This window comes from Mustela lutreola, chromosome 6 (genome assembly GCF_030435805.1).
Source record: "Mustela lutreola isolate mMusLut2 chromosome 6, mMusLut2.pri, whole genome shotgun sequence".
NCBI classification, from domain to species: domain Eukaryota; kingdom Metazoa; phylum Chordata; class Mammalia; order Carnivora; family Mustelidae; genus Mustela; species Mustela lutreola.
This window is the reverse complement of record NC_081295.1, coordinates 121,949,196-122,021,284: the sequence shown is the minus strand read 5'-3', so window position 1 is coordinate 122,021,284 and position 72,089 is coordinate 121,949,196. Positions and strand designations below refer to the sequence as shown.

At 42.2% G+C, this 72,089-nt stretch overlaps 2 pseudogenes; one reads left to right on the top strand and one right to left on the bottom strand.

Annotated features, from left to right (window-relative positions):
- Positions 1-12,328: 12,328 nt before the first annotated feature.
- Positions 12,329-13,644, top strand: LOC131834682 (H/ACA ribonucleoprotein complex non-core subunit NAF1-like; annotated as a pseudogene).
- Positions 13,645-13,664: 20 nt separating this feature from the next.
- On the bottom strand, positions 13,665-18,518 carry LOC131834681 (CREB-regulated transcription coactivator 2-like; annotated as a pseudogene).
- Between the last annotated feature and the right edge of the window lie 53,571 nt (positions 18,519-72,089).

Sequence of the window (72,089 nt, the reverse complement as noted above, 5' to 3'; positions counted from 1 at the left end):
ATCTTTGGGGTAAATACCCAGTAGTGCGATTGCTGGGTCAGAGGGAAACTCTTATTTTCTACTTTTTGAGGATCCTCCATACTGTTTGCCAGAGCGGCTGCAACAGGTTGCATTCCCACAAACAGTGTAGGAGGGTTCCCCTTTTTCTACATCCTCACCAACATCTGTTGATTCCTAAATTGTTAATTTTAGCCATTTTTGACTGGTATGAAGTGGTTTCTCATTGTGGTTTCGAATTGTATTTCCTTGATGCCAGTGGATGTTGAGCATTTCTTCGTATGTTTGTTGGCCATTTCGATGTCTTCTTTGTACTTCCTTCACCTCCTTGGTTAGGTTTTTTGCAAGGTATATTATGGTTTTTGGTGCTATTGTAAATGGAATTAATTCCTTAAATTCTCTTTCTACAGTTACATTGTTAGTGCATAGGAAAGCAACTGATTTCTCTGCATTGATTTTGTATCCTGTCATATTACTGATTTGCTATATGAGTGCTAGTAATTTGGGAGCAGAGTCCTTTGGGTTTTCCATATAAAGTATCATGTCATCTGTGAAGAGAGAAAGTTTGACTTCTTCTTTGCCCATTTCAATATTTTTATTTCTTTTTGTTGTCTGATTGCTGAGGCTAGGACTTCTGGTACTATGTTGAACAACAGTGGGGATAGTGGGTATCCTTCTTGGGTTCCTGATCTTTTTTTTTTTTTTTAATTTTTTATTTTTTTATAAACATATATTTTTATCCCCAGGGGTACAGGTCTGTGAATCACCAGGTTTACACACTTCACAGCACTCACCCAAGCACATACCCTCCCCAATGTCCATAATCCCACCCCCTTTTCCCAAACCCCCTCCCCCCGGCAACCCTCAGTTTGTTTTGTGAGATTAAGAGTCACTTATGGTTTGTCTCCCTCCCAATCCCGTCTTGTTTCATTTATTCTTCTTCTACCCACTTAAGCCTCCATGTTGCATCACCACTTCCTCATATCAGGGAGATCATATGATAGTTGTCTTTCTCTGCTTGACTTATTTCGCTGAGCATGATACGCTCTAGTTCCATCCATGTTGTTGCAAATGGCAAGATTTCATTTCTTTTGATGGCTGCATAGTATTCCATTGTGTATATATACCACATCTTCTTGATCCATTCCTCTGTTGATGGACATCTAGGTTCTTTCCATAGTTTGGCTATTGTGGACATTGCTGCTATAAACATTCGGGTGCATGTGTCCCTTTGGATCACTACATTTGTATCTTTAGGGTAAATACCCAATAGTGCAATTGCTGGGTCATAGGGCAGTTCTATTTTCAACATTTTGAGGAACCTCCATGCTGTTTTCCAGAGTGGCTGCACCAGCTTGCATTCCCACCAACAGTGTAGGAGGGTTCCCCTTTCCCCGCATCCTCGCCAGCATCTGTCATTTCCTGACTTGTTGATTTTAGCCATTCTGACTGGTGTGAGGTGATATCTCATTGTGGTTTTGATTTGTATTTCCCTGATGCCGAGTGATATGGAGCACTTTTTCATGTGTCTGTTCGCCATCTGGATGTCTTCTTTGCAGAAATGTCTGTTCATGTCTTCTGCCCATTTCTTGATTGGATTATTTGTTCTTTGGGTGTTGAGTTTGCTAAGTTCTTTATAGATTCTGGACACTAGTCCTTTATCTGATATGTTGTTTGCAAATATCTTCTCCCATTCTGTCAGTTGTCTTTTGATTTTGTTAACTGTTTCCTTTGCTGTGCAAAAGCTTTTGATCTTGATCTTAAGGGAAAGGATCTCAGCTTTTCCCCATTGAGAATTATATTCTTTGTGGGCTTTTTGTAAATGGTTTTTATAAAATTGAGGAATGTTCCCACTATCCCCATAGTCTGAAGAATTTCAATCAGGAGAGGATGCTGTATTTTGTCAAATGCTTTTTCTGCACCAATTGAGAGAACCATATGGTTCTTCCCTCAACTCTAATTAACATGTTCTATCACACTGATTTGCCAAGGTTGAACCACTCTTGGATCCCAGGGATAAATCCCACCTGGTCCTGATGGATAATCTCTTAATGTACTATTTGTAATGCACTCCTTTTAGGCACTGTTGGATCCTGTTAGGTAGGATCTTATTGGAAATCTTGACATCCATATCCATCAGGGATGTGGGTCTGAAATTATCCTTTTTGATGGGGTCTTTGCCTGGTTTGGGGATCAAGGCAATGCTGGGCTCACAGAATGAGCCCTGAAACTTTCCTTCATTTTCTATGTTTTGAAACAGCTTCAGAATAGGTGTTATTTCTTCTTTGAATGTTTGGTAGAGTTCCCCAGAGAATCCACCATGTCCTTGACTCTTGTTTTTTTGGGAGGTTTTTGATCTCTGCCTCAACTAGTTATTGGTTATGTGTCTATTCAGGCTGTCAATTTCTGCCTGTTTTTGTCATAGTAGTCCATAGGTTTCCAGGAAGGCATCCATTTCTTCCACTTTGCTTACTTTATTGGCATATATTTGTTGATAATAATCTCTAATAAGTGTTTCTATTTCCTTGGTGTTCGTTGTGATCATCCCCTGTCATTCATAATATTATTCATTTGGGCTTTTTCTCTGTTCTTTTGGATAAGTCTGGCCAGTGGTTTATTGATCTTATTAATTCTTTCAAAGAACCAGTTTCTAGTTTTGTTGATCTGCTCTTGGCATTTCTGGTTTCTAATTCTTTGATCCCTCCTCTAATCTTAATTAGTTCTCTTCTCCTGTGTGGCTTAGGCTTCATTTTTTGTTTTTTCTTCAGTTCCTTAAGGTGTGAAGATAGGTGGTGAATTTGGGATATTTCTATTTTTCTGAGGCTTGGCTGGCTATGTATTTCCCCCTTAAGACTGCCTTTGCCATATCCCATAGGTTTTATAATGATGTGTTTTCATTCTCGTTGGTTTCCATGAATTGTTTAAGTTCTTCTTTGATTTATTGGTTGACCCAAAATTCTTGAGTAGGATGATCCTTAGCTTCCAAGTGTTTGATTTTTTTCCAAACTTTTTCTTGTGTCTCAGTTCCGGTTTCAAAGAAAGCATTGTGGTCTGAGAATATGCAGGAAATCATCTCAGTCTTTTGGTGTGGGTTGAGACCTGATTTGTGACCCAGTATGTGGACTATTCTGGAGAAAGTTCTATGTGTGCCTGAGAAGAATGGGTATTCTGTTGTTTCAGGGGAATGTTCTGTGTATATCTGTGAGGTTCATCTTGTGCAGCATGTCATTCAAGGCTCTTGTTTCTTCTTTGATTTTCTGCTTAGATGATCTGTCCTTTGCTGAGAGTAGAGTGTTGAGGTCTCCTACTATTAAGGTGTTATTATCTATCTATCTATCTACCTCTCTATCTATATTTTTTGGTAACATTTGGCTTAGGTAGTTGGCTGCTCCCATGTTGGGGGCATAAATATTTACAATTGTTAGATCCTCTTGTTGGATGGACACTTTAAGAATGATATACTGTCCTTCTGTATCTCTAACTACAGTCCTTATCTTAAAATCTTATTTCTCTGATATGAGAATTGCTACCTCAGCTTTCTTTTGAGGTCTGATGGCATGAACAATGGTTATCAATCCCTTTGCTTTTGATCTAGAAGTATCTTTAAGTTCAACATGAGTCTCTTATAGAAAGCATATGGATAGGTCCTTTTTATCCAATCTGCAACCCTGTGCCATTTTATGGGAGCATTTAGGGCCTTCATGTTGAAAGTGATTATTGAAAGATGGGGTTTTATTGTCATCATGCTGCCTGTCCTTGTTTCTGTAGATTGTCTCTGTATATTTCTGTTCTATATCACTCTTGGGGACTTTCTCCTTTTATCGAATTGCCCTTAATATTTCTTGTAGGGCTGGCTTAGTGGTCACATATTCTTTCAGTTTCTGCCTATCCTGGAAGTTCTTTGTCTCTCCATCTGTTCTGAATCACAGCCTTGCTAGATAAAGTATTCTTGGCTGCATGTTTGTGCCACGAAGACCATGAGTGATCCCAGTATGGATGGGTGAGGGTGGCAGCTGCAGAAGCTTCCCTGGCAAAGGCCAGCCCCCTTGATCCACAGGCACAGGTCCTCACAAGAGCCTGTCCTGGTCCAGCAATTTCTCCTTAAGCTCCTGAATTCTGTTTGAATGCTGTTATATTGGGCACTTCCTCTCCCACCACCACCCCTCTGTAAACTATCAGTGGTCCCCAGGGGCAGGATGTTTTTGCACTGGGATATTATTTTACTTCCCAGTGGGTAGCTTCTGTTGGGCCCCTCCCCATTCTGTTCATCCTCTGATATTGGTCTGCACAATCACAACTCCATCCTTTGTACCTCACGACTGAAGGTCTTCTGTCCCCATAGAGATCCAGACATATAATCTTACATCTCAGGCTGATTGCATGGGTGTTCGACAGCTTGGTAGATATCCAGCTAAATTCAGGGCATCAGTTGAAATGGAGTCCCCTACTCCTTTGCCATTTTGCCCCCTTTATCAGTTGATAGCATTTTGACAGGGATTGCATTAAATGTGTAGATCGCTCTAAGTAGCATAGACATATTAACAATATTTGGTCTTCCGATCCATGAGCATGGAATGTCTTTTCATTTTTTTGTGCCTTCCGCAATTTTTAAAGTCTTTTTCTACTTTCATTTTTCACATTTACATTTAATCAATGTATTCTGCCTTTTTGGTTTCCTTTCGATGGATTCATTTAATTTTTGTGTGTATATAAGTTTTGCTTTCTTTCCAGTTTTGGGATTGACTGTCTTCTAACAAATAGATTAAAATACATCCAGGACAAGTTGATTATCCCATTTTGTCCATTTGGGATATTATATTGTCTCTTCTTCCTCTCTCTCTCTTTTTTTCCTTTCATTCTTTTTCTTTTCTTTTTGGTTTTGACCTATTTTGATTTGTATTGTCTGTAGTTCACATGGATCATGGTTGATGTTTTTGATTTATCTCACTTGTTCATCCATTCTTCTCTGAGCAAAATGACTAAAAGGGGAAATTCACAACAAAAGAAAGAACTAGAGTTAATGCTGTCATGGATCTAATCAATATGGATATAAGTAAAGTGTTGGAGATGGAATTCAGGATAATAATGATAAAGTTACTAGCTGGGCCTGAAAAAAAGTATAAAAGTCACTGGGCTGTCTCTCCGTGTCAAAATGAAATCCAATCTGGTCTAAATTTAAAATGTTTTAACTAACCTGCAGTCTAAACTGGATGTTTGAACAGCTAGGGTAAATGAGGAAGAATAGAAAATAAGTGACATAGAAGACAAGTTGATGGAAAGGAAAGAAGTTGAGGAAAAGAGAGAACAACAAGTAATGGACCAGTAGGGGAGACTTTGAGAAATCAGCAATGTCATCAAATAAAACAAAATTAGAATTGTGGGGGTCCCTGAGAGAGAAGAAAGAGAAATTGAGGGCCAAAAGGTATATTTAAGGAAATTATAGCTGAGAACTTCCCGAATCTGGGGAAGGAAAGAGGAATTCAAGTCCAAGAGGTAGAGAAGACAATTCCAAAATCAGTAAAAATGGATCCACACCCCAACAGGTAATAGTGAAGCTTGCAAATTTCAGATTTGAAGGCAAAATCCTGAAAGCAGTTCAAGACAACAGGTTCTTTTTTTTTAATGTTTTCAATTTATTTATTTTCAGAAAAACAGTATTCATTATTTTTTCACCACACCCAGTGCTCCATGCAATCCATGCCCTCTATAACACCCACCACCTGGTACCCCAACCTCCCAAACTCTGCCAATTCAGACCCCTCAGATTGTTTTTCAGAATCCATAGTCTCTCATGATTCACCTCTTCTTCCAATTTACCCCAACTCCCTTCTCCTCTCTAACACCCTTTGTCCTCCATGCTATTTGTTATGCTCCACAAATAAGTGAAACCATATGATAATTGACTCTCTCTGCTTGACTTATTTCACTCAGCATAATCTCTTCCAGTCCCGTCCATGTTGCTACAAAAGTTGGGTATTCATCCTTTCTGATGGAGGCATAATACTCCATAGTGTATATGGACCACATCTTCCTTATCCATTAGTCCCTTGAAGGGCATCTTGGTTCTTTCCATAGTTTGGCGACTGTGGCCATTGCTGCTATAAACATTGGGGTACAGATGGCCCTTCTTTTCACAACATCTGTATCCTTGGGTTAAATACCCAGGAGTACAATTCCAGGGTCATAGGGAAGGTCTATTTTTAATTTCTTGAGGAATCTCCAGACTGTTCTCCAAAGAGGCTGCACCAACTTCCATTCCCACCAACAGTGGAAGAGGGTTCCCCTTTCTCCACATCCTCTCCAACACATGTTGTTTCCTGTCTTGTTAATTTTGGCCATTCTTACTGGTGTAAGGTGATATCTCAATGTGGTTTTAATTTGAATCTCCCTGAGGGCTAATGATGATGAACATTTTTTCATGTGTCTGATAGCCATTTGTATGTCTTGATTGGAGAAGTGTCTGTTCAGATCTTCTGCCCATTTTTTGATGTTTGCCTGTTTCGTGTGTGTTGAGTTTGAGGAGTTCATTATAGATCCTGGATATCAACCTTTTGTCTGTACTGTCATTTGCAAATATCTTCTCCCATTTCGTGGGTTGCCTCTTTGTTTTGTTGACTGTTTCCTTTGCTGTGCAGAAGCTTTTGATTTTGATGAAGTCCCAAAAGTTTATTTTCACTTTTGTTTTCTTTGCCGTTGGAGACATATCTTGGAAAAAGTTGCTGTGGCTGATATAGAAGAGATTACTGCCTATGTTCTCCTCTAGGATTCTGATGGATTCCTGTCTCACGTTGAGGTCTTTTATCCATTTTGAGTTTATCTTTGTGTACGGTGTAAGAGAATGGTCGAGTTTCATTCTTCTACATATAGCTGCCCAGTTTTCCCAGCACCATTTATTGAAGAGACTGTCTTTTTTCCACTGTATATTTTTTCCTGTTTTGTCGAAGATTAATTGACCATAGAGTTGAGGGTCCATATCTGGGCTCTCTACTCTGTTCCACTGGTCTATGTAGACAGCACGTTCTTAACCTACAACGGTAGAAACACTAGGCTGGCAACAAACCTACCTTAATGTAACAGAACATATGTTCTTCTGAAGCGCACATTGAACATTCTCCAAACAGATCACATCTCACATTACCAATCAAGTCTCAAGCAATACCAAAAGACTGGGATGATTCCTTGCATGTTTTCAGACAACAATGATCTTGAATTCAATCACAGGAGGAAATTTGGAAGGAAATCAAACACTTGGAGTTTTAAGAGCATCCTACTAAAAAATGAAGGGTCCAACAGGAAATTAAAGAACCTTAAAAATTCATGAAAACTAATGAGAATGAAGACACACTGTTCAAACATTTGGGAAGTAGCAAAAACAGCCTTAAGAGGAAGCTGTATTTCATTACAAACCTCTCTCAAAAATTAGAAAAATCTCAAATACACAAGCTCTCCTTACACCTAAAAGAACTGGAGAAAGAAGAGCAAATATGGCTTAAACCAAGCAGGAGAAGAGAAATAATAAATATTAGAGCAGAAATCAATGAAATAGAAACCAGAGAAATAGTAGAACAGATCAATGAAAGTAGAAGCTGGTTCGCTGAAGTAATTAATAAGATTGATAAACTCCCAGCCAGACTTTAAAAAAAGAAAAGAAAAAGGACCCTTGGGCACCTGGTGGCTTAGTCAGTTAAGCACCTGCCTTCAGCTCAGGTCACGATCCCAGGGTCTTAGGATCGAGTTCCCTATCAGCCTCCCAGCTTTGCAGGGAGTCTGCTTCTTCCTCTGTCCCTTCCCGACTTGTTCTCTTTCTCGCTCATTTACACACACTCTCTCTCAGAAATGAATAAATAAAGCCAAATAAATTTGTTTAAAAGAAAAGAGAAGTGACGCAAATTAAGAAAACCATAGGTGAAAGAGGAGAGATCAAAACCAACACCAAGGAAATAGAAACAAATTTAAGAACATATTATAGCAGCTATATGCCAACCAGCAAGGAAATTGAAACAGTAATCAAAAATCTCTTGACAAAGAAGAATCCAGGGCCAGATAACTCCAGGAGAATTATACCAAACATCTAAAGAAGAACTAATACCTACTCTTCTGAAGCTGCTTTAAAAAAAATAGAAATGGAAAGAAATTTCCCAATCATTCTATGAGGCCAGTTTTACCTTGATCCCAGAACCAGATAAAGATCCCACCAAAAAGGAGAGTTACTGACAAATATCCCTAATAAACATAGATGCCAGAATTCTCACCAAGATACTACTCAGTAGGATGCAAGAGTACACTAAAATGATTTATTCATCATGACCAAGTGGAATTGATTCCTGTGATGCAAGCGTGGTTCAATGTTCACAAATCAATCAATGAGATAGATCACATAAATAAAAGAAAAGGCAAGAACATTATGATCCTTTATGTTGATGCAGAAAAAGCATTTGATAAAATTCAGCATTCTTTCTTCATTAAAACTCTTCAAAGTGTAGGGATAGAAGAACCATACATCAGTATCATTAAATTCATCTATGAAAAGCAGCAAATATCATTCTCAAAGGGAAGAAACAGAGCTTTTCCCTTAAGGTCATGAACTTGACAAGGATGCCCAGTCTCACTACTATTGTTTAACATAGTACTAGAAGTCCTAGCTTCAGCAATCAGACAACAAAAACAAATAAAAAGCATTCAAATTGGCAAGAAGTCAAACTTTCTCTTTTCCCAGATGGCTTGGTACTTTATGTGGAAAACCCAAAAAACTGCACCCTAAAATTGCTAGAACTCATACAGCAATTCACCAACATAGCAGGTTACAAAAGCAATGCACAGAAATCAGTTGCATTTCTATATATTAATAATGTGACTGAAGAAAGAGAACCACACACCATACACAAAAATAAACTCAAAATGGATGAAAGACCCAAATGTGAGGCAGGAATCCATGAAAATCTCTGAGAACAAAGGCAATAACCACTCCAACCTTGGCCAGAGCAAAGTCTTGCAAGACATGTCTCTAAAGGCAAGAGAAACAAAAGCAAAAATGAACTATTGGGACACAAACTGAGGGTTGTGGAAGGGGAGGTTGGTGGGGGTATGGGGTAACTGGGTGATGGGCATTAAGGAGTACACACGAAGTGATGTGCACTGGGTGTATATGCAACTGATGAATCATTGAACACTGCATCAGAAGCTAATGATGTACTAAATGTTGGCATGAACAGACATTTCTGCAAAGAAGACATCCAGATGGCCAACAGACACATGAAAAAGTGCTTCATATCACTCGGCATCAGGGAAATACAAATCAAAACCACAATGAGATATCACCTCACACCAGTCAGAATGGCTAAAATTAACAAGTCAGGAAATGACAGATGCTGGCGAGGATGCGGAGAAAGGTGAACCCTCCTACACTGTTGGTGGGAATGCAAGCTGGTGCATCCACTCTGGAAAACAGCATGGAGGTTCCTCAAAATGTTGAAAATAGAACTGCCCTATGGCTAATTGAATTCAAATTTTAACAAAATACTTTCCCTGTGTTCAATGATTTTTTTTTTTTTTACCATTGTCTCATCACTCTCATTATTTTTGTTTTTTATTATATGGAGAGGATATTTTTATTTTTCATGTTTCCACTTTTTATAGGTATTTATATATTTATATATATTTCCCATTATTTTATTCCCTTAGACTGCTTTGTTGAATCACTGTTTAGTATCATGTTGTTTAGACTCTACGTGTTTGTGTGTTTTCCCGTTTTTTTCTTGTGGTTGATTTCTAGTTACATACCATAGGGGTCAAGAACAGTTGCATGGTATGCTTTCAATCTTTTTAAATTTACTGAGGCTTGTTTTATGCCCTAACATGTGATATACTCTAGATGTTCCACATACACTGGAAGAAAATGTGTATTCTGTTGTTTTGGGATAGAATTGTTTGTATACACCTGTGTTGTCCACATGGTCTCATTTATCACCCAAAGACATGATTTCCATACTGATTTTCTGCCCTGATGATCTACCCATTGATGTACTTTGGGGTTAAAGCCCCCTACTCTTGCTGTGCCATAACATCTTGTCTCCTTATGCCCATTAATATTTCCTGTATGTATTTAGGTGCTTCAGTGTTGGGTGCATAGATATTTAGAATTGTTATATCTCCCTGTTGGATTTAACCCTTTGCATTATGTAATGTCTTTATCACGCGCTACAGTCTTTGTTTTAAATTCCATTTTTTATGATATAAGCATTTCTTCTCTGGGTTGTTTTCATTTTGTTTTGATTTTGTTTGTTTGGTTTTTTTTTTTTTTTTTGCTTCCAAACGCATGCATCTATGCTTTCCATACCTTAGCTTTTACTCTGCATGTATCTCCACATCTGAGATGATCTCTTCTGGGTACCATATAGATAAGTCTTGCTTATTTAACCCTTCTCTACCTTGTCATTTAATTGGAAAATTTAGGCCCTTTATATTTAACATAATTATTGACATGTATGTCCTTATTGAAATTTTGTTATTTATTGTCTGGTTGTTTGTAGTTTACTGTTTCTGTCTCCTTATCTTCCTCTTTTCCTTTGTGATTGACAAGTTTCTGTAGTGTTGTTTGGCTTTCTCTTTTTAAATTTTGTGCATCCTCTACAGGTTTTAGGTTTGCCATTACCCTGAAGTTCTTATATAATATCCTGCATTATAGCAGTGTATATGAATTGGACAGTCACTTGAGTCTAAACACATTCTTTACACATTCCTGGGTGGCTCAGTTGCTTAAGCATCTGTCTTCAGTTCAGGTCTGATCCCAGGGTCCTGGGATCGAGCCCTACATCCAGCTCCCTGCTCAGCAGCCTGCTTCTCTCTCTCCCTCTGCCTGCTGTTCCCCCTTCTTGTGCTCTCTCTCTGTCTCTCCCTGTCAAATAAATAAATAAAAACTTCTAAAATCAATACATTCTTTTAAAAAATATCTTCTCTTCCTTTTTCCTTAACTCTTCCATATATTATGTATATGCTATCATATTGACATATTATTTTGTATTTTACATCTTTTTATTCATAATTACTTATGCAATTTCTGGCCACTCATTTTCCATTTATTTATTTATTTATTTATTTATTTATAATTTATCTACTTATTTGACAGACAGAGATCACAAGTAGGAAGAGAGGCAGTTAGAGAGAGAAAGAAGAGAAATCAGGCTCCTTGCAGAGCAGAGAGCCTGATGTGAGGTTCAATCTCAGTGTCCAGGGACCATGACCTGAGCCAAAGGCAGAGGCTTTAACCCACTGATCCACCCTGGCATCCCTCATTTTCCATTTTTAAAAGGTCAGTTTCACATTTATTGTAAGACTGTTTTGGTGATGATAAACTTCTTAAGCTTTCATTTCTCTAGGAAGATGTTGATCTCTCTTTGAAATCTGAACAGTAGTCTTGTCAAGTACATTCTTCTTGCTTGTACTTCTTTTTCCCTTCAGCACTTTGCACATATCGTGCCACTCATTCTGGCTTGCAGAGAGCTTCATTTATTTTGACACTGTTAAGATGAAGGGTTCACTGGGTTATCTTCTACTGCGGTGTAAAGTTTTTTGCTTGTTTGCTACCTGGAAAGATGTGGAATATGACAGCACTAACACACACACACACACACACACACACACACACACAGAGTCATAGTATTCTTTTGGCTTTTCAAAATTTTCCTTCCTCCTTTAACCAGCATTACTCTAGCTGATGGCCTGAGTTTTGCTCTGGCAGCCTGCTATGAGACGTCAAAGGGTACAGCAGGAATGTTCACCATCTGTCTCTCTAGTGAGCACAGCCCTTCTCAAGAGATTGTCATCCCATAACGGAAGTATCAAAACAAAGGTGCCCTGAGAATACCAATTCCAACTCCAACTCCAACTCCCAAGGGTTGGAACATGCTGATGTCCACCCTGAGGTCAGCTGCACAATGCATATGACAGTGGGCAACTGTCCCAGCACCATCTGAGTAGGCAATCCACTCTACTTCTAATACCTGAGATCCAAGGAAAGATCAAAACCCCTGAGCTATATAAAGGCAAAGGACTCACACACAATGAAAAAGACATTCTTATAGACACTTGGAGAAATTTTATTATACTCATTAATTAACAATGAGTAAATAAAAAATTAAAAGAAAAGCAAGCACAGAGTAGGCTCCCCTGGAAGTGCCCCTGTGTAAGCGACGGGGGAGTGTCTCCAGGCAGGTCCTCCTGCAGTTACCCTAGAAATGTGGGAAATCTGGCGCAGATGCGGTTACAACCTGCACAGTTCTATCTTTTTCCTAGCAAGCTGTGAGCCTGTCTGAGGGCCCTCTGGTGCGACACCATGAAAGTAGTTGAGGCCACGGCAGCTCAGCTAGAAACTCTGAACTTTAATGGCACTGGTTTGGGGGATGGCCAAGGTCAGGCGGTGCAGTCTCAGGGCTGTATATATGTTCCAGGATCACGGCCGTCACTGCAGTCGCATGAGGTGTCCCCGGACAGCAGACAGGACACGGATGTTCAGCCTGCCAAGGAGCAGTCACTTGAATTTCCTCCACAGTCAAGGCCGGGAACTGCTCACCGTCCCTGAGCGCTGTAGAGCTGGCAGGGACACGCAGTCTCTAGACACGTAGCCTCGGATTTGGACTTGGACGGTGAAACAGATTCGGGTAGTTCAAGCGCCTCCTCATTCTCATCTTCCTCTTGTATATCACTTCCTCCACTGCTGTCAGGCGGAGAAGATGGCTGACAAACTGAAAAGGAAAACAAGAATTTTATTCTTAAAACAAAAGATGAATTACTTTTTAATGGACTACTTTCTGTTGAAGAACTCACTATTATTCTGCATGAAGATACTGATTTAAAGCCCCTTGGGATGGTTTCAAGTATTATTGAGCAATTGGTAATAATTCCATTTATGATTAACCTATCTCCGGTTAATGGGAATGTAATGTTTTTTTTTAATATAATTTTTTATTTTTTATAAACATATATTTTTATCCCGAGGGGTACAGGTCTGTGAATCACCAGGTTTACACACTTCACAGCACTCACCAAAACACATACCCTCCCCAATATCCATAATACCACCCCTTTCTCCCAAACACCTCCCCCCAGCAACCCTCAGTTTGTTTTGTGAGATTAAGAGTCACTTATGGTTTGTCTCCCTCCCAATCCCATCTTCTTTCATTTATTCTTCTCGTACCCACTTAAGCCCCCATGTTGCATCACCACTTCCTCATATCAGGGAGATCATATGATAGTGTAATGTTTTTTTGAGACTGTAATTTTTAAAAGCAATCGACAGGCAGCAGGAAAGATATTTGAGATATTTGAACCTGTTGCACATCCATTTATATCTCACGGTTTAATTCTTCAGAGCACATTGAGAGTAAAGGTATGATAATACAGGACACTATGTATTTTGGTCGGTCAAAGAAAGTCTTCACTCAGTACATAGTCACAGAAATGCCCAGAGTGTCTCAATCGGATTCCTCAGTCCCTGCGATGTCAGTGAATCATTTTCCAAGAGCAAGTGTGACCCGGAAGAATGTACTCACTCTCTCAGTCCCATGTAGGTCAGGCCCATCCAAGGTCAAGCCTGAAATGGGCAAACTGGGTGGGAGGGATGTGAGTGCCAAATTATGGGAAAAGGCCTAGAGAACTGGCACTTTGGGCTCTCACCTTGAAAGCATAAAGGGAGAGAGGTCTGGGGCAGAAAAAGCAATGGAGACCCTGAGAAACCCTGAGAGCCTGATTGGAATCAGCCTGTGTCAGAGTCTCTGTCAGAGAAACTTATCTGCAAAGGCTGGACTGTATGCTGAAACCATGAGGCCAGGATCCTGCTCTCTGCTGACCTTCACCAAATAATCAGACCCACCGTTCACCAGGTGCCATTTCACTCCAAATGTTATGTACTTTATTTCAATAAATAATTTACTCTAATCCTCAGAGGAGAGTCTTTTCCTCATTGTAAATTTGAGAGACAGAAGCTCAACCATAGGAGAACACCTGTCAAGGGTCATTTGGTTGTGTGGCCAAATCCTACAGGAGCCAGGTGTACCCCAAGCTCAGCTGAGCTCTAAACAGAGGACATCAGATTGGGAGCACCAGCAATAGGAGTGCTCCAGATCAGACAGGCAGGAGGGGAGACAGAGATCATATTTGAACTTCTACTATAAAAAAGGGAACTTCTATTAGGAAGCTTTGAACTTAACTCTCTTAACATGTTTCTTGAATTTCTTTTTATAATCTGTATAATGTCTGTAAATATTTATTAGCTGCACATTGAAAATATATTCTGAAAGGAGTAGATGATCCAAAGAGTTCATTGTTCTGCTTGTGTTTCTCCAGTGTTCCCAGCACCATTTCTTGAAGGGACTATACTTTTTATTCAGTCTTCTTGGCTTCCTTACCTATTATTGGTTGACCACATGTGTTGGTATTTAATTCTGGGCTCTCTATTCTGTTCTATTGGTGCATAGGTTGCTTTTTTGCCATTACCACGTTGGATTCTGTTACTATGGCTTTGAGGTATGGTTTGAAATGAAGAAATGTGCTACCTCCAGCTTTGCTCTCTTTTTGCAGGATTGCTTTGGTTATTTGGAGTCTCCTATGCTTCCCCACAAATTTCAGAATGATTTCTTCTATTTCTATAAAAAAATGCCTTTAGTATTTTGATTGGGATCAGATTGACTCTGTAATGGTTGTGTAATATGGTCATTTCAACAGTATTAATTCTTCCAATCATAAACGTGGAATGTGTTTCCATTTGTTTGTGTCTTCAGCTTCTTTCAGGAAAGTCTTGTAGTTTTCATTGTAAAGGTCCTTCACTTCCCTGGTTTCTTATATTCCTATTTTGTTGCTTTTGATGCTGTTTTCATTTTCTGATGCTTCACCATTAACGTACAGGGATGCCACTGATTTTTGTAAGTACATTTGTAATATGTCACTTTATTGAATCATTGATTACTTTCAACAGATTTTTTTATTGACTCTTCAGATTTTTCTGTATGTAAGATGATATTTGTAAAGAGTGACATTTTCACTTCTTCCTTCCTGATGTCGAAGGATTTTCTTTCTTTCTCTTGCCTAATTGCTCTAGCTAGGACTTCTGCTACTATATTGAATAGAGGTGGTAAGAGTGTCCTTCCTTGTTATGTTCCTGTTCTTAGAGGAAATTCTTTCAATTTTTCTTCATTGAGTAGGATGTTTGCTATGGGTTTCCTGTAGGTGGCGTTTATATGTAGAGGTATGCTCCTTCTCTATCCAATCTATTAAGAGTTTTATCATAAAAGAATGGTATATTTTGTCTAATTTCTTTGGGCAACTTTTGAGACGATCATGTGATTTTTACCTTTCATTTTCTTGGTGTATTGAATTACACTTATTGATCTTTGTAGGTTCAACTATGCTTGCATCCCACAGATAAATCCCATTTAGCCATGGTGTCTAATTTTTTTCATGTGTGAACTCAGTTTGATAACACTTGCTGAGAATATTTCCGTCTGTATTCATCAAGGTTATTGGTTTATTGCTTTTTTGTTGTGGTGGTATCCTTATTTGGTTTCCTATCCAAATAATACTGCCTTTGCAGAATGAATTTGAAATTCTTGCCTCTTCCTTAACATTCTGGAAGAGTTTCAGGAGTATTGGTATTAATTTTCCACTGCATGTTCACTAGAATTCACTAGTGATGTCATTTGACCACGAAGTTTCCTTTTGGGAGTTTTTGGGTTTTTGTTTTGTTTTGTTTTTAGATTGTTTTAATTTTTAAAATATTTTTTATAAACATATAATGTATTTTTATCCCCAGGGGTACAGGTCTATGAATCACCTGGTTTACGCAATTCACAGCACTCACCATAGAAGTTTTTTTAAAATTTTTTAGTAAACATATAATGTATTATTATCCCCGGGGGTACAGGTCTGCGAATCACCAGGTTGATACACTTCACAGCACTCACCATATCACATATCCTCCTCAATGTCCATAACCCCCTCTCTCCCTTCCTACCCCCCTCCCCCCAGTGACCTCAGTTTGTTTTGTGACAATAAGAGTCTCCTATGGTTTGTCTCCCTCCCAATCCCATCTTGTTTCATTTATTCTTTTCTTACCCCCCCCCAAACCCCCCACGTTGCATCACCACTTCCCCCGTATCTGGGAGAGCATATGATAGTTGTCTTTCTCTGATTGACTTATTTCGCTAAGCATAAAACCCTCTAGTTCCACCACATTGTCTCAAATGGCAAAATTTCATTTTTCTTTGATGGCTGCATAGTATTCCATTGTGTATATATACCACACCTTCTTGATCCATTCATCTCTTGATGGACATCTAGGTTCTTTCCATAGTTTGGCTATTGGGGACATTGCTCCTCTAAACATTTGGGTGTACGTGCCCCTTCAGATCACTACGTTTGTATCCTTAGGGTAAATACCCAGTTGTGCAATTGCTGGGTCATAAGGTAACTCTATTTTCAACTTTTTTAGGAACCTCCATGCTGTGTCCCAGAGTGGTTGCACCAGCTTGCATTCCCATCAAAAGTGTAGGAGGGTTCCCCTTTTTCCACATCCTTGCCAGCATCTGCCAGGCACTCCCGCCAGGGCTGCCACAATCTCATTACAATAATGTGAGGAGGACTCTCCTGCGAGGATGATGCTGGGCCCTGAGCCATGGCAGGAAAAGAGGGTCAAGCTCTGGTGGTTGAGGGCACGAGGGTCCTGAAGGCCACTAACTGACCCCTTGTCCCCTAAAAATAAAGGCCCCTCAGAAAAGCTGGGGGTCCAATACCAGGTTCGTGATGGGCTTCCATGCTAAACCATTCCTGCTGCTGAGACAGAGTGTGTGCATGCCAGGGGACAAACAAGTCAGAGAAGCAGTCATTAAAGAGCACGCTGTGAAGAAACAGGTTTCCCGGGCTGAAGTCCTTCACTGGCTGATGGTAAAATGCTTGCTCATGCCCATTGAACTGGGTGGGTATAGTGTCCCACAGTGTGGTGGGCTGCCCAGGTTCTGCCCACCTGAAGGTGCTTTGAGCAAGCCTGAGAGGACATCGCTGGATGCTGTAGAGGCTTTGGGGTAGGTGGCTGAGTGGGCAGAACCAAATTGGGGGGCTGTATGGGTATGGAGGCAGCCTCTGGTCAGTGTACAATGTGCTGATATCCACGGGACACCCTGAGTGATGCAGGACAATGCATGTGACATTGTTGTCAAAAACATTTTGGGCAGCTGCTCTTAGGTGTCAGCTGGGCCCTTGGCAACCTCAAGGGGCACATGGTAGTGGCAGGAAGGGATTCTAGGGGGAGAAGTTGGGTAAGGGGGTTACCCAGCACAGGAGAGGAAGCAGAGGGGGGACAAATTGGAGGATGTGAGAACCAGAGCACTGAGTGAGGAGGGAGAAGGCTGATAGTGAGGGATAGCTATCAGAGCCTTGAATATGGGGATGGGGGAATGCTCCAAGAAACCTAGGGGTTGGGATTGCTCAGGGAAGACCACAGGATGGGTAGCTGAGTAGGGAGTAAAGTCCTGTCTCATCAAAGCCCAGGGTTGGTCCAGGCACTGGTTCCCACTGATCCTGAGGTGGATCATGCTGTGTCTTAATTTAGAGGTACTGATAGCCTCACTCAGGCTGGGGTATGCTGTCTCCTCAGGGCCCTGGAGGATGGGAAGTCCCAGGGGAAAGTGAAGTTCGGTGAGATCAGGTAAGGAGCTTCCCTGTGTTCATGGCTGGTGAAAGGGCAGGCACATTGGCAGGCTGGTCAGGAAGCACATGGTGCTCTGATTAATATCAGATAAGTGTTAATTCCAGGGAGTTCACAGGACGAAGATCAGGAGGAACATAAGAACAGCTTCTAAGAATGGCATGGCTTCAACAATTCTTTGTCCTCTAACAAGTTTTCTTCAATAACAGGGGCTTTGGAGTGCACTTTGCCATTCAGATAACCTCCATGGTGACTGTGCAAGATGCTAGGAGAGGCAGAACCTGGATAAGTGTCTTGAGGGCTGGGGTTCCTCACAGTGGTGTGAAATCAGAGTCCGTACTTGTCCTATTCAGTCAGATAGTAGTAGAAAGCCCTGCCCTTCTCTGCAGGGACATTGTCCCAGGGCACATCCTCCACCAGCTGGGCTCTGGGGGAAGAGACAAATAGGCAGGACCACAGGGAGAGCTGTCTTTCTGGCAGGGATAGTGGTGGCGTGGGGGCACCATTTTTCTGGAATCTTACTGTAACTGTTCCAAAGCTCCTGGTGCCCAGGGCTCCACAATGAATACAGAGGCCAGCTGAGGGGCCTCTTGGAACTCAGTCAGGTCAGAGCTAATCTGGTTATCAGCGGGCAGAGAATAGCCATAAGAAGAGCTCCTTTGTATGCCAGTTGCAATTTGGGGGCCTGTAGGCACCATGTGATCCACAACCCCAGGCTCTCTGGTGTCTGTGCCTCCCCTACACGCCTGTCTTCCTGCCCTTCAGCTTCCACCTGTGCCTCTCAGATGACTAGACTGGTCTGTGCAGGTTGTCTACATCTTCCTAAGTCAGTCTTGGTAAGTTGTGTGTTTCTAGGAATGGACCCATTTCCTTTAGATATATAATTTGTTGGTATGAAATTATTCATAGTCTCTCATGATTCTACATATTCCTGTCCTATCGACTGTAATAACCCTCTTTTATTTCTTATTTTTTTATTATATGGGTTATATAATATATATAATATATATAACATTATATATATGTAATATATATAATGGGTTATATAATATAATAACGGAGTTACCGTTCAGTACTATGTCTCTTTTTTTTTTCTTAGACTAGCTAACTTTTTGCCAGTTTGTGTTCATCTTCTTCTAGAACCAGCTTTTAGTTTCACTGATCCTTTCTATTGTTTTTCAGGTCTCTATTTCATTTACTTCTGCTCTGATTTTTAGTATTTCTTTCCTTTTGTTAACTTTGGGCTTAATTTGTTCCTCTTTTTCTAGTTTGTTGAAGTGTAAAGGTAGATTGTTTATTTGAGATCTTCCTAATTTTTTATTGCTCTAAACTTCCTCTCTGAACTGCTTTTACTGCAACCCACAAAATTTGATATATTATATTTTCATTTTCACTTGTTGGATAACATTATTTTATTTCCCTTTTGATTTCCTCTTTGACCTATTGATTGTGTTACCAAACTCAGACTAGTTGAGCACCCAATGCCCAGCAAGCCAATGTCTGAGACATGGGTTTTGAGGCAAAGAAAGCCTCATTATCACAAGGAAAGCCCAGTGAGAAGGCTGGCTATCATTCCCAAAGCTGCATTGCCCTCTGGAGGAGAAGGGACAGCCACTACTTGTTTTGGGAAGGAGGTCAATGTATGAGAGGAGGATGAGGTGTTTCTGGAAACCTTGAGACGGTGGGCCTTGAAAGAATCTGGAGCTCTATATTCCTCTGGAAAATAAGGCACCCCATTCAGGACCTGGAATGATCAGGTATGTCAAATAATTTTGAGAAAAATGTTTCTTTCCACTCCCCATTAGGTTCCTATAATCAGTGGGTAAACAAGGAGTCGGGGTAAAAAGCAAAGTAAATGATTGATCATGCATGAGGTTACGTGATGTGAAAATGTCCTTAGTATGGAATAAAACATGACGTGCAGCTAAGGTCATAATGCAACTAATACAATATAGTTCTGCATATGCTTTCAAGACTAGTCCATAAACCAGGTGTCTGGCTTCAGTTGTTTAAAACTTTGTCATCTCTTTCCCACTTATTTTTAGGTCTACTCAGTTTCCTCTTGTTCGTTTTTACCTTCATACCAGTGTGTTCAGAGAAGTTGCTGATATGGTTTCAATCTTCTTAATTTTGTTAAGATTTCTGTGTTCCATCAGGGGATCTATCCTGGAGAATGTTCAAGGTACACGTGAGAAGAATATGCATTCCTCTGCAGCTGGACAGAATGTTCTGTAAACGTCTGTCATTTTTTTTTTTTTCTGAAGTGTGGTTACGTTCTGTTTCCTTGCTGATTCTGCATCTGGATGATAAATCCACTGTGGACCGTCGGGTATTGAGTTCCCCTGCTATTATTGGATTATTGTCTATCTCTCCCTTAAGATCTGTATTTGTTTAATGTATTTCAATTCTCAGTTATTGAGAGCACATCTATTTAAAACTGTTATATCTTCTTTTTGGCTTGAAGTCTATCTTGTCTGACATACACATGGCTACACCTTCTTTCTTTCGGTACCATTCGCTTGGGTTATCCACATCCGTTGCTTCACTATAAACCTACGTTTGTCCTTACAGCTAAAATGGCCCTTCTGAAAGCATCACATACTTGGGTCTATGTTTTCAATGTATCAAGGAACTCTCCATCATTTGATTGGTAAAGTCAACCCACTAACATTTACGTGATTATTGATACATAAGGACTTTACACATTTTATCTTTTCTTTTCTGATTGTTTTGTATCTTTATTGTTTCTTCTTCTTTGTGTTTCTGTCTAGTTTTATCAGTTGCTGGTTTTCCATGATGATTCCCTCAGTTTGCCCCTTTTTAAGGTTCTCTCTGCTCTAGATATTGTTTTGTCTTACCCTGACAAACTGTATAAACTGTCTCATAGATTAAATGGTGCTTTTCCTGCTGTTGGCAACTTTTCTTCATTTGCCTACATGGCTGTTCTCATTTTCCTCTTTCCCTTTGACATTTTTGCTGTCACAAACTCTTTTCCTGGTATGGGTTTGTTACCAACTGTAGTAGCTCTAGTTATTTTTAATAACTTTAGCCATTGCTGTTATCATTAAGTGTTTAATGCCTTATTCTAAAATAAGGTTACAGTTTCTGACTCTGTCTGCCAGCTTACTCAGAGTCTCTGTACCGTCATCTTTTCATTACAGTATTAAAATTCTGCTCAATATGTCTTGGAGGCAGGACTAGTGGTGGTGAATTCCCTCCCGTTTTCTTTGTCTGGGAAATTCTTTATTTCTCCTTCATGTCTGAAAGATAAATCCTGGATACAGATTTTTTGTCTGGCAATATTTATTTGTTAATGCTATGAGTATGTCATAGACTCTCTCTGGGTCTACAGAGTTTCTGCTGAGAAATCTGCTAATGATCTCTCCTAAGGGGGCTTTTTTTTTTACGTTACTTTCTTTTATACTTTCAAGATTCCTTCTTTATCTTTGACATATGACTGTGTCATCAGAAAGTGTCTTGGAGATGATATTTTTGTATTGAGATAATAAGGTAATCTATTAACTTCACAGACTTCTATATCCAGTTCTTTCCCCAGGATTGGGAAGTTCTGTGACAATACTTTTGTAATAACAGCTCTGCCCCTCTTCTTCTCTTCTCCTTTTGATATACCCACTATTCTTAACTGGCTCTCCTAATGGAAATTGGTAGCTCTCGCAGGATTTCTTCATTTTCTAAGCTTGTTTTTCTTTAAAGTAATCTCTACATGCTATATTGGGCTCCGGGTCACAATCCAAAGATCAACAGTCAGATGCTCCACTATCTGAAGCAGCCAGGCACCCCATGGTATCTTCACTTTAAAAAATAATAACAAACCTTAGTTCTCTTCACTTCTACCTGAATCATTTCTAGATTCCACCTTTCAGATCATGTATTTTCCCTTCCACCTGATCTGCTCTATTTCCAGTGTTTCTAATGCATTCTTCATCTCATTTATTGAGTTCAGCTTCCGAATTTTGGTTTGGTGCTTTTTTAGAAATTCAGTCTCTTAGGTAAAGTACTCCTTCTACCCATTCATTTTATCACTGAGTTCAATGAATTGCCTGATTCTCTTGTATCTTGTTGAATTCTGTTCTGGCCGTTATTTTGAATTCTCTATTACTTAGATCACAGTCTTCTGTAAATGTAGGTTTGGTGGCTGGAGAACTGTCATTTCCTTTTAACAAAACCATATTACCGTGATTTTTCATGCTGTTTAATGACATTTTCCTCTGCCAAATAGTTTGAAGTAGTCAACACCTTTTGTGTGTAGGTAAAAATTTGTTAATTTTGATTCTAACAGTTCATGGGTGGGAGGTTAGAGGCCCTTCTTTAGTATTACAGCAGGTGGCAGAAGAGCACAAGTTTTGCTTTCTCTTACCAGAGTAGCCCAGGTGGCTGTATAGACCAGGCTCAAAGAAAAAAAAAAAAAAAAAAAAAAAAAGGATACAGGCAACTCTGGGGGGGGGCATATGTTCTAAGTCCCTTGGGTTTGGGGTATGCCCCACACTCCAGGAGGAGGATCCTCAAGTTCATAAGTCCCATGGTCCCACAGAGCTGGGAGCTCTCTTGCTGAACTCTCAGGGCAGACAGTGAATAAAGTGTTTCTTCTTCTCTACCTCCTTTTTACCTTGCCTTTTCCTTTCCCCCACTGTCCCCTCCTGGTCACAGATGTCATAGCTCAGAGGACCCTGCTCTGTGGCTTCACAGCTTTGGGGTCCTCCAGTCATATCCCAAAGGACCAAGTTTTCTTTCACTCACCCCTTTCCATCCCCACCATCTTGACCCAAGGAGTTACAGGTGAGCACTACCATCACTGTAAAAGCCAGGATAACAGGCCCCACCAAGCTGCCTGGGCTCTAGTATCCCTGAAGACCAATCCACACCCCTCTGATGTAAACATGGTGGATCTCTTTGGTGTCTCATGTGCTGTGCAGAGGAACCTTTGTTGGGTTTTGGAATCCTATTAGTTGTAAACAGAAAGTGGGAGACAAATGGAAGGACTCATTCAACAATGATGCTGACCTCACTTCTCCCAAGAATGATGGTTTTAACCATTCTTTCTGGAATTACATAGACAGCTGTTCCACTAGTTTCAAAAGATTCCTCTTTTAGGCAAAGAATCTATACTCAGAAAACTATAAAGTACTCATGAAAGAAATTGAGGAAGACACAAAGAAATGGAAAAATGTTCCATGCTCCTGGATTGGAAGAATAAATATTGTGAAAATGTCTATGCTACCTAAAGCAATCTACACATTTAATGCAATTCTTATCAAAGTACCATCCATCTTTTTCAAAGAAATGGAACAAATAACCCTAAAATTTATATGGAACCAGAAAAGACCTTGAATATTCAAAGGAACATTGAAAAAGAAAGCCAAAGTTGGTGGCATCACAATTCTGGACTTCAAGCTGTCATCATCAAGACAATATGGTACTGGCACAATAAAAGACACATAGATCAATGGAACAGAATAGAGAGCCCAGAAATAGACCCTCAACTCTATGGTCAACTAATCTTCGACAAAGCAGGAAAGAATGTCCAATGGAAAAAAGACAGCCACTTCAATAAATGGTGTTGGGAAAATTGGACAGCCACATGCAGAAAAATGAAATTGGACCATTTCCTTATACCACACACAAAAATAAACTCAAAATGGATGAAGGACCTCAATGTGCGAAAGGAATCCATCAAAATGCTTGAGGAGAACACAGGCAGCAACCTCTTCGACCTCAGCCTCAGCAACATCTTCCTAAGAACATTGCCAAAGGCAAGGGAAGCAAGGGCAAAAATGAACTATTGTGATTTCATCAAGATTAAAAGCTTTTGCACAGCAAAGGAAACAGTTAGCAAAACCAAAAGACAACTGACAGAATGGGAGAAGATATTTGCAAACGACATATCAGATAAAGGACTAGTGTGCAAAATCTATAAAGAATTTAGCAAATTCAACACCCAAAGAACAAATAATCCAATCAAGAAATGGGCAGAAGATATGGACAGACATTTCTGCAAAGAAGACATCTGGCCAACAGACACATGAAAAAGTGCTCCACATCACTCAGCATCAGGGAAATACAAATCAAAACCACAATGAGATACCACCTCACACCAGTCAGAATGGCTAAAATGAACAAGTCAGAAAATGACAGATGCTGGCGTGGATGCGGAGAAAGGGGAACCCTCCTACACTGTTGGCGGGAATGCAAGCTGGTGCAACCACTCTGGAAAATAGCATGGAGGTTCTTCAAAATGTTGAAAATAGAACTACCCTATGACCCAGCAATTACACTACTGGGTATTTACCCTAAGGATACAAACATAGTGATCCGAAGGGGCACGCGAACCCAAATGTTTATAGCAGCAATGTCTACAATAGCCAAACTATGGAGAGAGCCTAGATGTCCACCAACAGATGAATGGATAAATAAGAAGTGGTATATATACACAATGGAATACTATGAAACCATCAAAAGAAATGAAATCTTGCAATTTGCAATGACATGGATGGAACCAGATGGTATCATGCTTAACGAAATAAGTCAAGTGGAGAAAGACAACTATCATATGATCTCCCTGATATGAGGAAGTGGAGATGTAACATGGGGGGTTAAGGGGGTAGGAGAAGAATAAATGAAACAAGATGGGATTGTGAGGGAGACAAACCATAAGTGACTCTTAATCTCACAAAACAAACTGAGGGTTGCTGGGGGGAGGGGGTTGGGAGAAGTGGGGTGGGGTTATGGACATTGGGGAGGGTATGTGCTTTGGTGAGTGCTGTAAAGTGTGTAAACCTGGCAATTCATAGACCTGTACCCCTGGGGATAAAAATATATGTTTATAAAAAAATAAAAAAAATTAATTTCTTAATGCTGTAATACAAACACATACATAAGATTTTATATATAATGGCCAGTATCTCACAAACCAACTACCAGGACTCCCTAAACATCCTGGAGGCTCTGGATCTGATAATCAGAACACTGACCTAAAGAAAACTACTTCCAAACAACCTTGGAGGTTTAGAGAAAGATACCAGGTTTGGACAAGGAGTCAGAGCATGCAGAAGCAAAATAAAGACACCATCATTCCAGAGAAACAGAAAAAAAAAAAAAACCCAAAACAGCAACAACAAACCAGGAAAACCAAAGCAAGATCCAAAAAGAGATAGTAATTTCAGGGTAAAAAGGATTCAGAAAAAGGATCCCTCATGGAAGACCTGAGTCCTAAACAGGCAAGCTTGATTTCTAAAATCTTCCAGAGACAGCAAATTCTGAAGTACACTGTCAAAGCCATGGTCCAACTGCCCTTACAAATGACCACTCTGTTGTCACTGGACCAACAACCTATCAGTTGAACAAGGTATATTCAGAGGGTGTGCTAATTCTCACAGCAACCTACAGTAGAGGATGGGTCAGAATAGAGGCAGATCTGTGTTCCCAAGGACTTTCCCTGCAGTCTTCAGAACACAACAAACATAACAAGGAGATCAGGGATACCAACCCCATGCTGGTGTGGGGTCCAATGACAGAGAAGGTGGCACAGTGGAGGCTGGGGAGGAAACTGAGTCACTTACCTGCATACAGTTTTGCCTTCTTCAGGGCTGAAAGGGAACACACCCTGGCGAGACATGGGCCAGAACAAGTCTGCATATTATTGATCTACTGGCACTTGACTCCTCTGTGTGCTGCAGGTGACACTATCAACAGAGTAAGGAGAGAGGCTTGAGAGGAGGTACCTCCTGACATGGGCAGACAATAGGGTGTTTGGGAAATTCCCTGGACCACAGGTCAGAGAGCCAGCATTTCAGGCTGAGTTCCATGCCTGCCAAATATAGCTGTGTGACCTTTGCCAAGTTAGTGTCCTGAGTCTTAAAAACCACAACATTAAAAATAAAAAGTCAGAGAAAAAAAAAAAACAGGGTTTTGGAGGGGAGAGGAGTGGGAGGTTGGGTGATCCTGGTGGTGGGTATTATGGAGGGCACGTATTACGTGGAGCACAGGATGTGCTGCATAAACAATGAATTCTGGAACACTGAAAAGAAATAAAAAAAAAAAGACACATGTAGTTGATTAGCAAAACCATCAAAATGACAGTTAAGTTAAAAATTAAAAGCACTTTTAACTATTAAACTTCTCTTCTCCTACAGACAAGTAGACTTAAGAGTCAAACAAGAAAAACAATTTTAACCAGAGACAAAATTTTAAAAATAAATAAATAAATTCAGCAGAGTCCAAAGAGACAAATGAAAATAACATAAAATTGAATGACTTATCATGACATTAAGAATCTCTAAGGTAAAAAAACCCAAAAAACTCTTAAGTTATTCATTCAATTTTATGCACACAAGCATTGCAAGGCCAGTTATCTATATGCATTTGATTTTCTGAGCAATAGAAGAGGCACAACTTCTGTCGAAACACTGAACCCATAAGAGTCAGGTAGATCTCCTGGGGCCAGTGGAGAAGAATTTTAATCTCTAAAGCAATTTCATGTTTAAAAAGTATTGGTAGCAGTGTGGGAGGTACTCAGCATAAATATAGTCAACATCTAAATCTGTTTCTTCTTTTTTTAAGGTGTGCAGAGAGATTCAACAATAAGTCAAAATATGCATTTCAAATAAATTTTCAATAAAAATAGTATTCCTTCAAAAAACAATACACTATGTCCAACCGTTCTTGATTACCAAAAGAAAATGCATAATACTAACAAATTTCATCCACAGAGTTTTCTGAAATGAATCCCAATATCAACTGCATCCCAAAATAAAGAAATTTTCACATGGAAAAAAAAGCAAAATTTTTTATTCCATCGGCTTTCAATTTGCTTTAAAGGTCAAAAATCATACAATGTATGAAAGTGTTTTAGGGAATAAAAGTATATATTATTCCATGAATGTAATAAGTCATTATTACATCCAATGATTTCCAGAAAAGAGAGATATGGGAAATAACACAAAAGGGGAGGTGAATTAAGGACCAGGATGTTAGGTGAGCTCTAGGGTAAAGGTGGCCAGACGTTCTCAGAAAACTCATCACTGGACCACTGACAACTTATCCCACGACATTCCTGCCCAAGCTCTGCACAGTTCTCTACCTAACACTTTGTGATCAGTACCTCCAGGAACTGGAGAGAAAAGACTCTCCTATGATGGTGTTATGTGGAGGGATCACACTCCTAAATTTAATGACCCCATTTATTTATATAGTTTCGCTAAAATATTCCAGAGTATTCAGGTTAACTGAGAACTAGTTGCATTAAAGGCTGAAAAGCCACAAAGGGGTGGGTAGATCAACCCAAGACTCCAGTGACCACCATCATTCCAAGTTTCAAAGCACCATGTGTGAAACAATAGCCCAGATGGTGAAAGCCCATGAAGCAAGTTCTGCTTTCCGCCAGTTTCCACTTCTGCACGAGGTACGGGTCCACATGTCTCTTCATGAAATAGGGAGGAAACGCTATGGCTTAGGGGGCAAGAGACCCAAGGATATTTGGACAGTCACTCACCACCCAGGTAAACAAATTTCCTCAAGTCTGAAAGGGAACACAGGAAACAGGTGAGCTGAGAACCAGAATGTCTCCTACAAACGTGACACAGAAACTTCTGGGATAAGGACACAATGTACCAAGTTCTGCTTGGAGTTCATCTGAAAAAAAAGTAAAAAAGATACATAAACGCCCATCACTAAGAGCAGCAAAGATTGCAACTGGAAAATCTGCAAGAACATCTATATGTCTCCTAGAAGATCTAACTCCAGACCCTTGAGCCTCCACAGCCCCACCTGTCCTCTCTGGTCCCCCTTAGCACCCTGATCCTGGACAAGGGCCTACTGTCTGCTTCTCCTCTGCAACAGCTTGTCTGCTTTCGCCCTGTCCTGCCTTACCTCTGGTCTTCAGTGCCTCCTCCTTTATCTGCTGGTCCTCCTCCTTGTCTCTGTGCAGTTTCTCCCATTCCTGCATCTCCTGGAGCTTTGCAGTATGTTCTCTCATGATATAGAAGACAGCCCCAAGGAGTAGGAACATCAGCACAGTCAGGATCACCATGTAAGCCAGCTTCCAGGGAGAACTCCGAGGGAATAAGGGTTCTGTGCCCAGCCAGACACCCCATCAGGGTGCTGCTCAGGATGGCCCAGCCCAGCATACACATGGACCCCCAACCAGACCATCCCATCCTTCTAGGAGTGGGAAGTAGTACTGACCTGGGATGAAAATGGCCATTGCCTTCTCCTGGCCCAGGACAGGGTAGAGGACTGAGCAGGTCACATTCCCTGAAAAGCTGTCCCTCACCACAAGAGTGGCCTCTATGGTGAACAGCCCTTCAGCATCTTGGGCTTGGGTCTCAGAGAACATCAGGAACTTCTCTCCACTTAGAGCTCTCCACTGCACTTTGGGCTTTGGGAACCACCCTGAGGCCATTCACACAATTAGGACACCATCCTCCTCTGTCCCTGTGATGTGCACTTGAGGGGGAGAGCCCACATCTGAGGAGAGAAGGTAGAGAGTACAAGGAGGCCACCCAGAGCCCAGGAATTCCAGCAGAACCTTCCTGTACACAACTCCATGTGCAGCACTGCATTTTGGGGGTTCCTTGGGGGGGGTGGTCCCTACAAGGATTAATGTAAGGGGTCCTGCCATGGAGGACAGAAGGAAGGATCATGGGGACCTACAGCAGGGCCAGAGGACAGGCTTTCCTCCCCAACCATGAGGGTGGGAATTCCATCACTCAGAATGATGGAGGAATTTGGTTCCAGGATCCATCCTTCTCTGATCTTCTCAACTCACACACTCTGCAGGGCATCTGCGGGCACACCCACTGCCACTCGGTCATCACTTCCACCAACCTGCATACCTCCTGAGCTCACTCCCTAATATCCAAAACATCTCTGGTTTATCTGTGCCAGGATTCCTCACAGATGCTTCAGACTCAAAACCTGAACTAATTCATGTTTGGCCCCATCTGTGATAGGATAATGTTGAAAATATCCCCAATCTTTCAGCTTTCTTTGCATCCAGCCAGCCCTCTGCCACCTATTGTTAATGCCTGCACACTCTGCGCCTGGGATCCATCCTTTGACTTGACTCAGCCCCTGAGAATTCAGGGAATGTGACTCTAGCAGAGGTTGGAAACTGCTTCTGCCATTGCCTTACCCTCTGACACAGGACAGACATCTTCAGGCTAGCACAGCATTTCCAGCTGAAGCTCCCCTAGATCAACCAATAGCCACCTGGACAATACCAGCTGAGTAAACCCAGCCAAGGTCCACTGTCAGGACAAAATATATTAAAAGTAAGGGTCTTATTGTTCCTGTTGAAAATAGGGAAAGAGAGCCCCTTCCCATCCTTTCCTTGTAGCATTTACTTGAGGAAACTTGTGTTTTGGGTGTTTTCTCTCCTCTTTGAAATGTATATAAGTACTTAAAAAATTAGGCCTTTTGCCAGCTGTGTGATCCAAGAATGGGTTTCGCAAGGACCTGGGAGCTCTCTCTTTGAACTACTCACACCAAGAAAGACAGCAGCCCTCTCTCCCCCTTCTCTGCCAGTGTAGGAGCCCAACCTCAGTGGGCACCATGATCCAGTGTAAAATCACTACCTGTCATCATGATGGGAGAATTGGTAAAAAACAACAACAACCACAACAACAACAAAAATACTACTTTAACTTTTATTTGTCTGGAAAACTCTTCATCTCTCCTTCTATTCTGAATGATTCTCTTGCTGGATTCTTGGCAACAGATATATATATATATATATATATATATATATATATATATATCTATCTGTTTTATATGTGCCAGGATTCCTCACAGATGCATATATATATATAATTTTTTTTTTCCTTTTAGCACATTGAGTATATCACACCACTACATTCTGGCCTGCAGAGTTTATATTGAAATTTCCACTAAGTATATGTGAAAGTGTTGAATCACTGTATTGCACACCTTAAATGAATATAACACTTTATGTTAACTACAATAGAATTTTTTTAAATTATTTTTATGGTAGGAGAATTTGGTTTTCCTCAGAATAAAGCCAATTAGCTAACTTAAATGCTCACCCAATTTCCAGCAAATATAAGGTGCACCACCTAGGACAAGTAGTGCCAACATGTCCACCTACATGAGGGCTCATAACTGTTGATCCTGAGAATATGTATGGAGTGAGTTCTGTCTGCATATGGAAAATATGAGATTTCTTCTGCCTTTGCATTTCTTTTTTTTTAATAATTTTTTATTTTTTATAAACATATATTTTTATCCCCAGGGGTACAGGTCTGTGAATCACCAGGTTTACACACTTCACAGCACTCACCAAAGCACATACCCTCCCCAATGTCCATAATCCCACCCCCTTCTCCCAAACCCCTCCTCCCAGCAATCCTCAGTTTGTTTTGTGAGATTAAGAGTCACTTATGGTTTGTCTCCCTCCCAATCCCATCTTGTTTCATTGATTCTTCTCCTATCCACTTAAGCACCCATGTTGCATCACCAATTCCTCATGTCAGGGAGATCATATGATAGTTGTCTTTCTCTGCTTGACTTATTTCGCTAAGCATGATACGCTCTAGTTCCATCCATGTTGTCGCAAATGGCAAGATTTCATTTCTTTTGATGGCTGCATAGTATTCCATTGTGTATATATACCACATCTTCTTGATCCATTCATCTGTTGATGGACATCTAGGTTCTTTCCATAGTTTGGCTATTGTGGACATTGCTGCTATAAACATTCGGGTGCATGTGCCCCTTTGGATCACTACGTTTGTATCGTTAGGGTAAATACCCAATAGTGCAATTGCTGGGTCATAGGGCAGTTCTATTTTCAACATTTTGAGAAACCTCCATGCTGTTTTCCAGAGTGGATGCACCAGATTGCATTCCCACCAACAGTGTAGGAGGGTTCCCCTTTCTCCGCATCCTCGCCAGCATCTGTCATTTCCTGACTTGTTTATTTTAGCCATTCTGACTGGTGTGAGGTGATATATCATTGTGGTTTTGATTTGTATTTCCCTGATGCCGAGTGATATGGAGCACTTTTCCATGGGTCTGTTGGCCATCTGGATGTCTTCTTTGCAGAAATGTCTGCTCATGTCCTCTGACCATTTCTTGAGTGATAATTTGACTTCTTCTTTGCCAATTTGGATGCCTTTAATTGTCTGATTGCTGAGGCTAGGACCTCTAGTACTATGTTGAATAGCAGTGGTGATAATGGACATCCCTGCCGTGTTCCAGACCTTAGCAGAAAAGCTTTCAGTTTTTCTCCATTGAGAATGATATTTGCGGTGGGTTTTTCATAGATGGCTTTGATGATATTGAGGTATGTGCCCTCTATCCCTACACTTTGAAGTGTTTTGATCAGGAAGGGATGCTGTACTTTGTCAAATGCTTTTTCAGCATCTATTGAGAGTATCATATGGTTCTTGTTCTTTTTTTTTATTGATGTGTTGTATCACATTGACTGATTTGCGGATGTTGAACCAACCTTGCAGCCCTGGAATAAATCTCACTTGGTCGTGGTGAATGATCCTTTTAATGTACTGTTGAATCCTATTGACTAGTATTTTTTTGAGTATTTTCGCATCTGTGTTCATCAAGGATATTGGTCTATAACTCTCTTTTTTGATGGGATCCTTGTCTGGTTTTGGGATCAAGGTGATGCTGGCCTCATAAAATGAGTTTGGAAGTTTTCCTCCCATTTCGATTTTTTGGAACAGTTTCAGGAGAATAGGAATTAGTTCTTCTTGAAATGTTTGGTAGAATTCCCCCGGGAAGCCGTCTGGCCCTGGGCTTTTGTTTGTTTGGAGATTTTTAATGACCGCTTCAATCTCCTTACTGGTTATGGGTCTGTTCAGGCTTTCTATTTCTTCCTGGTTCAGTTGTGGTAGTTTATATGTTTCTAGGAATGCATCCATTTCTTCCAGATTGTCAAATTTGTTGGCGTAGAGTTGCGCATAGTATGTCTTAAAATAGTTTGTATTTCTTTGGTGTTAGACGTGATCTCTCCTCTTTCATTCATGATTTTATTTATTTGGGTCCTTTCTCTATTCTTTTTGATAAGTCAGGCCAGGGGATTATCAATTTTATTAATTATTTCAAAGAACCAGCTCCTAGGGGCACCTGGGTGGCTCAGTGGGTTAAAGCCTCTGCCTTCAGCTCAGGTCATGATCCCAGGGTCCTGGGATCGAGCCCCGCGTCGGGCTCTCTGCTCCGCAGGGAACCTCCTTTCTCCCCTCTCTCTGCCTGCCTCTATGCCTACTTGTGATTTATCTCTCTCTGTCAAATAAATAAAATCTTAAAGAAAAAAACAAGAACCAGCTCCTAGTTTTGTTGATTTGTTCTATTGTTTTTTTGGTTTCTATTTCATTGATTTCTGCTCTGATCTTTATGATTTCTCTTCTCCTGCTGGGCTTAGGGTTTCTTTCTTGTTCTTTCTCCAGCTCCTTTAGGTGTAGGGTTAGGCTGTGTACCGGAGACCATTCTTGCTTCTTGAGAAAGGCTTGTACCGCTATATATTTTCCTCTCAGGACTGCCTTTGTTGTGTCCCACAGATTTTGAACCGTTGTATTTTCATTGTCATTTGTTTCCATGATTTTTTTCAATTCTTCTTTAATTTCCCGGGTGACCCATTCATTCTTTAGAAGGATGCTGTTTAGTCTCCATGTATTTGGGTTCTTTTCAAACTGCCTTTGTGGTTGAGTTCTAGCTTCAGAGCATTGTGGTCTGAAAATATGCAGGGAATGATCCCAGTCTTTTGATACCGGTTGAGTCCTGATTTAGGACCGAGGATGTGATCTATTCTGGAGAATGTTCCATGTGCACTAGAGAAGAATGTGTATTCTGTTGCTTTGGGATGAAATGTTCTGAATATATCTGTGATGTCCATCTGGTCCAGTGTGTCGTTTAAGGCCTTTATTTCCTTGCTGATCTTTTGCTTGGATGATCTGTCCATTTCAGTGAGGGGAGTGTTAAAGTCCCCTACTATTATTGTATTATTGTTGATGTGTTTCTTTGATTTTGTTATTAATTGGTTTATATAGTTGGCTGCTCCCACGTTGGGGCATAGATATTTAAAATTGTTAAATCTTCTTGTTGGACAGACCCTTGAGTATGATATAGTGTCCTTCCTCATCTCTTATTAGAGTCTTTGGCTTAAAATCGAATTGATCTGATATAAGGATTGCCACTCCTGCTTTCTTCTGATGTCCATTAGCATGGTAAATTCTTTTCCACCCCCTCACTTTAAATCTGGAGGTGTCTTCGGGCTTAAAATGAGTTTCTTGGAGGCAACATATAGATGGGTTTTGTTTTTTTATCCATTCTGATACCCTGTGTCTTTTGACAGGGGCATTTAGCCCATTCACATTCAGGGTAACTATTGAGAGATATGAATTTAGTGCCATTGTATTGCCTGTAAGGTGACTGTTACTGTATATGGTCTCTGTTCCTTTCTGATCTACCACTTGTAGGCTCTCTCTTTGCTTAGAGGACCCCTTTCAATATTTCCTGTAGAGCTGGTTTGGTGTTTGCAAATTCTTTCAGTTTTTGTTTGTCCTGGAAGCTTTTAATCTTTCCTTCTATTTTTAATGATAGCCTAGCTGGATATTGTATTCTTGGCTGCATGTTTTTCTCGTTTAGTGCTCTGAAAATATCATGCCAGCTCTTTCTGGCTTGCCAGGTCTCTGTGGAGAAGTCAGCTGCCAATATAATATTTTTACCATTGTATGTTACAGACTTCTTTTCCCGGGCTGCTTTCAGAATTTTCTCTTTGTCACTGAGACTTGTAAATTTTACTATTAGGTGACGGGGTGTGGGCCTATTCTTATTGATTTTGAGGGGCGTTCTCTGAACCTCCTGAATTTTGATGCTCGTTCCCTTTGCCATATTGGGGAAATTCTCCCCAATAATTCTCTCCAGTATACCTTCTGCTCCCCTCACTCTTTCTTCTTCTTCTGGAATCCCAATTATTCTAATGTTGTTTCGTCTTATGATGTCACTTATCTCTCGAATTCTCCCCTCGTGGTCCAGTAGCTGTTTGTCCGTCTTTGCTCAGTTTCTTTATTCTCTGTCATTTGGTCTTCTATATCACTAATTCTTTCTTCTGCCTCATTTATCCTAGCAGTGAGAGCTTCCATTTTTGATTGCACCTCATTAATAGCTTTTTTGATTTCAACTTGGTTAGATTTTAGTTGTTTTATTTCTCCAGAGAGGGCTTTTATATCCCTCGAGAGGGTTTCTCTAATATCTTCCATGCCTTTTTCAAGCCCGGCTAGATCCTTGAGAATTATTCTGAATTCTAAATCTGACATATTACCAATGTCTGTATTGATTAGGTCCCTAGCCTTCGGTACTACCTCTTGTTCTTTTTTTTGTGGTGAATTTTTCCGCCCTGTCATTTTGTCCAGATAAGAGTATATGAAGGAACAAGTAAAATACTAAAAGGGTTGCAACAACCCGAGGAAAATATGCTTTAACCAAATTAGTAGAGATCCCAAATGGTGAGTGGGGAGGAAAGGGATAAAAAGATGTTCAAAAAGGAAGAAAGAAAAAAAAATAAATAAAAAGAAAAGAAAGGAATAAAAAAAAAGAAAACAAATAAGAAGAATATAAAAAAGAAAAAATATATATATTAGATAAACTAGTTAACAAACGTTAAAAAAGAAAAAGGTAAAAGTTAAAAAAAAATTTAACCAGAAGGCGAGAAAAAAAACAAAAAATGAAAAAGCAGAAAATTAAATTAACTGCAAGACTAAAAAAAATCACAGGGAGAAAGCCATGAGTTCTGTGCTTTGCTTTCTCCTCCTTTGGAATTCTGCTGCTCTCCTTGGTATTGCAACCTCACTCCTTGGTAGGTGAACTTGGTCTCGGCTGGATTTCTTGTTGATCTTCTGGGGGAGGGGCCTGTTGTAGTGATTCTCAAGTGTCTTTGCCCCAGGCGGAATTGCACCGCCCTTAGCAGGGGCCGGTGTGAGTAATCCGCTGGGGTTTGCTTTAAGGAGCTTTTGTTCCCTGAGCACTTTCCGTAGAGTTCCGGAGGATGGGGAATACAAATGGCGGCCTCCTGGTCTCCGGCCCCACTCCTCAGTGCGCCCTCAGAGAACAGCGCCCAGTTACTCCCATCTGCCTGACCTCCGGCCGCGCTCTGAGCTCACCGAGCCTGCGACCGGTTCAAGGTAACACCGAGCTGTGAGCTTACTGTCGGCTCTGTCTCTGTAGCCGGCTTTCCCGTTCCAATACCCGCAAGCTCTGTGACACTCAGACACCCCCGATCCTTCTGTGACCCTGCGGGACCTGAGGCCACGCTGACCCTGCGTGGGCTTCGTCCCGGTTTAGCCTCTGGAGCGATGTCCCTCAGTGGAACAGACTTTTAAAAGTCCTGATTTTGTGCGCCGTTGCTCCGCCACTTGCCGGGAGCCGCTGGGTCTAGTTTCCAAAACTCTCTGATGCTGGAGTGCTCCCTTCCCACCACACTGCCCCTACATGAATGCAGGGGTCCATCCTCTCCACCCCATAACTACATCCAGGCCTCCAGTCTTGCTCACCTTCCATACACCCTCCATTACAGCTGCCAAAGCAAACCTGCCCTCACATACCTCGCTCCACTGCTCTGTTGAAAATTCCCTCAGCCCTGCATCTAAACGACATAAGAGCACACAAAGCCTTTGATGGCCTGGTATTACCATCCTCACTACCCCACAAATAAAACTCCTATTCACTTCTTCCCAAATCCCACCATCTGCACCTGTCAGGGAGTATACACTCCAGGCCCGGGGCAATTCAGTTGACTGCTCAGACCCACAATCACCATGTTCTGTATGCCCCACACAGATCCATTAACCAGAAGGCCATTTCAGAACACTATATGCTTCTCTCAAATATCTGTTTAAGTGTGTGCTACTCATGGGCTTCTCCTGATATATCCTGTCTCTGTGCACCTGGACCTGGAACTCCTCTATATTCCAGAGAGTCACTTCTCACCACCTTCCCATTCACCTCCACACCAATCATGTGGCCTCTCTCTCTGCCCAGACTCACCAGCCACACTCCTCCCTCAGGTGTCTCATGTGGGGGTTCTTCTGCTTGGAACTCTCACCCTTAACATACTTATTAGGCTAAATCTCTACTCACCACCATCTAACATTGTCTATAACCTATCTATTTGACTATTTTTTGTCCTTATAATATAAACTCTACAGGGCAGGGACCTTTATTTGTTACACTGAGATATCCAGGTGCAGACAACAATAGCTATCACGTACCAGGAGTTCTGTATATTCGTATTGAATAGATGAAGAGTGAAAGACCCACTTTCCCTCTTGTATAAATTGAGGGCTATTAATTTAGATCCTGAGGTGGCTCCAAATTCCAGTACTACAGCTGAATAAATACCGATCAGCAACCCACCTGCCACCTTCAGTTCCAAATCAGCCTCTTCATAGAATATTCCCATTTGGAAGAAGTAGGTATACAGCCGGTTGTTGAAAGCCTGGACATTGTGGATGCACACAGCAGTCTCCCCTTGGGTGAGGGAGACTCACCAGTGAGGTTCGCCCTCTGTACTCAGCCAACTGCTCTTCTCTCTGCTCCCGCTGGTTTTGATAGATGAACACTGCTTCTGAGAACTTGGAGCGGAACCACTGCAGCTCCATATTTTCCACACCCATGGCCGGGGACACATGACATGGCAGCATGATGTCCACACGGAGCACTGCCACAGTGGGATCCGAGGGTCCAATCACAATAAACTCCTCTGTGGACACAGACATAGGAGTGAGAAAGCTGGAGGGATGCAGGACTGGGAAGGAAACATGCTGTCAGAAGGGAAGCCCTGACTGAGGGACTCAGCTGTGACAATTCCTAATGGGACAATTTTATCCTACAACAAATTTGAAACACACAAATGGTGTCAAAGAAACTCCTCAACAGCCTGTGCTCCTGACCCCAGGCCATTCCATGAAGGACTCTCTAACTTAATAGTTCCAACCTTCCACAGGAATCACAATCACCAGAAAGGCCTGTGGAGCACACAGACTGGTGGGCTCTACCACAGACCTCCTTGTTCAGAAGGTCTGGAGCAAGTCCAAGAATGTGCATTTCTAAGGAGGTGGTGAGAAGCTGATACTGATGTTCCAGGGACCACACACTGAGAACCATAGCTCGAACCTGCCTCCACTCAGGGCAGGACTGAAAACTCATCAAAGAGAACTACTATGGCCTAGTGGTAACATCCTATTCATTGCACCATACCTGAAACTTTCCTACACCTGCTCCTAAATTTATTATTTCTGCCTATGTCTTTGTTCTCTGCTGCATTCTATGTGCACTAAAAACTAGACCTCACAGCTAGTTCCATTAAAAACTGCCTTCACTCCCCTGTTCCCAGGACCCAAATCACTGCCTATTCCCAAAGACGGTTCATCCCACTGTCCCTAGCTCCTCACAGACCTTGGTCTTCTGAGACCTGGTAGATATGTCACAGGAGGACACTTCTGCAGGACAAACACCAGCAGACATCTAAGCACTGACTTCTCAGCTCCTGTTCTACTCAAATTCAGCTGAGTCTATATGTCTCACCTGAGGGATGATAATTATTAGTCTCCCAGTGATATCCTCTCTCTATGTCTATGAACCTTTAAACCTGTAACCAAAACCACGTCCATCCTCTACCAAAGCCCTTCAAAGATTCTGCAGTTACCCATGTAATCCCAAGCCCATTAAGAAAGACCCTTCCTGTTCTCTGATCCCCAACTCCTGCTCCTCTCCTCCTCATTCACTCTGCTCCGCCCAACATTCACCTCCTCTGCTCCTTGAACAACCAGGCACACCGCCAGCTTTGTCTGGCTGCTCCTCAATGTGGAGAACCTCTTTCCATGGGATCCAGACAGGCACCTCCCCCCGCCTCCATGGCTTTGTTCCCATATAGTAACCACCTTATGGAGCACTGCTGCTTGCCCACTTGCTATCCTGCAGCCCTGACTGTCCCAAATGCTCTATATCCTTGTCCGAAGCTCTCCACTCCTCTAACAGTCTGTACAGGGTTGTGGTATTTCATACTCTCTGTCCCTGCCAGAATGTAAGCTCTATAAAGATAGAGACTGGCTGCTTTGTACACAGAGTAGCACCTAACATGTACTCAGTACCCTATAAATATTTGAGACATGTAAGTACCATTAAACCTCGGAAACAAAAATTCAATAAAGCCAGGAGGCAAAAAAAAAAAAAAAAAAAATATATATATATATATATATATATATATATATATATATTCATACTATTCATAGTGAAATTCACATTTTTTTCTTATTTTTTTTTAAATTTATTTTTTATTTATTTTCAGGAACACGACAAGGATGCCCACTCTCACCATTCTTGTTCAACATAGTATTAGAAGTCCTAGCAACAGCAATCAGACAACAAAGAGAAATAAAAGGTATCCAGATTGGCAATGAAAAAGTCAGACTCTCTCTCTTCACAGATGCCATGATACTTTACATAGAAAACCCAAAAGACTCCACCCCCAAACTACTAGAACTCATATGGAAATTCAGTAATGTGGCAGGATACAAAGTCAATGTACAGAAATCAGTGGAGAACAGTGTGGAGATTCCTCAAGAGATTAAAAATAGAGCTTCCCTATGACCCTGCCATTGCACTCCTGGGCATTTACCCCAAAGATACAGATGGAGTGAAAAGAAAGGCCATTTGTACCCCAATGTTTATAGCAGCAATGGCCACGGTTGCCAAACTGTGGAAAGAACCAAGATGCCCTTCAACAGATGAATGGATAAGGAAGATGTGGTCCATATATACTATGGAGTATTATGCCTCCATCAGAAAGGATGAATACCCAACTTTTGTAGCAACATGGACGGGACTGGAAGAGATTATGCTGAGTGAAATAAGTCAAGCAGAGAGAGTCAGTTATCATATGACTTCACTTATTTGTGGAGCATAACAAATAGCGTGGAGGACATGGGGAGATAGAGAGGAGAAGGGAGTTGGGGGAAATTGGAAGGGGAGTTGAACCATGAGAGACTATGGACTCTGAAATTCACATTTTTTACTTTAGTTGACATAAAGTCATTAGAGAACTCTCATGCTCCCCTGTCCTTATTTTGCAGTTCTGGGATTCTTCTTATGTGTTTAATTTCAAATAGCAGTTGGGGATCCAGAATCTGGGTAGAGCCAGGGCCTCCACCAATAGCCATCTGTCCTGATGGAGACACCAGCAGAGCTCCGGAGGCTCTCACCCACCCCAGGGAGACACAGGGAGGGGGAGAGGACACACTCACCTGCAGAGCCCCCAGCAGGCAGCTGGAAGAGGAGGATCAGGGAGGGGAGGTGGGAGAGCAAAGAGCCCCTCCATATCCTCAGAGCTGGGGGGACACAGGGAAGAAGGCAGGTGAGTACCTCCAGAGAGCAGGCAGGTCCAGCCCACAGGTCTGGGCCTCAGAGCAGACAGCAGGGTCAGGGCTGGCAACAGTCCCCAGCCAGAGCACAGCCTTTCCTACAGCTCAGTATGCTGATGAGGTGGGGGCCCCACAACCCTGATGTGAGGAAAGCCTGCCCAGGCCTTTGGAAACTTTCCCAGCCTGCTCTACCCATAGAACCAGACTCTTCTCTCCTCTGCACAGGGGCCTCCTCCATGTCTGCATGAGTCACAGGACACCACACATATCTGGGGACACAAGGCCCTCCCTGTGAAGGACACGCCAGCTCTTGTGTGCTGTTCTGCTGTCCCCTAATTATGACCAGGGAATGACTGAGAAGAAGCATGAAAGTCAGACTGCCTCCTCCTCAAGGACACTGTGGCTCCCACCACATGCACGTTGTTCTGGAGTCCTTTGATAGGTGAGTTCACCCTCATTTCAACTCCTGCCTCCTGCAGCCCTTTTCTGCTCAAGACCAAGTATGTGCACTTGCTCATAACTGAAGCCAGACAATTCTCCATGGTTAATCCTGGTCTTCTCTATCTTTGAGGAGTTTCTGCCTCAGGATAAAGTATCCTAGCAGAGCAGTGGGAACCACAGGATAAAATGAGACCTGGTCAAAAAGAAGGGCTAAGTGGGTAGAAGAAGAATAAATGAAACAAGATGGGATTGGGAGGGAGACAAACCATAAGTGACTCTTAATCTCACAAAACAAACTGAGGTTGCCGGGGGGAGGGGGTTTGGGAGAAGGGGGTGGGATTATGGACATTGGGGAGGGTATGTGATTTGGTGAGTGCTGTGAAGTGTGTAAACCTGGTGATTCACAGACCTGTACCCCTGGGGATAAAAATATATGTTTATAAAAAATAAAAAATTAAAAAAAAAAAAAAAGAAGGGCTTCAAACCAATGAATCAGGGGAGTAGGGGGCAGCCAACAGTCCTGGGAAGGACAGATTCCGGGACTGACTGCTAAGGTCTCCTCCATATACAGCCACATGATAAGGCAATCACCTGATTCCCTGCCCCACGTCCTATCTGCCGTATTGAGAGCGTAATAAGATCTCATCCCAGAGAATAAGAAGCATCCTATGAATTTATGTAATTGAGAGTCAGTGCACATTAGAACAGTGCCTGGTCCTAGGAATGCTGCAGAAATGTCATTCAGTAAATGAATAAAGTGGAGCCCCTACTATAGTTGGCCTGGGTCATCTCAGAGCCTCATTATTACCCAGCACCAGCCCCACAGCCCTACCACGATCTCAGCATCCTCTTCCCAGCCAGCTGCTCCCCACTTTCCCCTTCTTGTCCAGCAAGTGTCTTCAGAACCCACTCACCTGCATGAAAAACAGGGGCTTCTGGAACGTCTCTGACTCAGTACTGTGAGACCTCAGCCAGCCCCAAATCTGCTCTCAGAGATTGCACATATGGTTCACTGCTCAAGCCCCAAGCCCTGCTCCAGATCCAACATTGGTGCCATGGGCTCCTCTTGTCTGAGAGGCAGCTGGTTCCTAGGAGAGCAGAGAAGCAAGCTTGGCACAGGTTGCAGAGGTCTCAGCTGAAAGAGGACCTGGGGCACTCAGCACTCCCAGACAGAAGAATCCTGCTCTGACTCCTTCCATTATTTGAAAGTGAAAGCTTACAAAATGCAACCCTAGCAGACTCTGCCCTGCCCTCTGGATGGTGCACCCTAGTTGTAAGGAACGAAACAGCATGATCATAGCCACAGAAACAGGGCAGATACAGATACACAGACCCACTCTGCAGGGGGACACACAGAGACACAGACTCTGTAATCCTTTGTTGAACAACTGCTACTCTCCAGGTTGGCTAGCTTCGAGACCAGAAGCAGAGAATGTGTGTGGCACAGCCAAGATTAAAAAAGCCCTATGCTTGGGGCTTCTTGTATTTTCTGTTCACTACCAAAACTATTCTGTTAGTTGGTGAATCCTGTCAGCTGGTGAATGCTATGTGGTAGGAACCGTTGAAATGCCCCCAGTGTAGCTGCTTTTCTAGAAGTTTCACCAAGTGAACCCCACAGCATGACAACAGAGGGGTTAAGCCTGAGTATCACAGAATCTTCCTGGACCAGCTCCAGGACCCTGGTCCTGCCCCAGCTGATTGGACAGCATCCTGTGGCTTCTTAATACTTTACTATCACACAAGGCCTGGGTAGACCATTTAGTTCCTCCCTGACAGGCCACAGTGTGCTCCAGGAAAGGTGGATCCCTTGGTCTCTGAAGGAACACCATGGAGCCCTAGAGCTTCCTTTCCAGCCCCTCCCTTCCTGCAGTTCCCCATCTCAGTAAAGGACACCTGGGTTCACCCAGTTATGCCTGCTAGACTCTGGAGGTTCATTCCACCACACACTCCACTTTCCCATCCAGTCTGCTGCCAGTGCACCAGAAATTTCAAGACTTTTCTCTAATCCATATCTGTGGCTACCTTCTAGGTCCACACCAATCTCACTCCCCCCCCCCCCCCCGGCATGGTGTCCCTACTTCCCCATGGGCGTCCTCTGTGCATGTCCAGCCTTGCCCTCTCAAGTTCATTTTCCATCTAAGGTTATAGCCTCTCAAACCATCTTATATCAGCTCTGCTTCACCCCTTCCAGGGATCCCCCTGCTAAACCTCTTGTCTGTGGCTCCTGGGCCCCAGCTTCCTCTCTGATTTCATTCCACTGCTCCCAGTGCTCCCTCCTGATCTGGCAGTGTTCCTCCAGTTCATGGGGCTTTCCCAGCCTCAGGCCTTCTCACAAGCCCCTGGATGTTCCTGTCTCTCTCGTCCCCCAAACTGGTCATGATTCCGGTCTCACCTAAAGTGATCTTCCTCAGAGGGGCCTTGGCCAAACTGCTCATCCCCATATGAGCCCCATACACATGCTTGTTGGGGGTTAGTGGTGCCCTAATCTCCTCCACAGCCCTGACATGTGATCTTCTGTGGAATGTCCGTGGCATCCACAAAGAGAGGCACTATGTGCCCTGGTCATGTGTCCAGCACACAGAAAACACTCAGGAAACTTTGCCCGAGCTCATGTGCAGAGAAGTCACCTCAGCAGCACGTTGGCTTCTCTGTCCAATTTGGAAAACACTTCAGTCCACTGAGAAACAGGAAGACTTAACCCTGACCTAAACAGGTCAGACGCTGGGTGAATGCAACAACTGCACAAAATCCCCCCCGCCTTTGTGCTTCCTACCCCAAACATATATGCAACACCGGGCCAGAAAAATGTCAGACTCAACCACCTTGCTTGCTCCCTCAAGCCCCTCCAGTGCTTGAGTGTTCATATGTGAAGCAACTGGCGTTAAGACACCAGTTTTGGCTAGAGCCTCCCCGGCCCCACTCTTGCCAGGTTGTTGTCATTATTGTCTTTATTCTACAAGTGAGGAAACCAATGTCTCAGAGATCTACAACCACACACCCAGCAAAGCCTCTTGCAGCCTGTGTTCACTCTCAATTGTTCTGAATGATCCACTCTGTCTGTTTTCATGAAGCACAGACTGATGGACCCATTGGTACATGGGAGTGATTGGTTTCCACCCAGATGTCTGGTCTGAGATATTAAACTCTAGGCAAACCCGGGGCTTCTACATATACCTGAATACATTCCATGTTATCATCCCCAAAGGCCTATTCTGCCAATATCCACTTAGACTCAGGAATATTGGGAATATCCGTCTCCAGTGGGGGGCGGGGGACAGACAAGGGCCAATATCATCCTCCAAGTCCACCCTCAATTACCACCACCAATCTCTGCCCAATGGGGAGATTCCTCAAGGCCTCAGAACATAGTGGAATTTTGTGAAAAGTCAGAGGGAAGAAAACCAAATTTTATTGAGTACATACTAAGTGCCAGGAACTGCACTACACAAGTTGTACTTATGACACTTCATTCTCACACATACAGTGATGAAGGAAGACGGGAGTCCTGCCATTTAGTAACTTTTCATCCAGGAACTTCCTATAGTAGGGAGGGATGGAGCTTCAGGGACATAGCACCCCACACCCTCACACACCCCAGTCCTCAAGCCCAGCCCAGCCCTGGCTCCACACAACTCAGGGTGAAAGAGGAACAGGAAGGGGACCTCGACTCAGACATAGCCCAGCATGATGGGACCAGAAATCTTATCTCCCCTGAATGCAGCCCCTGGATCCCATGCTGGGAGGGGAGTGGAGGGAATGACAAAGCACCAGGAAGGTTTTCCTGAAGGACACTGGAAGGACACCTGAAGACATGGCAGGAAGAACACCACACAGCAGACTTCATTGCCCTCCCCCCGCTCAGCAGGCTCAAATTCCAGCTGCTTTAACCACCAAGACTGTTCATTGTCCATGAATTATTTTTCTTGCTAAAAATAAATTATCCTTTTTTTTTAATTTATTTCACAGACAGAGATCTCAAGAAGGCAGAGAGGCAGGCAGAGAGAGAGGAAAGAAAGCAGGCTCCCTGATGAGCAAAGAGCCCGATGCGGGGCTCGATCCCAGGACCCTGGGATCATGACCTGAGCCGAAAGCAGAGGCTTTAACCCACTGAGCCACCCAGGTGCCCCTCAAAACAAATTATCCTGATGGAACTAGGATTAATATTGTTCTTTCTACTTTCACAGCCATATCAAACATCTTATGTTTAGTTGCTTCAAGTTCTTTTCAATAGTTCCAGAAAATATGCCATAAAACATGGGCTATGGTAAAATGAAGTGTGATTTCACATTTGCCAGTTGGAGGAAAGGATTAAACCCACTTATTACAAACATCCAATAAAACAAAGTTTAATTTAGGTTTGGTGGCGGGAGAACTATCATTTTCTTTTAGCAAGATAATGGCATCACAATTTTTCATGGTCTTTCATGAGATTTTCCTCTGCCAGATCATTTGAAGTAGCCAACACCTTTTTCATGTAGGTCAAGATTTATTAACTTGAATTCTAACAGTTCACAGATGGGCAGAGGCCCTTCTTTAGTATTACAGCAGGTGACAGAAAAGCACAAGTGTTTGGTTTTTTTTCCCAGAGCATCCATGATTGTTTAGACCAGGCTCCATATAAAAAAAAAAAAACAAGGAGGACATGGAGAGTTAGAGAGGAGAAGGGAGTTGGGGGAAATTGGAAGGGGGAGGTGAATCATGAGAGACTATGGACTCTGAAAAACACTCTGAGGGGTCTGAAGTGGTGGGGGGGTGGGAGGTTAGGGGTACCAGGTGGTGGGTATTATAGAGGGCACGGATTGCTTGGAGCATTGGGTGTGGTGAAAAAATAATGAATACTGTTATGCTGAAAAAGAAAAAAAAAAAAAAACAAGGGGAGATGGAGAGGAGAAGGGAGTTGAGGGAAATTGGAAGGGGAGGTGAACCATGAGAGACTATGGACTCTGGAAAACAATCTGAGGATTTTGAAGGGGCGGGGGATGGGAGGTTGGGGGAACCAGGTGGTGGGTATTAGAGAGGGCACGGATTGCATGGAGCACTGGGAGTGGTGCAAAAACAGTGAATACGTTGAAAAGAAATAAAAGAAATAAAAAATTAAAAAAAAAACAAGTAGGGGGCTGGCAATGGACTAGGGGCAGCCTATACTAAGCCCCTGGGCTTGGGGTGTACCTCACACTCCAGGAGGAGATCCTCAAGTTTCGTAGTCCCATGGAACTCAGAGTTCTCTTGCTGAACTCTAGGGGCAGACAGTGCACAAAGTGTTTCTTCTTCTCTGTCTCCTTCCCTTGCCTTTTCCTTTCCCTCACTGTCCCTCCTGGTCACAGATGTCCCACCTCAGGGGACCCTGCTCTGTGGCTTCATAGCTATGGGGTCCGCCGGCCACAGCCCACAGGACCAACTAGCCTTTCACTCACTGCTTTCCACCCCCACCTTCTCAGCCACAGGAGTCACAGGTGAGCATTACCACCACTGTAGAAGCCAGGGTAACAGGCCCCACCACGCTGCCTGGGTTCTGGTCTCCCTGAAGACCAACCCACACGCCTTGAGAGGTAAAAATTGATGGATTTCTTTGGTTTCTGGTGTGCTGTGCAGAGGAACTTTTGTTGGGTTTTGGAATCCTACTATTTGTAAACAGAAAGGGGGAGACAAATGAGAAGACTCATTCTGCCATGATGCTGACCTCACTCCTCCCAAGAATTATGGTTTTAACCATCATTTAACCATTCAACCCTCCACCCACTCCAATGGCTCTAAATAAATAAAGAAAGAAAGAAATCTATTTTTAAATCTTTGAGAGAGAGAGACAGAGATAGTGGGAGGCAGCAAGAGCAGGGAGGAGAGGGAGAAGCACTGTGCCCACTGATCAGGGAGCCCAAAATGGGGCTTGAGCCAAGAACCCTGGGGTTATGACCTGAGCCAAAGGCAGCTTCTTAAAAAACTGAACCACCCAGGGGCCACTAAAATCTTTTTTTAATTCAAAAATAAAATAGCCGAACTGTGGCAGGAGCCTAGATGTCCTTCAACAGATGAATATATAAAGAAGAAGGAGTTCATATATACAATGGAATATTATTCAGCCATCAGAACGGATGAATACCCACCATTTGCATTGATTTGAATGGAACTGGAGGGGATTTTGCTAAGTGAAATAAGTCCAGCAGACAAAGATCATATGGTTTCACTCATATGTGTAAAATAAGGAAGAGCATGGAAGACATTAGGGGAAGGAAGGGAAAACTGAGGAGTTGGGGGAAAAAGAGAGGGAGACAAACTATGAGAGACTATGGACACCAAGAATCCATCTGAGGATTTCAGAAGGGTGGGGGTGGGAGGATGAGGTAGCCTGGTGATAGGTTTTAAGGAGGGGATGTGCTGTGATGAGCTCTGGGTGTTAAATGCAAATAATGAAACATGGAACACTAAACTCATGATGTACTGTATGATGATGAACATAACATAAAAATATTTTGTCACTATGCTTCATGAAAAAAATATTTTAAAATAAATAAATAAATGAATCATGCACATCAATTCAGCAGAGAAGGGGAAATGCTAAATATGATTATTTGATCATCATTTTTCACATACATCCCAAGAATCAGCAAGGCTCTCTAAGGAGCCTTACATCTGGACCCCTGGTTTCCTTCACCTCTGGCTTCTCCTTCTCTGCTCTCACAGTTTATATCCCTGATTATAAATAGAAACAGCCAAAAAGAAAAAGCACATATTACACTGGTTCAAAGGGCCCAGATTCTTAACCTACCCCAGTACTAAAGGAACCTCTGGATAACTTTTCATTGCTTTAAGATACCCAGACCACTCTTCTGTCCCCACAACAATGGAATATCAAGGTGATCTCATTATCAGAGGCAAATCTGGTTACATGATTACTTTCAAACAGCTTAAAACAGGTATAAGGCCTCTCAGAAATCTCTCAAATAGGCATCAGGAGTTTATTACTTTTCATACATGCAAATAACTTGTACACCCTCTTTTATACTACCCACACAAACCACCTCAGCTGCGATTTGTGGTCTCACTTCTACCACTCTTATCTGCCCATAATCTCTCCAAAGGAATCTCAGGCTCTCTACTTAGCTTCTCAGCTCCTCCTCTTTTCCTAACATATTTTTTCTTTCCTGATTTGAACTCCACTTTTCCATAGTAAAGAATTTTAACTCTCTTAGTTTTCTCCTTTTGCATCTTCACACTTTGCCTCCAATAAACCTAACCAAGTTAAGCCCAACAGGTAAGAGCAATATTCTCCTAAAAAGAGAGATAATGGTTGTGAATAATTATCAGTAGCTGTTTTTAAAAACACATACATATCACATAACATAATGTTAAATATTTAATATATAACATATATTTAATAATGTAATATGATTATAACATATATAAGTTATTGCTCTTCTTACACAACAATATACAAAAGATATTATATATAACTGAAGGTGGTTCACAGACCCCACCCCCAGGAATTCATAAATATCCTGGTGGCTCTGCATCTCAGATTCAGATCACCTGCTCTAAAGTATTTAATTCCTCAACACCTAAGGAGGCTTAAAGGAAGAAACCCAAAAGTTTATTTGCGTTTTTGTTTCCTTTGCCTTTGGAGACATATCTTGAAAGAAGTTGCTGTGGCTGATATCGAAAAGATTACTGCCTATGTTCTCCTCTAGGATTATGATGGATTCCTGTCTCACGTTGAGGTCTTTTATCCATTTTGAGTTTATCTTTGTGTATGGTGTAAGAGAATGGTCGAGCTGTCCAGTTTTCCCAGCACCATTTATTGAAGAGACTGTCTTTTTTCCACTGTATATTTTTTCCTGTTTTGTCGAAGATTAATTGACCATAGAGCTGAGGGTCCATATCTGGGCTCTCTACTCTGTTCCACTGGTCTATGGGTCTGTTTCTATGCTAGTACCATGCTGTCTTGGTGATCACAGCTTTGTAATAAAGCTTGAAATCAGGTAATGTGATGCCCCCAGTTTTATTTTTGTTTTTCAACATTTCCTTAGCAATTCGGGGTCTCTTCTGAATCCATACAAATTTTTGGATTATTTGCTCCAGCTCTTTGAAGAATACCGGTGGATATTTGATCAGAATGGCATTAAAAGTATAGATTGCTCTAGGCAGTATAGACATTTTAACAATGTTTATTCTTCTGATCCAAGAGCATGATGGTCTTCCATCTTTTTGTGTCTTCTTCAATTTCTTTCATGAGTGTTCTGTAGTTCCTCAAGTACAGATCCTTTACCACTTTTGTTAGGTTTATTCCCAGGTATCTTATGGTTCTTGGTGCTATAGTAAATGAAATCGATTCTCTAATTTCCCTTTCTGTATTTTTATTGTTAGTGTATAAGAAAGCCACTGATTTATGCACATTGACTTTGTATCCCACCACGTTGCTGAACTGCTGAATGAGTTCTAGTAGTTTGGGGGTGGAGTCTTTTGGGTTTTTCTGCACAGCAAAGGAAACAGGAAAAAAAAAAGAGGCAACCCACGGAATGGGAGAAGATATTTGCAAATGACAGTACAGACAAATGGTTGATATCCAGGATCTATAATGAACTCCTCAAACTCAACACACATGAAACAGGCAAACACATCAAAAAATGGGCAGAAGATATGAACAGACACTTCTCCAATGAAGACATACAAATGGCTATCAGACACATGAAAAAATGTTCATCATCACTAGCCCTCAGGGAGATTCAAATTAAAACCACATTGAGATATTACCTTATACCAGTTAGAATCGCCAAAATTAACAAGACAGGAAACAACATGTGTTGGAGAGGATGCGGAGAAAGGGGAACCCTCTTCCACTGTTGGTGGGAATGGAACTTGGTGCAGCCTCTTTGGAGAACGGTGTGGAGATTCCTTAAGAAACTAAAAATAGAACTTCCCTATGACCCTGCAATTGCACTCCTGAGTATTTACCCCAAAGATACAGATGTAGTGAAAAGAAGGGCCATCTGTACCCCAATGTTTATAGCAGCAATGGCCACGGTCGCCACACTATGGAAAGAACCAAGATGCCCTTCAATGGACAAATGGATAAGGAAGATGTGGTCCATATGCACTATGGAGTATTATGCCTCCATCAGAAAGGATGAATATCCTACTTTTGTATCAACATGGACGGGACTGGAAGAGATTTTGCTGAGTGAAATAAGTCAAGCAGAGAGAGTCAATTATCATATGGTTTCACTTATTTGTGGAGCATAACAAATAGCATGGAGGACAAAGGGTGTTCGAGAGGAGAAAGGAGTTGGGGTAAATTGGAAGGGGAGGTGAATCATGAGAGACTATGGACTCTGAAAAACAATCTGAGGGGTTTGAAGTGGTTGGGGGGGGTGGGAGACTGGGATACCAGGTGGTGGGTATTATAAAGGGCACGGATTGCATGGAGCACTGGGTGTGGTGAAAAAATAATGAGTACTGTTTTTCTGAAAATAAATAAGTTAAAAAAAAAGAAATGAAAAAAAAAATGGAAGAAACCCAGTTCCAACAGGGAGTCAGAGCATGAGGAAGCAAAATAAAGACCAACATGCTAGAGGTCTAGCAAGAAACAGGAAAATCAAAACCAGAGACCAAAAAAGTAGGGATTTCAAGGGAAACTGGATTCAGAACCAAGAATCCACCTAGGAAGTCCTGAGTCCTAAGCAGGCAAGCTTGATTTCTGAAATCCTCTACACCAACAGTTTCTGGTTTAGAAAGTCACTATCCTGTTCCAGACTCTCCTTATAAATGGCCTCTCTGTCAATACACCAATTAAAAGTATGAATTGAGCAGTGGGTTCAGAGGGTGTTGGTAACCCTAACAGTGACCTGCAATAGAGAATAGGTCAGAATGGAGGCAGAACTGTGTTCCCAAGGGCAACCCTTACATTCTTAGGAGAAAGAAGACAAAAGTGCAAGGGGAGCATGGACACCAACCCCATCTTGGTGTAGAGTCTGTGACATAGAAGGTGGCTGAGTTGAGCCTGGGGAGATAAGGTAACAGGAAATTGAGTAGCTTACCTGCCTATAGATGTGCCTTCCTCCACACTGAAAGGGAACACACACTGGTGATACCTCAGTCAGAACAAGCCTGCTCAGCATTCATCTACTGACCCTTGCCTCCCCTCTGGGCTACAGGTGACACTAACTGCAGAGTGGGGAGAGGTTGGGCAGGAAATGACCTCCTGCCAGGTGCTGACATACACTGTATAAAAAATTACAGGGATAAAATATATAAAATTCCATAATTATAAAAACATCATTACTATACCTGGTGATTTTGAACACAGAGATATTTGAGAAATAACCCAAAAGGAGAGATAATTTCAGGCAGGGATGTGAGGTGAACTCTAGGGTAACAGTGGCCAATCCTTCTCAGATAACACAATCACTGTTTGGGGGCATTGGCAGCTCATTCCACCACATTCTCACACATAGTCTTTCCAGTCCTCTACCCATCACTTTGTGATCACAACTTCTAGGAACTGGAGAAAACACACTCCTGGTTGGTATTATGGAGCTAAGGTCACACTCCTATCCTTAGTGACCCCATTAATTTATATAGTTCTTTTCTTGAAATCTCCGAGCAGCTCGCTTCTGGATTCCAAGTGCTGACAGAACTAGTTGGACTGAAGGCTAGAGAGGTAGCAATATGGCATGCAGGTCAGCATTGGAATAAACCCAAGATGCAAAACAGACTCCAGGAACCACTATCACCCCCGGGTTCCCAAGAACTGGGTGGAAACAGTGGCCTAGATTGGAGAAAGCTCATGGAATGTGCTCTTAGATTCCATCCTTCTCTGCTCTTCTCACCTCACACACCCTCCAGGTCATCTGCACACCCACTGCCACTTGGTGCATCACTTCACCTTCAATAAATCAAGCTACCTCCTGAGGAACCTCCCTAATATCCACATCCCTGAGGGTTACCTCTGCCTGAATTCCTCACAGATGCTTCAAACTCAAATCCTGAACAGGTTCATACTTGGGACCATCTTTTATAGCCTGATGATGAAAATATTCCAATCCTTCAATCTTCCTTACATCCAGCTCACCCTCAGCCACATACTGTTAGTGCCTTCACACACTGCTTCTAGGCTCCATCATGTGACTTGATTCAGTCACTGAGAGTTCAGGAAACGTGACTCCAGCAGTGGTTGGAAACCATTTTTGCCATTTGCCTTGCCCTCTCCTATGAAAAGGACATGCTCAGGCTAGCACTGTCTTCCTAGCTAAAGTTGTCCTCGACATGCCAAGAGTCAGCTAAACAACACCCATTGAGAAAACCCAGCCAACGTCCACTGTCAGGACAAATAAAAATTAAGGCAAAGAGGCTGATTTTCCCTGTTGAAAATAATGGAAGAGAGTCCCGACCTTTTTTGTTTTTCATCATTTATTCAGAAAACTTGTGACTGTGGGTGCTTTCTCTCCTCTGTGAAATGTAAGTAAGTCCATTGAAAAACAAAGGTAGGCTTTTGCCAACTTTGTGATCCAGGGATGTCTTTCTCAAAGATCTGGGAAACTTCACTTTGAGTGGCTCACTCAAGGAAGACAATGCTCCTCTCTCCTCCTTCCTGTACCAGGGTATGGGCCTAACCACAGTGGGCACCAGGATCCTCCTGTAAAACTGCTTCCTGTTATAAAAATGGGAGAATTTGTTTTCTTCTGGATGAGGCCAACTAGCTAACATAGATGGTCACTCTGTTACTATGTAAATCTAGGGTTAACTGTTTGTGACAGATAGTGCTGTCATGTCCACTTACTTAAGAGATAGTAACCATCTATCCTGAGAACATATGTGTAATGAGCTGTGTCTGCATGGCTATGGAAAAGAGTGATTTTCTTTGTCTTTGCATCTCTTTAAAGATTACCTATGAAACACATCACATTTTGGTAAATCTAATTCTATAATAAAAGGGTTTTCCTTCCCACTATCTGTCTGAAAGAGATTTCTCAGAGATTTCTTTTTAATTATATTTCCCCAATATGACCAAAGATGCATGAGCAAGCCCAGTTAAGAGTAGCCGAATACTGCTCCAAATGGCTAACAGACACATGAAAAAATGTTCAACATCACTAGCCATCAGGGAAATAAATATCAAAACAGCACTGAGGGGTGCCTGGGTGGCTCACTGGGTTAAGCCTCTACCTTCAGCTCAGGTCATGATCTCAGGGTGCTGGGATTGAGCCCTGCATCGGGATTTCTGCTCAGCAGGGAGTGTGCTTCCCCCTCTCTCAGTGCCCACTGCTCTGACTACTTGTGATCTTTAAACACACACACACACACACACACACACACACTGAGATACTACATTACAAAAGCAAAGATTAACAAGGCAGGAAACAACAAATCTTGGAGAGGATGTGGAGAAAGGGGAACCCTCTGACACTGTTGGGGGGAATGCAAGTTGGAGCAGCTACTTGGGAAAATAGTGTGCTAATTCCTCAAAAAATTAAAATCAGAGCTACCCTGTGACCCCAAAATTGCACTACTGGGTATGTACCCCAAAGATACAGATGTAGTGAAAGAAGCCAATATTCATAGCAGCAATGTCCACAACAGCCAAACTGTGGAAGGAACCAAGTTACCTTCAACAGATGAATGGATGAAGAAGTGATTCATGTATAAGTGGAATATTACTCAGCCATCAGAAAAAGAAGAATACTCACCATTAGCACTGACATGAATGAAACTGGAGGGGATTATGCTAAGGGGATTATGATAAACCATATAATTGTCTAATATAATTAGACAATATAATTAGACAATTATATGGTTTCACTCAGATGTGCAACATAAGAAATAGCATGGAAGACATTAGGGGAAGGAAGGGAAACCTGAAGGGGGGAAATCGGAGGTGGAGATGAACCATGAGAGCCTATGGACTCTGGGAAACAATATGAGGGTTTCAGGGGGAGAGGGTGGGAGGATGGTTTAGCCCAGTGATGGGTATTAAAGAGGGGATGTGTTGTGATAAGCACTGGGTGATATATAAAAGTAATAAATCACTGAACATTACATCAAAAACTAATGATGTACTACCTGTACTCAAGGAACTACAGAACATTCATGAAAGAAATTGAAGAAGACACAAAAACTGGAAAAGCATTCCATGCTCATGGATTGAAAGAATAAACATTGTTAAAATGGCTATAATGCCTAGAGCAATCTATATTTTCAATGCCATCCCGATCAAAATTCCACCAGTATTTTTCAAAGAACTGGAACAAACAATCCTAAAAATGATTTGAAGGATTTCTCCTGCATTACCCTGGGAACAAGCACTCCAGCCCCAGGACTATACAGTTAACTATTCACAACCACAATCACGATGCTCTCTGTGCCCCTCATAGTCCAGATCACAAATCAGGAAGGCCCTTTGGAAGAGACTAGTGATCCCAAGTACCTTCTCATTTATGTGCTACTCACGAAAGTTCCTGATCAATCTCTTTTCTGTGCACCTGGTCCAGAAACACCTGTTTATGCCGGGATTCTCACTTTTCCCCACCCCACTATTCACTTCTCTCACCAACCATGCGGCCTCCCTGTGTCCAGCACACGTGCCACATGCTTAACTTGGTTATTTCACAGAGCAGTTCTTCTGCTTGGAACTCTCACTTCCAGATAGCCAATTCTCCAAATGCCTACTTACCACTACCAAACATCCTCTATAACCCAACTATTTACACTTTTATTGCTTTTAGAAAATAAACTCTACAGAGCAAGGATCGTGGTTTGGTTCAGTAATGCCTCCAGGTACCCAGAAGGGGAGCTGACACGTCATGGGGATTCTATATGCACACTGAATTAATGAATAAGTGAAGACACCTCCTTTCCTTCAGCTGTAAAATGAGGGGCTGATTTACCTGGTCCCAAGTTTTTTCCCAGCTCCAATACTACAGCAGCCTAAATATAGATCAACAACCCATCTGCCACCTTCAGTTTCAAACTGGCAGATTCACAGAAGCTTCCCTTTCTGAAGAAGCAGGTATATAGCCTGTTGTCAAAAGCCTGAACCTTGTGGATGTGCAGGGTGGTCTCTCCCCAGGTAAGGAATTCCTTCACCAGTAAAGTCCGCCCTGTGTACTGGGCCCAACTGAGCCTCTCTCTGCTCCTGCTGGTTTTGATAGATGAACACTGCTTCTGAGAACTTGGAGCAGAACCACCGCAGCTCCATGGTCTCCACATGCATGGACACGATATGGCAGTGTGATGTCCCCACCCAGCACTGCCACAATGGGTTCTGAGGAGCCAATCACCACAACTCCTCTGTGGACACAGACATAAGGGTGAGAAAGCAAGAGATATGCAGGACAGGGAAGGGAACACACTGTCAGGTGGGAGGCCCAGACAAGTGGGGGTAAGAGTCAGTTAGGAGGTTTTGACCTGAAGGACTCAGCTTTTACCACTCTGTGCCTGGGCAAGATCCTCTTACCACATACGTGAGACCCAGCAATGATGTCAAAGAGACTCACTCAGCAGCCTGTGCTCCTGACTCCAGGTCCTTTCATGAAGGACTCTCTAACTCAGTGGTTCTAAGATTCCACAGGCATTAGAATCACCAGAAAATCCTGTGAAACAGACTGCTGGGCTCCACCCCCAGAGCTCCTGGTTCAGTAGTTTTGGGGTGGTTCTAAGAATGTGTATTTCTAAGGGGCTGGTGGGAGCTCTCTTATTAATGTTCCAGGGACCACACTCAGATCCACAGCTCTAACCTGCCTCCTCTTAGGACAGGACTGAAAACTGACCAAGAAACACCTGTGGCCTAGGTGGGAACTCCACTCATTCAGCCACTCAGGAATTTACCCACATCTACTCCTAAGTTAGATATTTGTCCCCATATCTTAGTACTCTGGTGAATTACATTTGCACTAAACCTAGAGTCCACAGCTATTTCTGTTAAAGTCTGCCCCCACTCCATCACCTATAGGACGCAAATCACTACTTCTTACAACAAAAGGTTCATTTCACTACTGCCACCTGCTCACAGTCATTGGTCTGAGAAGTTATGGACATGTCACAACAGGACACTTCTCCAAGAAACACCCATGCTGGACCTCAGAAGAGTGACTTCTCACCCCTTGTGATACTCAACTTTGGCTGAGTCACTGTATGTCTCACCTGTGGGATGAGAGTGACTACACTCTCTGTGACTATTCTCCCCCAAACCTATGTACATGACTCTTTTAATCCACAAACAAAACCATGTCCCTCCTTTGCTCAAGCCCTGCATTGGCTCCACAGTTCCTCATATGGCCCATAGGCCCTATAGGGGATGACCTGCTACTTCTCTCCGACCCCCCAACCCTTGCTTCTCTCCCTCTCCCTCACTCTGCTACAGCCAACACTTACTTCCTTGGCTCCATGAACACACAAGCACACTTCCAGCTTTTCTCTGGCTGCTCCACATGATAGAAATCCTCCATCCTGGGGGAACCTCATAGGATGACTCACTGCCTCCACCACGCTTTATTCCCATCTCACTACCTGCCCTCCCAGCCCTTTGGAAATGTTCCCAATCTGCTCTACCCACAAGACCAGACCTTTGATGCCTCAGCTCAGGGGTCTCCTCCATGTCTGCATGAGTCACAGGCCACCACAGATGCCCAGAGACACAGGACATAGACTCAGTTCCCTCTCCATGAAGAACACAACAAGCTCCTCTGTGCTGTTCTGCTGCCCCCTAATTATAACCAGGGAATGACTGAGAAGCATGAGAGTCAGACTGCATCCTCCTCAAGGACACTGTGGCTCCCACCACACGCACATTGTCCTGGGGTCCTTTGCTTGTTCAGTTCACCTGAACTTCAGTCACATCCCCCCACCCAGCCCTTTGCTTCTCAGGACAAGGCCCTGGCCATTCACACAGCCAATGCCCAGTCAGTTTTCCATGATGGGTCCACAAAACTCATCCTCTCTATCCTTCAGGAGCTTCTGCCTCAGGATAAGGGATCCCAGCAGGGCAGGAGCAGCAGAGGGTCAAATAAACCCCACTCAGAAAGAAGGGCTTCACACCACTTATATATGGGAAGCAGTCAGTGGTCTTAAAGGACAGATTCTGGACTGCTGACATCTCCTCAACTCACAGCCACTTTCTGTGTGACTTTCTTCAACAAGTTTCTTCATCTGCTGTGCCTCATCTGAAAAATGGGGATAGTAAGAGTATAAGGTATACCCCAAGGTATAAGCAGAGTCCTCTCAATACATATATGCAACCTATGACATTATGTCATTAGAATAGTACCTGGTCCTGGGAATGCTACAGAAATGTCATTAAATAAATAAGTAAAATGCTGCCCCCATTATTATCCAGCACCTCCACCCCTAACCCTACCATGATCTCAGCCTCCCCCTCACAGCCAACAGCTCTGAGCTTTACTCTTGTTGCCAAACAAGTATCTTCAGAACCCACTCACCTGCTTGAAAACCAGGGACTTCATAAGCGTCTCTAATTCAACAGTGCAAGATCTCAGTTGACCCCAAATCTGCTCTCAGATTGCCTCAGCAGTTTGTTGCTCTGAGCCCCACACCCTGCTTCCAGGTCCAATACGGGTGTTGCTGACTTCTCTTGTCTGAGAGGTAGTGGTTCCCAGATGAGTGGAAAAGGAGAGCCTGGCACAAGTTGCAGGGGTCTCTCCTGAAACAGGGACCTGGGGTACTAAGCACTTCCAGATAGGAGAATCTGCCCTGCAGACTCTGCCCTGCCCTCTGGATGGTGCACCCTAGTTATCAGGAAAGAAACAGCATGATCAGAGCCACAGAAACTGGACAAACACAGGTACACTGACCCACTCTGCAGGGGGACACACAGAGACACAGACTTAGCAACAATTTATTGAACAACTACTACTCTCCTGGTCACCTAACTGTTCACTATTAAGATGAAACCATGTTTGTGGGTGTATCACGGATGACCAGTGTAGCTTTTTTGCCTTTCTTCACCAGGAGACCACCCACATGATCCCACAACCTGGCAACAGACAATTTAGTATTGGCCATTAGCATCATTCAGGAAACTGTCCCTGCAGAAGTAAATGCACAGTGCTCTGTGGCTGCTTAATACTGTATTATCACACATGGCCTGGAAGTGCCATTCAGCCCCTCCCTGCCAGGTCACATTCTGCACCAGAAAATGTGGATTCTCTGGCCTCTGAAGGAAAACCATGGAGCACTAGGACTTCTTCTCCAGCCCCTCCCTTGCTGCACTTCCTCATCTCAGTAAAGGACAACAGCTTCACCCAGTTATGTCACCCAGAAACTTGAAGCACATTCCAGACACTCCACATTCTTAGGCTACTTCCAACATATTAGAAAGTTCAAGAGTTTCTCAAATTCATATTAACTGCTCAGCACCTACCTACAACACACTTATGTCCTCCCTGATCCAAACTGGGGTCTCTGTTTCCTGATGAGTATCCCTACCACCTCCAGCCTTACCTCCTCAAGCTCATTTTCTTTTCTTTCTTTCTTTCTTTCTTTCTTTCTTTCTTTCTTTCTTTCTTTCTTTCTTTCTTTCTTTTTTAATGAAGGCCCATAGTGTGTGCTTTCACCAACGTCACAGATTTGATATATTCCAAGGCTTGTACAACCATGATCTCAACTTAGATTTACAACATTTTCATGACAACAAAATCAATTCCTGTACCCATTAGTAGTTATTTCCTATTCTCTCCCCTCTCCCCACCCTCTCCATGGAACTAAACAATCGGGAATTTACTCACGTTCATTTTCACTCCAAGGTCATGATCCTCTCAAGTCAGCTTATGTTAGGTCTCCTCAACCCTCAAGGGATCCCCTGCTAATGAGATGAGAGAGATCCCCCTCTCATCTATGGCTCTCAGGTTGTCTTTGTCTCTGACATCATCCATCACTTACCCAGTTGGTTGCTCACTAGCCTGGATGAGTTCCTTTAGCTCATGGAGCTTCCCCAGCCTCAGGCCTTCTCACAAGCCACTGAATCTCTCTCTCTCTCTCTCTCACCCCTCAAACTGGTTATCATTGCAATCTTGCCTGATGTTATTTTCCTCAGTGGGGCCTTCACCAACCTGCTCATCCCCACATGTGCCCCATACACATGCTTGTTGGGGGTTTAGTGGCACCCTGTTCTCCTCCACAGCCCTGACATGTGTTCTTCTGTGAACTGTTTGTGGCATCCACAAAGGGAGGCACTGTGTGACCTGGTCACATGTCTAGCACACAGCACTCAGGAAACTTGGCTTGGGCTCATGTTCAGAGGAGTCATTTCAGCAGCACATTGGCTACCCAGCCCTGTCCAAATTTGGAAAACATTTCAGTTCACTGACAAACACAAAAACTCTTAACTCTGACCTAAACAAGTCAGACCCTGGGTGGATATAGCAATTCCACCATCTTCTCCACTCTTTTTTCTTCCTACCCCAAACATATATGCAACACTGCAGCATCACCAGAATAGAAACTCAGATTTCACACCTGACCTTTATTTGCTCCCTCAAGCCTTCCCAGTGCTCAGGTGTTCATGTGTGACTGGTTTTAAAACACTAATTGGCCAGCACTCCATGCACACTTCTGCCAGCTTCCTGTCACTACTGTCTTCTTTCTACAGATGAGGAAACCAAATCTCTCAGTTTCACAACCACACACCCAGCAAAACCTCTCCCAGCCTTTTCACTCTCAATTGTTCTGAATGATCCACTGTGTTTATTTTCAGGAAGCAAGAACTGACAGACCCATGATGCACGGGAGTGATAGTTTTCTGCCAGGATGTCTGGACTGAGATATTCTGGGCAGAACCAGGACTTCTGGATATATCTGAAAGCATCCCATGTTGTCATCCTCAAACATCCATTCTGACAATATACACTTAGACTCAGGAATATTGGGGAAATCCTTAATTTAAAAAGATATGGTGGGAATGCAAGTTGGTGCAGCCTCTTTGGAGAACAGTGTGGAGATTCCTCAAGAAATTAAAAATAGAACTTCCCTATGACCCTTCAATTCCACTCCTGGGTATTTACCCCAAAGATATAGATGTCGTGAAAAGAAGGGCCATCTGTACCCCAATGTTTATAGCAGCAATGGCCACGGTCACCAAACAGTGGAAAGAACCAAGATGCCCTTCAATGGACGAATGGATAAGGAAAATGTGGTCCATATACACTATGGAGTATTATGCCTCCATCAGAAAGGATGAATACCCAACTTTAGTAGCCACATGGACGGACTGGAGGAGATTATGCTGAGTGAAATAAGTCAAGCAGAGAGAGTCAATTATCATATGGTTTCACTTATTTGTGGAGCATAACAAATAGCATGGTGGACATGGGGAGTTAGGAGAAGGAAGTTGGGGGAAATTGGAAGGGGAGTTAAACCATGAGAGACTATGGACTCTGAAAAACAATTTGAGGGTTTTGAAGTGGCAGGGGGTGGGAGGTTGGGGGAACCAAGTGGTGGGTATTATAGAGGGCACAGATTGCATGGAGCACTGGGTGTGGTGCAAAAATAATGAATACTGTTATGCTGAAACTAAATTTTTAAAAAATGTTATAAAGAGAGGAAACTATGCAATGCACATATATATTGGGGGAAAAAAAAGGATTCAACTTTCCTAAGATAAAGGGGTATTAAAAATTGTTTTACCTATAGGGGTAGCATTGGTTAGGGAAAGGGGATTACCTTGAAGTTTAACTCTATATGAATATTGAAAAATAAAAATAAAAAAAGAGAATAAACTAAACTAAACTAAACTAAAATTGAAAAAAAATTAAAAAATAGAAAAGCAAAAGGAAAACACGAGTATATGTATCAAAAAGTTCAGGTTAAAAGGTTATTATGGAATTTGATGTACTGGACATCTCACTGTGATGGTGAGTATGTTAAAAAAATATCTATTAAAAAAAAAACAGAACCAGATTAGTGGGAACGAATCAAAAACAAAAGTTGCATCTATGAAGTAGTGGTGGTTGTTCTCTTGTCATCTTTTTCTTTTTTTCCTTTTTTTTTTCTTGGTTGGTTTTCTGGGGGAGGGGCCTGCCACATGGGTTTTCAATGTTCCATGAGTTAAGTCCTCCCGCCCCCCTCAATGGGGTGGGCTCTGAGGAAACCGGTTTTTCAGGATTTTGTTCTCTGGAGGTTTTTATGTTTGTTCATTTCTTTTCTCTCACTTTGACAGCTTTTGATGGTTTTTGGAGATTTAGAGGAAAACAAACTGCACCCCAACCTCCATCTCAGAGAGTAGTCTCAGTCTGTTCCCCTCTGGGTCTCCAGAGCACACTAAGTTCCCCTTCGGCCACTGGCAGAGCAGGTTCTAAGTCACAGTCCCTGGGAACACAGTACCCAAAACCACTGGCAGCAGCAGCTGTCTGGGCAGCTCCAGACCACCAGAGAGGTTCCAAGCAGTGATTGCATGCTGAGATTTTCCCACTGGCCTGGGCTGGGAGTGCTTGGTCTTTCCTGGTCTGAGAGCACCAGGCTGGCCCTGTGCACACCTCTCTCAGGGGAGGGTGTGGGGCACACGTGTCTCAGGCTCTGATAGTATGGCATGGCATTCTCCCAGCTGGCGAGGCTCCCAGCCCCTCATGGAAGCCGGATCCCATGCATTCTCAGGTGCACTGGCAGCTCAGAGACCAAGACCTGGTTTCTCTGCCACACTCTCTCTGGCTCAGTGCCAGGAATGGCTCTCCTGGGTCCGGGGACTTTAGCAGCTGTCCCTAACTGCCCAGATTCCCACACTTCCCCCCACAATCCTTTGCTCTTTTTGAGTGCTTTCAACTAGACTCCAAGTTAATGCTGGTCCCCAGATGCAGGGCACTCTCATATTGGGGTATTACTTTCCAATGGGTTGCCTCTGGTGACTCCCTCCCCCTTTTGTTTATCTTCCAATATCAGCCCGACATTCCCACTCTGTTTTACCTGCCCACTGGCGTCTTCTGCCCCGTAGAGATCCAGACGTGTATAATTCTGATCTCAGGCTGATTTCATGGGTGATGGGAGTTCTTTAGTAGGTAAGCAGCTCACTTTAGGGTACAGGTTGAAACGGCACCTCCTCCTACTTCCCCGCCATCTTGTCTCTCCCTGAACACACCTTTTTAAATGATTATTTTAGTTTGTTCAATGTCAATAAAGAGGTCATTTATAAGGAAAGTCTGGCAAAGGATAGTGACTGTATAGATTAGAAATTCCCATATCTAGAAGATTTCAGAAATCATGTTTGCCTGCTTAGTATGTAGACCTTCTTAAGTGGATTCTTGGTCCTGAATCCATTTTACCCTGAAATTCATACTTTTCATAGATCTAAGTTTGGGTTCCCTGCTTCTTGCTGGTCCTCTGGGATGTTCTCCATTTCCCTTCCTCATGCTCTGGCTCCATGTCCAAGCTGGGTTTCTTCCTTTAAATGGCTTAGTTGCTGAGGAATTATATGCTTTAGAGAAGTTGAACTTAATCAGATCCAGAACCTCCAGGACAGTTAGGATTCCTGGGGGTGGGACCTGTAAACCACCCTCATTATATACAAAATCTTGTATATATGTTTGTGTAGCAGGTGGAATAACATATATTAAAATATATTATACTGTAATCTATAGTACACTGTTAATATATAACATATAGATTATATGTATAGATTTCAAGAAACAGCCACTAATGATTGTTCCCAACCACTGTCATTACTTTTAAGAGAATATTGCACTTGACTAATGGGCTCCACCTTGTTTGGGTTTACTGGGGGCAATGTGTGAAGTTTGTAGAAGGACAGACACACCTAGACACATCTCACTATGAGGAGGGAGAATTGTTTACCACAGAAAGTGGGGAGCAAATTAGGGAAAGGAAAGCTGGTAGGGAAGAGAGGAACAGATAAGAAGGAAAGTGGAGATCCTGTGAGTCCTCTTGGAGAGATTTTGGGTGGTTCAGAGCAGTGGAAGGGAGACCAGAAATCGCAGTCATGGTGATAAAGTGGGAAGTACATCAAAATCAAAAGCTTCTGCACAGCAAAGGAAACAGTCAAGAAAGCAAAGAGGCAACCCATGGAATGGGAGAAGATATTTGCAAATGACAGTAAAGACAAAAGGTTGATATCCAGGATCTATAAAGAACTCCTCAAACTCAACACACACAAAACAGACAATCACATCAAAAAATGGGCAGAAGATATTTACAGACACTTCTCCAATGAAGACATACAAATACCTATCAGACACATGAAAAAAAATGTTCATCATCACTAGCCATCAGGGAAATTCAAATTAAAACCACATTGAGAGATTATGCTGAGTGAAATAAGTCAAGCAGAGAGAGTCAATTATCATATGGTTTCACTTATTTGTGGAGCATAACAAATAGCATGGTGGACATGGGGAGTTAGGAGAAGGAAGTTGGGGGAAATCAGAAGAGGAGGTGAACCATGAGAGACTATGGACTCTGAAAAACAATCTGAGGGGTTTGAAGTGGCAGGGGGGTGGGAGGTCGGGATACCAGGTGGTGGGTATTATAGAGGGCATGGATTGCATGGAGCACTGGGTGTGGTAAAAAATAATGAATACTGTTATGCTGAAAATAAATAAAAAATAAATTAAAAACAAAACAAAAACAAAAACAGTGGGAAGTACACTGAGGGTGTATTTGGGTATTTGGGTACCTGAAAAGTAATAAACTCCTGACATCTGTCTGAGACATTTCTAAAAAGACTTATATTTATTTTAATCATCTAATTGAGTTTGCTTCTGATAATGAGACCATCTCAATATTCTAGTGAAATTAGGAGTGGTACCAGAGTGTGATCAGGGTGATCCTAATGCAACAAAAGTTTATCCAGAGCATCCTTTAACAATGGGGTGGGTTAAGTTCTGAGTTATTTGAACCTGTGTAACATGTGGTCTTTTGTGTTTGGCTGTTTGTGTTTACGATCAGGAATAATGACTGTGACAGCAGAGAAGGGAGAGCCATGGTTGAAGGAGGCCTGGGGGCCAGATGTATGAGGAAACCCCTTCAGAGACCCTCATTGAGTTTTGAGATTTATTTGTTAAAAATGGGGATCAGCTATTCTTTTAGCATCTCTCCCTTCTCTATCGAACTGAAGTGCATGTGTTTCAAAATATACATTGTAACAGACTCTTAACTCTAGAGAAGAAATTGAGGATTGCTGGAGGGGCATGGGTGGGGGATGGGCTAGATGAGGGACAAGGATTAAGGAGGGCACTTGTGATGAGCGCTGGGTGTTGTATGTAAGTGATGAATCATTAAATCTACACTTGAAACTAATACTACACTGTATGGTAACTAACTGGAATTTAAATAAAAACTTGGAAAGAAAAAGAAGCATATGGGGGAAAATACTGTGAACATTGTATACCTTTTTATTTTTGTCAGGACAGACGCCCTTACAGTAGAATCAACATTTTCACATTGATAGGCTCATAGTGTGAGGTGGACTAATGTCCAACCTCATCTTATTCACGAAATTGGAAAAAATAAATCATAATGAAAGACTTGCTGTGGAAATGAAGTGAAGAATGCACTTAAGCTGCTGAAATGCATAGCATAGCTCTGGATGCATTGTAGAGTCTCAGAATGGAATGCCAACTCCCTTTTTCCTTTTCCTTCTCCTTCTCCTCCTGATTCCTCTTCTTTGCTAATCCATGTCAGTATTTATATAGAAATGTGTTTGTTGGGTGTCAACTAATCTCTTGGTGAAGAATAAATAAACAAAGTTTCGTTTTCTCAAAGGGTCACAGGGGTCAGCCCATATTAAGTGATCTGTTTCCACCAAGCAAATCAACACAGACAGAAAAGCCCATTTATCTGAATAAATCTGTGTAAGTGGGAATGGTAGTCACTGAATTACACTCCAAATGGTCAAGAAAATGTCATCTCCTTATTTTTATGAATGCTCTAATTTTGTTCCAGAGTCTCTGCTCTATTGCAAGTAACAGCTCTCCCACTGCAGATACTTCAGTCTTCTGACATATGTAAGTTTTGCTTTGATCGGTTTGCTTCCTTTGTCTCCCCAAAAGAGAGTATGAATGTTGAAAGAGTTTATGTGGGAGCCTGGGTGTCTCAGTGGGTTAAGTCTCTGCCTTCGGCTCAGGTCATGATCTCAGGGTCCTGGGATTGAGTCCCGCATCAGGCTCTCTGCTTCGCGGGGAACCTGCTTCCTCCTCTCTCTCTCTGCCTGCCTCTCTGCCTACTTGTGATCTCTCTCTGTCAAATAAATAAATAATATATTTTTAAAAAATGAAAGATTTTATACGTCCTTGGGACATTGGAGGAGGTGGTCCCTGTGCTCTCTTCTTGCTCAATTCAGGACCTCAGCCTACAGAGGGTAACTTGTTCAGGTCCGTAGCACACTTGGATTTGCGGTTCCATTTAGGTGTTTGGGGACATTGTTTTCTCCCTCTGTCCCAACTCCATCTCACGCTCATACCTGAAACAATTTTGTACTTTCTGGGGCATTGGACATGGCCATATCTGAAACCTACCACATGATGTGTCTCCTGGTTCTTTTGATCTCTGTGAGTTATTACAGACAGAAGTAGATTAAACCCAATACTTTTGGGTTTCCCCATATATATAGTGGTGATATTCCTCCCAATACTCCATTGAAAAAAGAAGCAAATTCATTAGTGTCTGACCTCTCACTGGATGTATATCTTTCCTGCCTTGAAATTCTTTCTCTACCTTCCTTGAAATCTCTCTATTGCCTCCTAACTGGGCAAGATTTCTCTAATGGAGTATCCTGAGTTCTCCTCACCCATGGCTGATAGTCATCCTCCAAGTGCAGCTTCACCAAGCAGCATTGTCTCTACTATGGCTTTGAGTCAACCTACAAAATCAGTTCAATCATTTAAATAAATGGAGGTCTCAAGAATTTTTAAGGAGATTTATTTATTTATTTTAGAGAGACAGACAAAATGAGTGGGAGGAGGGGCAGGAGGAGACAGAGAGAGAGAATGGTCAAGAAGACTCCCCACCAAGTGCAGAGCCCAACACACAGCTTGATCCATGACTCTTTGAAATCACGACCTGAGCAGAAATCAAGAGTCAGGTGCTTAACTGACTGAACAACCCAAACACCTCAGAGACCTCAGAAATTTAATCTCTCCAATTCTTTCTCAAGAATACTTTGCTTTCAGGGTGGATGTGTAGCTAGAGATTAAGAAAACATAATTTGATAGTGAAATCTGGGAATGGAATCTTATTTTTAGATTGTTACCCAACCTCTCAGTGGTGTTAAGTTTTATGGCCTGACTTTCCTGGGAAGGGTGTAGCAAGATGGCTCCAAGTGTGTGTGTGTGTGTGTGTAAAAGAAATAAATACATTGGTGGAATGTTTCCAAAGTATATTTCCCTGTAACCCTTGCATCACTGTATTTCAGATGCCTAGATATTGACATTGATGTGTACAGTCTCCTCAAATCTCTAGTTTTTGTTCACTTTTGGGAGAGGTGTTTCCCTTGTAGATTGGCAGAAGGAGAAGTTCCAGGCCTGTGAGTTACTTTGATTTCTTTCTGGTAGCTTCTACTGCTGCCTGATGGCTGCTGACATCTCCTTCAGTTTGCTGTGATGATACAGATGCTGGCACCATCAGTGGTGGTGGGCTCGGATGGGGCAGTGAAAGTCATGTAGCTGGGATTGGTGGCTGTGAGTGATATTGGATGCTAAAGAGATATACTTCAGTCCATGGAGTATCATCTGATCCTCAAGTGTCCTATGACATATCTAACCCCCTAATCACTCTCATGATTACCTCTCTTGTTTGGAGGGCTATGGGCTTGAGTCACAAGGCTCGAATCTCAGAAGGCTTAGCCCTCCCTGCAGCTAGGTGTCTTGGGTGGTGGTGGTTGTGTGCCTTCTTATAGGGCAGGGGAAGGCCTTGCAAGATTGGCAACTCTTTATGCAGTGTCTGGATCCAGATTCTGCACATCCTGACCTTGCTGTCTCTGATAAAAAGACTAATATGATCTGGATGGATACATTTGAGGATGCAGGAGAGACCCAGCATCCTGGACTGTGAGCTCTAAACATCACAGTGATGTTACTGGGAGGTGAAAATCAGGAGTGGAGACAGAAATGAGTGGGCTCTGGGGGTCTGTAGGGAAGATGTGAAGAAGTAGGTCTGGCACAAGAGTTCCCAGAAAAGGGGTTCTGGACTGTGGACAACATGCCAATATATATTATGCCTATACCATCACTGTGACTCAACTAATCCTTGTACAAGTTCTCCATAGGGTAGGGGTTTTTCTGGACCTCAACAAAGGTGATGTCTCCTTTTATAACATGACTGATGGCTTCCACGTTTTCTCCTTCCCTTTAGCTTCCTCCACTGGCTGGCTGTTCTTTTTTCTTTCTTTCTTTCTTTCTTCCTTCCTTTCTTTTTTTTTTTTTTAAAGATTTTATTTATTTGACAGAGATCACAAGTAGGCAGAGAGGCAGGCAGAGAGAGGACGAAGCAGGCTCCCAGTGGAGCAGAGAGCCTGATGCAGGGCTCAATCCCAGGACCCTGGGATCATGACCTGAGCTGAAGGCAGAGGCTTTAACCCACTGAGCCACCCAGGAGCCCCTGTCTGTTTCTATATATCATGTCTAGGTCAAGAGATGTGTCCCTGACCATCTTCTCTGTGGTGGATGGGCCTGGGGAGGACCCTGTGCTTTCTCCTTCTCTGGAAGAGACTGTGAATCTTTCAGGGCAGGGGTTCAGCTCAGGCTCTGGTATTGATGGTGCTTCCCAAGGAGCCAAATCTCCATTACTCTATTGTAGCCCAAAGTTATATCCTCCTTAGGACCCAACATAGTCTCAGACCCCTCATGGTGGTTCTTACTGGAATTTCAGACTCCCTGAAGCAAAAAGATTGAGGCTGGTCCTGAATGAGCTGGTGTCCTGAACTCCTGCTCTGGAAACAGACTCCTGATGTAGTTATGAGAATAGTTAGTTCATACCTTATGTTCAGATAGCAGAAGATAAAAGTTGACTCTTGTTTGAGCTTTGAGGTAGGCTGAATTTTACTACAGGAGGTCATGTTTCTTTTGTTAATAAATATTATTTATTTTTTAAAAAAATTTTAATCATCATTTATATTTCATTTATATTATCAGTGTCCTTATATAAATCAGCAAAAATTTAATTTATAAAGTGTCCTAGAGTTTCTTATTACTTATTTATTTATATATTTTTTTAAAAAAATGTTTTCTAAATTCTAGTACAGTTAATGTACAGGGTTAGATTAGTTTCAAGTGTACCATATAGTGATTCAACAATTGTATACATGTCTCAGTTCTCATCATGGTAAGTGTACACCACAATCCCCCTTCACATATTTCACCCATCCCTCACCCACCAACCACCAGTTTGTTCTCTATAGTTGAGTCTTTTATGCTTGTCTCTCTCTCTCTCCCTCTTTTTTTTCTTTTTTAGGGTGTGTGTGTGTGTGTTTGTTTTTTCATGGAGCATTTATGCTGTTTGGGTATGAAGGAGATAAGGGCTGAATGATTCTGCAAATTAAACACAGCTTGAGGTATGCAGAGGACCCAGAAACTATGAGTGGGTCTCCCGCTCTATTTTGGGAAATGTGCACTCTAACCAGAGGCATTAGTCATCCAAAAATTTCTGGGGAAATGATGGTTGATGGTTTAAGAGGAGAGCAGTCTAATATTATACTTTATATACTTACTATGCTGGGATGGATGAAACACACTTACCTGTCTGTTACTTGTGAAACTTGTGCTAGTTACTTCAGGGAATGAAGGTTGTGGGTCTGAATTCCCTGGTGTGCCAACACCAGTTGGAAAGAAAAGAACTGCTACAAGAATTAAGATGTGAGTGAAGAAGAGAGTTTTAGAGCCCCGGTGAACTACAGAAAGTTTTGACCTTGAACACTGTACTATCTCTCAGTATGTCCAACTCCAATGGTAATGGTGGATAGAAAACTAGAGAAAACAAAAGGAAACCAGACTATTGAGGACTCAGACCTTCCGGAATGAAGGTGTGTTCATTTCCAAGATAGAGAACATTGACCTGCTATGGTTCCGGGAGAAATGAGAAGACACAGAATTAGAAGTGGAAGATGGAATTCATAGATACCAGTTCCTGCATGTGACCAAAACCATAAAAATAACTGTAGAAGCTCTGCATATTTTCTCCTTCTTATCATGTAGATGTGTTATTTGTCTTTAATATCTACATTCTTCCTGTCTCTTCTTTTTATGAGTATGATTTTATTCAGGTTGCTGGTGGTGGTATTTAAAATATTGTCTCTACATAACAGAATAGTCAAAGGGATTTTGACTCAACTTGAGGAATAAATAATATAACAGTGTTGGATTCAATGTGTGTTTCATTTTGGAGAAAGAGAGAACTTCTTCATTTGTAAGTGTAGCTTTGTAGATGGTGAAAATGTGGATTTCTTGTGTTATATGAAACTTCCAATGTGGGTAAAATGGTGCATGTGGAGGCTGAGGAACTAAAGGTACAGACTCTGCCTATTATCAACTTATTGTCTTTTGGATTCAAATCTACCCTGTTTTTGCCCTACTTGTTGATACTGGTGCTGGATCCCATAACAATTTCATTTTTGTCATGTAGAATACTGTTAGTCTTGGTCAGTATAGTGCACCAGAGGGGAAGCAGCAAGACATAAAAGAGGAAATAGTGTGGGACCTCAATACCCCACTGTCAACAATGGATGGAATGTTCAGACAAACAACAAAAACAACAAGAAAACAAACAAAAAAAGCAACAAGGAGACATTGGAATGAAACCACACTTTAGAACAAAAGACATATTTATAGGGGCGCCTGGGTGGCTCAGTGGGTTAAGCCGCAGTCTTCGGCTCAGGTCATGATCTCAGGGTCCTGGGATTGAGTCCCACATCGGGCTCTCAGCTCAGCAGGGAACCTGCTTCCCTCTCCCTCTCTCTCTGCCTGCCTCTCTGCCCACTTGTGATCTCTGTCAAATAAATAAATAAAACCTTTTAAAAATTAAAAAAAAAGACATATTTACAGAACATTCTGTCCAACAGTGGATGTATATTCCTCTCACACACACATGAAGTATTTTCCATGTTATTTCATATGATGGAGAACAGAAATCGTAGCAATTTAAGAAGACTGAAAGCATATCAACCAACTTCATTGACCATGATGGTATCAAGGTAGAAATGAACAAGAGGATATCAGCCCTTTGTCTGTAATGTCATTTGCAAATGTCTTTTCCCATTCCGTGGGTTGCCTCTTTGTTTTGTTGACTGTTTCATTTGCTGTGCAAAAGCTTTTAATCTTGATGAAGTCCCAAAAGGTCATTTTCACTTTTGTTTCCTGTGCCTTTGGAGACATGTCTTGAAAGAAATTGCTGTGATCGATGTCTAAGAGTTAACTGCCTATGTTCTCCTCTAGGATTTTGATAGATTCCTGCCTCATGTTCAGGTCTTTTGTCCATTTCAAGTTTATCTTTGTTTATGTGTAAGAGAATGGTCGAGTTTCATTCTATTACACATAGCTATCCAATTTTCCCAGCACCATTTATTGAAGAGACTGTCTTTTTTCCACTGAATATTTTTTCCTGCATTCTCGAAGATTAGTTGATCATAGAGTTGTGGGTCCATATCTTCGCTCTCTACTCTGGTCCACTGGTCTATGTGTCTGTTTTTTGTTTTGTTTTGTTTTTTTGGTTTTTTGTTTTTTGGTTTTTTTTGCCAATATTATGCTGTTTTGGTGACCACAGCTTTGTAGTAACATGGCAACATGATGTCCCCAGTTTTGTTTTTCTTTTTCAACATTTCCTTAGCAATTCAGGGTCTCTTCTGGTTCCATACAAAATTTTAGGACTGTTTGTTCAAGCTCTTTGAAAAATGCTGCTGGAATTTTGATCAGGATGACATTGAAAGTATAGATTGCTCTAGGCAATATAGACATTTTAACAATGAACATGGAATGCTTTTCCCATTTTTATGTCTTCTTCAACTTCCTTCATGAGTGTTCTATAGTTCCTCGAGTTCCTCAAGTACAGATAGTACATCATTAGTTTTTGATGTAATGTTTAGTGATTTATTATTTGTATACAACACCCAGTGCTTATCACAACACATCCCCTCCATAATACCCATCACTGGGCTAAGCCATCCTCCCACCCTCTTCCCTCTGAAACCCTCAGATTGTTTCCCAGAGTCCATAGTCTCTCATGGTTCATCTCCACCTCTGATTTCCCCCCTTCAGGTTTCCCTTCCTTCCCCTAATGTCTTCCATGCTATTCCTTATGTTGTTCATATGAGTGAAACCATATAATTGTCTTTCTCTTCTTGACTTATTTCACTTAACATAATACCCTGCAGTTTCATCCATGTCAGTGCAATGGTGAATATTCTTCCTTCTGATGGCTGAGTAGTATTCCACTTATATATGAATCACTGCTTCTTCATCCATTCATCTGTTGAAAGCATCTCGGCTCCTTCCACATTTTAGCTGCTGTGGACATTGCTACTATGAATATTGGCTTCCTTTCACTACATCTGTATCTTTGGGGGTACATACCCAGTAGTGCAATTGCAGGGTCATAGGGTAGCTTTATTTTTAATTTTTTGAGGAATTGGAACATTATTTTCCCAAGTGACTGCTCCAACTTGCATTTCTACCAACAGTGTCAGAGTGTTCCCCTTTCTTCACATCCTCTCAAGATTTGTTGTTTACTACATTGTTAATCTTTGCCATTCTACCTGATGCAAAGTAATATCTCAATGTGTGTGTGGTTTTTTTTAAGATTTTATTTATTTAGTTGACAGAGAGAGAGATCACAGGTAGGCAGAACAGCAGGTGGCAGGGGTGGGGAGAAGCAGGCTCTCTGCTGAGCAAAAATCCTAGTGCAGGCCTGGATCCTAGCACCCTGAGATCGTGAACTGAACCAAAGGTAGAGGCTTAACCCAGTGAGCCACACAGGCACCCCTCAATGTTGTTTTGATATTTATTTCCCTGATGGCTAGTGATGTTGAACATTTTTTCATGTGTCTGTTAGTCATTTGGAGCAGTATTCAGCTACTCTTAACTGGGCTTGCTCATGAATCTTTGGTCATATTGGGGAAATGTAATTACAAGAAAATCTCTGAGAAATCTCCTTCACAGAGATAGTGGGGAAGAAAACCCTTTTATTATAGAATTAGATTTACCAAAATGTGATGTGAATCATATTTAATCTTTGAAGAGATGCAAAGACAGAGAAAACCATTCTTTTACATAGCCATGCAGACACAGCTCATTACACATATGTTCTCAAGATAGATGGTTACTAGCTCTCAAGTAAGTGGACGTGACATCACCATCTGACACAAACAGTTCACTCTAGATTTACATAGTAATAGGGTGACCATCTATGTTAGGTAGTTGCCCTCATCCAGAAGAAAAACAAATTTTCCCATTTTTATAACAGGAAGCAGTTTTATACAAGGTTCCTAGTGTCCGCAGAGGTTAGGCCTATACCCTGGCACAAGAAGGAGAAGGAAGGGGTGTTGTCTTTCTTGAGTGAGCTGTTCAAAGACAAAGTTCCCAGATATTTGAGAAAGACATCCCTGGATCACAAAGCTGGCAAAAAGCCTGTCCGTGTTTTTCAGTGGACTTACGTATGTTTCAAAGAGGAGAGAAAGCACTCGCAGTTACATGTTCTCTCAATAAATGATGGAAAAAAAAAAAAAAAAAGAAGGGACTCTTTCCCCTTATTTTCAAAAGAAAAAATTAAGCTTCTTTGCCTTAAATTTTTTTTACATATTTATATTATGTTGCATTTATTTATTTATTTTTAATTTATTTATATTTTTGAGTGTAACAAGATTCATTGTTTTTGTATCACACCCAGTGCTCCATGAAATCCATGCCCTCCATAATACCCACCAACTGGTTCCCCCAACTTCCCACCCCCCCACCCATTCAAAACCCTCAGATTGTTTTTCAGAGTCCATAGAGTCTCATGGTTCACCTTCCCTTCCAATTTCCCTCAACTCCCTTCTCCTCTCCATCTCCCCTTGTCTGTCATGCTATTTGTTATGCTCCACAAATAAGTGAAACCATATGATAATTGACACTCTCTGCTTGACTTATTTCACTCAGCATAATCTCTTCCAGTCCCGTCCATGTTGCTACAAAGTAGGGTATTCATCCTTTCTGATGGAGGCATAATACTCCATAGTGTATATGGACCACATCTTCCTTATCCATTTGTCTGTTGGAGGGCATCTTGGTTCTTTCCACAGTTTGGAGACCATGGACATTGCTGCTATAAACATTAGAGTACAGATGGCCCTTCTTTTCACTCCATCTGTATCTTTGGGGTAAATACCCAATAGTGCAATTGCAGGGTCCTAAGGAAGCTCTATTTTTAATTTTTTGAGGAATCTCCACACTGTTGTGCAAAGAGGCTGCACCAACTTGCATTCCCACCAACAATGTAAGAGGGTTCCCATTTCTCCACATCCTCTCCAACACATATTGCTCCCTGTCTTGTTAATTTTGGCCATTCTAGCAGGTGTAAGTTGGTTTCTCAATGTGGTTTTAATTTGAAACTCCCTGATTTCTAGTGATGATGAACATTTTTTC